Raw genomic sequence first — 60,619 nt, 5'->3', positions numbered from 1 at the left:
GAACTAGCGAACCTGAACAAGAGACCACCTCTGCCCGCCTGTGTCAGGGTGGAAATTAGGCACTGAAGAGACCAGCAAAAGGAAGCCAGATAAACAAAGGGAACCACTTCAGAAGGGACCAGTGCAACAGATTAAAATCCCTGTAGATAACACTGACTACACAGGAAGGGACCTATAGATATCAAGAAATGTAAGCTGGAATAAGGAGCTATCTGAAACTGAACCAAACCCACACTGACCACAACAGCTCCAGAGAAATTCCTAGATATATTTTCACTTCTTTTTAATTAAAAAAAATGTTTTTTCTTTTTTCTCTTTTATTTTCTTTTAAAATTCCCTATTACTCCCCCATTATTCCTTAACTTTCATTTTCATAGATTTTTATGATTTTTTTTAATTAGAAAAAAAATTTTTTTCTTGTTTTTTTTTCCTTTTTCTCTTCTTTTTTCTTTTTGTCTTATTTCCTTTTAAAGTCCTCTATTACTCCTCTACTACTCCTTAATTTTCATTTCCATTTCACTATAACCTTGCAAAAAAAAAAAAAGAGAGAAGCCCTATTTTTAAACCGACCTTCATATATATTTCTAAAATTTTTTGTGTTTTTGTTTTTGTTTTTAACGTTGTATTTTTAAGAGTCTAACCTCTACTCTAGATTTTTAATCTTTGTTTTTCAGTATTTGATATCAATTTTGGACATTTAAGAATCCAATATTCAGTTCCCATTTTTATTCAGGAGTGTGTTGATTACCCTCTCCCACTTTTGACTCTCTGTTTTCTCCCTCAGAACAACTCTATTTCTTCCTTTCCCCTTCTCTTCCCAGTCCAATTCTGTGAATCTTTGTGGGTGTCTGGGCTACGGAGGACACTTTGGGAACAGAGAACTGTGTAGATCTGTCTCTCACCTCTTGAGTCCCCCTTTTTCTCCTCCTGCTCATCTCTATCTCCCTCCTCCCTCTCCTCTTTTTCATGTAACTCTGTGAACCTCTCTGGGTGGCCCTCACGGGGGAGAATCTTTTCACCATTAACATAGAAGTTTTATTATCAGTGCTGTATAGCTGGAGAAGTCTTGAGACTACTGGAAGAATAAACTGAAATCCAGAGGCAGGAGACTTAAGCCCAAAACCTGAGAACACCAGAAAACTCCTGACTACACAGAACATTAAGTAATAAGAGACCGTCCAGTAGCCTCCATAGCTACACTGAAACCAACCACCACCCAAGAGCCAGTAAGTTTCAGAGCAAGACATACCACGCCAATTCTCCAGCAACACAGGAACATAGCCTTGAACGTCAACATATAGGTTGCCCAAAGTCACACCTAACACATAGACCCATCTCAAAACTCATTACTGGGCACCCCATTGCACTCCAGAGAGAAGAAATCTAGTTCCACGTACCAGAACACCGACGCAAGCTTCTCTAACCAGGAAACCTTGACAAGCCAATCGTCCAACCCCACCCACTGGGTAAAACCTCCACAATAAAAAGGAACCACAGACCTCCAGGATACAGAAAGCCCACTCCAGACACAGCAATCTAAACAAGGTGAAAATGCAGAGAAATACCCAACAGGTAAAGGAACATGAAAAATGCCCACCAAGTCAAACAAAAGAGGAGGAGATAGGGAATCTACCTGAAAAAGAATTTAGAATAATGATAATAAAAATGATCCAAAATCTTGAATACAAAATGGAGTTACACATAAATAGCCTGGAGACAAAGGTTGAAAAGATTCAAGAAATGTTTAATAAAGACCTAGAAGAAATAAAAAAGAGTCAATTAAAAATGAATAATGCAATAAATGAGATCAAAAACACTCTGGAGGGAACCAAGAGTAGAATAATGGAGACAGAATATAGGATAAGTGAGGTAGAAGATAAAATGGTGGAAATAAATGAAGCAGAGAGGAAAAAAGAAAAAAGAATCAAAAGAAATGAGGACAACCTCAGGGACCTCTGGGACAATGTGAAACGCCCCAACATTCGAATCATAGGAGTCCCAGAAGACAAAAAGAAAAGCCATGAGAAAATACTCGAGGAGATAACAGCTGAAAACTTCCCTAAAATGGGGAAGGAAATATCCACAAAATTCCAAGAAACCTAGAGAGTCCCAAACAGGATAAACCCAAGGCGAAACACCCCAAGACATATTTTCATCAAATTAACAAAGATCAAACACAAAGAACAAATATTAAAAGCAGCAAGGGAGAAAAAACAAATAACACACAAAGGGATTCCCATAAGGATAACAGCTGACCTATCAATAGAAACCCTCCAGGCCAGAAGGGAATGGCAGGACATACTTCAAGTAATGAAAGGGAATAACCTACAACCTAGATTACTGTACCCAGCAAGGATCTCATTCAGATAAGAAGGAGAATTCAAAAGCTTTACAGATAAGCAAAAGCTGAGAGAATTCAGCACCACCAAACCAGCTCTTCGACAAATTCTAAAGGATCTTCTCTAGACAGGAAACACAGAAAGGTTGTATAAACGCGAACCCAAAGCAACAAAGTAAATGGCAACGGGACCATACCTATCAATAATTACCTTAAATGTAAATGGGTTGAATGCCCCAACCAAAAGACAAAGACTGGCTGAATGGATACAAAAACAAGACCCCTATATATGCTGTCTACAAGAGACCCACCTCAAAACAAGAGACACATACAGACTGAAAGTGAAGGGCTGGAAAAAAATATATTTCACACAAATGGAGAACAAAAGAAAGCAGGAGTCGCAATACTCATATCAGATAAAATAGACTTTAAAATAAAGGCTGTGAAAAGAGACAAAGAAGGACACTACATAATGATCAAAGGATCAATCCAAGGAGAAGATATAACAATTATAAATATATATGCACCCAACATAAGAGCACCACAATATGTAAGGCAAATGCTAACGAGTATGAAAGAGGAAATTAATAGTAACACAATAATAGTGGGAGACTTTAATACCCCACTCACAACTATGGATAGATCAACTAAACAGAAAATTAACAAGGAAACACAAACGTTAAATGACACAATGGACCAGCTAGACCTAATTGATATCTATAGGACATTTCACCCCAAAACAAGCAACTTCACCTTTTTCTCAAGTGCACACGGAACCTTCTCCAGAACAGATCACATCCTGGGCCATAAATATAGTCTTGGTAAATTCAAAAAAAATTGAAACCATTCCAGTCATCTTTTCTGACCACAGTGCAGTAAGATTAGATCTCAATTACAGGGGGAAAAATTGTTAAAAATTCAAACATATGGAGGCTAAATAACACGCTTCTGAATAACCAACAAATCATAGAAAAAATCAAAAAAGAAATCAAAATATGCATAGAAATGAATGAAAATGAAAACACAACAACCCCAAACCTATGGGACACTGTAAAAGCAGTGCTTAGGGGAAGGTTCATAGCATTACAGGCTTACCTCAAGAAACAAGAAAATAGTCAAATAAATAACCTAACTCTACACCTAAAGCAACTAGAGAAGGAAGAAATGAAGAACCCCAGGGTTAGTAGAAGGAAAGAAATCTTAAAAATTAGGGCAGAAATAAATGCAAAAGAAACAAAAGAGACCATAGCAAAAATCAACAAAGCTAAAAGCTGGTTTTTTGAAAAAATAAACAAAATTGACAAGCCATTAGCAAGACTCATTAAGAAACAAAGGGAGAAGAACCAAATCAACAAAATTAGAAATGAAAATGGAGAGATCACAACAGACAACACTGAAATACAAAGGATCATAAGAGACTACTACCAGCAGCTCTATGCCAATAAAATGGACAACTTGGATGAAATGGACAAATTCTTAGAAAAGTATAACTTTCCAAAACTGAACCAGGAAGAAATAGAAGATCTTAACAGACCCATCACAAGCAAGGAAATCGAAACTGTAATCAGAAATCTTCCAGCAAACAAAAGCCCAGGACCAGATGGCTTCACAGCTGAATTCTACCAAAAATTTAGAGAAGAGCTAACACCTATCTTACTCAACTCTTCCAGAAAATTGCAGAAGGTAAACTTCCAAACTCATTCTATGAGGCCACCATCACCCTAATTCCAAAACAAGACTAAGATGCCACAAAAAAAAAGAAAACTTCAGGCCAGTATCACTGATGAACATAGATGCAAAAATCCTTAACAAAATTCTAGCAAACAGAATCCAACAACATATTAAAAAAAATCATACACCATGACCAAGTGGGCTTTATCCCAGGAATGCAAGGATACTTTAATATCCACAAATCAATCAATGTAATACACCACATTAACAAATTGAAAGATAGAAACCATATGATTATCTCAATAGATGCAGAGAAAGCCTTTGACAAAATTCAACACCCATTTATGATTAAAACTCTCCAGAAAGCAGGAATAGAAGGAACATACCTCAACATAATAAAAGCTATATATGACAAACCCACAGCAAGCATCACCCTCAATGGTGAAAAATTGAAAGCATTTCCCCTGAAATCAGGAACAAGACAAGGGTGCCCACTCTCACCACTACTATTCAACATAGTGTTGGAAGTTTTGGCCACAGCAATCAGAGCAGAAAAAGAAGTAAAAGGAATCCAGATAGGAAAAGAAGAAGTGAAACTCTCACTGTTTGCAGATGACATGATCCTCTACATACAAAACCCTAAAGACTCTACCAGAAAATTACTAGAGCTAATCAACGAATATAGTAAAGTTGCAGGATATAAAATTAACACACAGAAATCCCTTGCATTCCAATACAATAACAATGAGAAAACAGAAAGAGAAATTAAGGAAACAATACCATTCACCATTGCAACAAAAAGAATAAAATATTTAGGAGTATATATACCTGAAGAAACAAAAGACCTATAATAGAAAACTATAAAACACTGATGAAAGAACTCAAAGAGGACACAAAGAGATGGAGAAACATGCGATATTCATGGATTGGAAGAATGAATATTGTCAAAATGGCTATACTACCCAAAGCAATCTATAGATTCAATGCAATCCCTATCAAGCTACCAACGGTATTTTTCACAGAACTAGAACAAATAATTTCATAATTTGTATGGAAATACAAAAAACCTCGAATAGCCAAAGTAATCTTGAGAAAGAAGAATGGAACTGGAGGAATCAACCTGCCTGACTTCAGACTATACTACAAAGCCACAGTCATCAAGACAGTATGGTACTGGCACAAAGACAGAAATATAGATCAATGGAACAGAATAGAAAGCCCAGAGATAAATCCATGAACCTATGGACACCTTATCTTTGACAAAGGAGGCAAGGATATACAATGGAAAAAAGACAACCTCTTTAACAAGTGGTGCTGGGGAAACTGGTCAACCACTTGTAAAAGAATGAAACTAGAACACCTTCTAACACCATACACAAAAATAAACTCAAAATGGATTAAAGATCTAAATGTAAGACCAGAAACTATAAAACTCCTAGAGGAGAACATAGGCAAAACACTCTCCGACATAAATCACAGCAAGATCCCCTATGACCCACCTCCCAGAATATTGGAAATAAAAGCAAAAATAAACAAATGGGACCTAATGAAACTTAAAAGCTTTTGCACAACAAAGGAAACTATAAGCAAGGTGAAAAGACAGCCCTCAGATTGGGAGAAAATAATAGCAAACAAAGCAACAGACAAAGGATTAATCTCAAAAATATACAAGAACACCTGCAGCTCAATTCCAGAAAAATAAATGACCCAATCAAAAAATGGCCCAAAGAACTAAACAGACATTTCTCCAAAGAAGACATACAGATGGCTAACAAACACATGAAAAGATGCTCAACATCACTCATTATCAGAGAAATGCAAATCAAAACCACAATGAGGTACCATTACATGCCAGTCAGGATGGCTGCTATCCAAAAGTCTACAAGCAATAACTGCTGGAGAGGGTGTGGAGAAAAGGGAACCCTCTTACACTGTTGGTGGGAATGCAAACTAGTACAGCCGCTATGGAAAACAGTGTGGAGATTTCTTAAAAAACTGGAAATAGAACTGCCATATGACCCAGCAATCCCACTTCTGGGCATACACACTGAGGAAACCAGATCTGAAAGAGACACGTGCACCCCAATGTTCATTGCAGCACTGTTTATAATAGCCAGGACATGGAAGCAACCTAGATGCCCATCAGCAGATGAATGGATAAGGAAGCTGTGGTACATATACACCATGGAATATTACTCAGCCATTAAAAAGAATTCATTTGAACCAGTCCTAATGAGATGGATGAAACTGGAGCCCCTTATACAGAGTGAAGTAAGCCAGAAAGATAAAGAACATTACAGCATACTAACACATATATATGGAATTTAGAAAGATGGTAACAATAACCCTATATGCAAAACAGAAAAAGAGACACAGAAATACAGAACAGACTTTTGAACTCTGTGGGAGAAGGTGAGGGTGGGATATTTCAAAAGAACAGCATGTATACTATCTATGGTGAAACAGGGATGCATGAGACAAGTGCTCGGGCCTGGTGCACTGGGAAGACCCAGAGGAATTGGGTGGAGAGGGAGGTGGGAGGGGGGATCGGGATGGGGAATACGAGTAAATCTATGGCTGATTCATATCAATGTATGAAAAAACCCACTGAAATGTTGTAAAGTAATTAGCCTCCAACTAATAAAAAAAAAAAAAGTTAAAAAAAAAAGTCTACAAGCAACAAATGCTGTAGAGGATGTGGAGAAAAGGGAACCCTCTTACACTGTTGGTGGGAATGCAAACTAGTACAGCCGCTATGGAGAACAGTGTGGAGATTTCTTTAAAAACTGGAAATAGAACTGCCATATGACCCAGCAATCCCACCTCTGGGCATACACACCAAGGAAACCAGATCTGAAAGAGACACGTGCACCCCAATGTTCATCGCAGCACTGTTTATAATAGCCAGGACATGGAAGCAACCTAGATACCCATCAGCAGACGAATGGATAAGGAAGCTGTGGTACATATACACCATGGAATATTACTCAGCCATTAAAAAGAATTCATTTGAATCAGTTCTAATGAGATGGATAAAACTGGAGCCCATTATACAGAGTGAAGTAAGCCAGAAAGATAAAGAACATTACAGCATACTAACACATATATATGGAATTTAGAAAGATGGTAATGATAACCCTACATGCAAAACAGAAAAAGAGACACACATGTAGAGAACAGACTTTTAAACTCTGTGGGAGAAGGCGAGGGTGGGATGTTTAGAGAGAACAGCATCGAAACATGTATATTATCTAGGGTGAAACAGATCACCAGCCCAGGTTGGATGCATGAGACAAGTGCTCGGGCCTGGTGCACTGGGAAGACCCAGAGGAATTGGGTGGAGAGGGAGGTGGGAGAGGGGATCGGGATGGGGAATACATGTAAATCCATGGCTGATTCATGTCAATGTATGACAAAAACCACTACAATATTGTAAAGTAATTAGCCACCAACTAATAAAAATAAATTAAAAAAATTTCGAACAGGACGTGTTGAAGGACAAAGCCTTTCAGGTTGACATAAACCCTCACTAATTAACATTTTTAAGGTGCAATCACTCAACTTATTACAAACCCACCTAATTATATCATCCAATAATCAATGTTTTCCATATTATCTGCAAACTATTGTGAGTAGTCCCAGTTAAATTTCTTCTTGAAATCTGGATATATTCTTTTGTTACTTTGGCATAGATGGGAGCTGAGCAACCTTTAAGAATCTATCCCATATATGCATCTAACAACAGAACCCCCAAATACATGATGCAAAAACTGACAGAATTGAAGGAAGAAATAAACAATTGAACGATAATCACAGGAGACTTCAATACTTGACTTTCAACAATAGATAGAACTACTAGACAAATGATCAATAAGGAAATAGAAAACTAGAATGACACTATAGACCAAGTAGACCTAACAAAGCATCTCTAAAGATTCAAACCAAAATGTATTCTTCTCCAGTGCACAAGGAACATTTTTGAGGATAGATCATATGTTACACAATTGCACAAGTCTCAATAAATTTAGAAGGGTTGAAATTACCTAAAGAATGTTCTCTGACCACAGCAGAATGAAATTAGAAATTAACAACAGAAATAAATTTGAGAAATTCACAAAGATGTGGAAATTAAATACTACTCACCTTAAAAATCAATAAATAAATGGAAAAATCACAGGAAAATTAAAAAATACTTGAAGATGAGTGAAAAATGAAAGTATAACATCCCTAAACTTGGGAGTGCAATAAAAGCAATGCTTAGAGGGAACACCTACATTAAAAAAAGAAAGGTCTCAAATCAATAGCTTAGCTTTCACCTTAAGAAACAAGAAAGAGTAAATAAAAAACAAGGAGAAAGAAGGAAATAACCCAGACTAGAATGCAAATAAGTTAAATTGAGAATAGAAAAAGAGCAAAATCAATGAAACAAAAAAACTGGTTCTTTGAAAAGATCAAAAAAGCTGACCAAACTGTAGATGAACTGACCAAGAGTAAAAGAGCAAAGGCTCAATTCATTAAAATCAAGAACAAAGCATAATCTTATAGAATTTTTTTAAAAATTATAGAGGAAATTATGAACAACTCTAGGTAAATAACTTAGATGTGATGGACACATTTCTAGAAAGGCACACAGTGCTAAAACTGACTCAAGAAGAAATAACAAATCTGAATAAATCTATAACAGGTAAAGAGATTGAATTAGTAATTTTAAAAAAGCTTTCCACAAAGAAAAGCCCAAGACCAGATGGCTGTAGTAATGAATTCCACTAAACTTTAAAAAAGGATTAACACAATCATTCACAAACAATCCACAAAATAGAGGAATGGACACTTCCCAACTCATTTTATGAAGTTAGTATTATTACCTCTATACCAAAGTCAGATAAAGGCATCATGAGAAAAGAATATAGAGATCATTTAACCCTTATAAATATAGAAACAAACAACTTCAACAAAATACCAGCAAACTGAATCAAACAGCATGTAAAAATGATTATATGTCATGACCAATTGGGATTTATCTCAGAAATACTAGGCTGGTAACATACAAAAAACATTGTCATATGTTAATAGAATAAAGTAAAGACACATGATCACTTTAATAGATGACAAAATTGAGCACTCTCTTGTGATAAAATACACACAGATACAACACTTAGCAAATTCAGAATATCAGGGAGCTTCCTCAACCTGATAAAAGGCATCTGTGAAATATCTACAGCTAACATCATGCCTGTAGGGGAATGACTGAATGCTTTGCCCCTGTGATCAGAAACAAGACAAGATGCCCACTCTCCACTTTTATTTTATGGGTGATGGAAGTTCTAACCAAGGCAATTAGGCAAGAACAAGAAATAAAAGTCTTATACATTGGAAAAGACAAATAATATTATCTCTATTCACAGGTGACATACTGTTACTATTTAAAATTTTAAACAAACCCCCCAAAATTATCAGTTAATAAAGTCCAAAAAAGTTGCAAGTTACAAGATCAACACACAAAAATCAGTTGTATTTCCATATACTAGCAGTGAACAATCATAAAAGGAAATTAAGACAATTTTATTTATAATAGTATCAAAAAAATAAAATGCTCAGAAACAAATTTGATTTTAAAAAGTCCAAGACTTGTACACTGACAAATACATAACATCATTGAGAGAAATTAAAGACATCCTGTATTCATGAGTTGGAAGACTTAATATTGCAAAGATAGCAATACTCCCAAACTGATCTACAGAATCAACAATCCTTAGCAAAGTCCCAGCTGGCTTCTTTGAAAAAATTGTCAAGTTGATGCTGCAGTTGATATGAAAGCACACAGGATGAAGAACAGCTAAAACAGTCTTGGAAAAGGAGAACAAATTTCTATGACTTACACTTCCAAAATTCAAAATTTGTTACAAAGCTATAGTAATCAGGACAGTGTGGTAATGACATAACAATAGCTGTATAGATCAATGGCATAGAATTAAAAGCCCAGAAATAAATCCTTACATTTTCAGTCAATTGACTTTCAGCAGAGGTGTCAGGATAATTCAAAGGGGGAAGAATAGTCTTTCCAACAAATAGTGCTGTGACAACTGGATCAATTCAGTTCAGTCACTCAGTCGTGTCTGACTCTTTGTGACCCCATGAATTGCTGCATGCCAGGCCTCCCTGTCCATCACTAGCTCCCGGAGTCCACACAAACCCATGTCCATTGAGTCGATGATGCCATCTCATCCAACCATCTCATCCTCTGTCACCCACTTCTCCTCTTACCCTCAATCTTTCCCAGCATCAGGGTCTTTTCCAATGAGTCAGCTCTTCACATCAGGTGGCCAAAATATTGAAGCTTCAGCTTCAGCATCAGTCCTTCCAGTGAATATTCAGGGTTGATTTCCTTTAGGATTGACTGGCTTGATCTCCTTGCAGTCCAAGGGACTCTCAAGAGTCTCCTCCAGCACCACATTTTGAAAAGTTTGCAATACTTTCACACGAATAACACATATAAACAAACACACACAAAAAATAAAACCTTTTAATCTTACAGTACAGTTCCTTGCAAGCATAGTGGTACAGTACAACAGCTGGCATACAGGGACTGGCTTGCATCAAGTGAACAGGCAGAAAAAGTTACTGACTAGAGCAGGGAGAAGGGGGTGGGAGGTGGTAGAGGTGGAGGATCATCAATAGGAGATGGAGGGCCAGCGGCAATTTCACTCACACCTGATGGTGATGGAATGAGTGTTCACACCTTTGAAAGTTTGCAACTTGAAGGTTCGTATGTAGGGGACTGAATGTAATTCGATAGGGTTCATAGACCTAAACATAAGAGTTAAAACAACACTGACATAGAGAATGCACGGATGGATACTGAAGTGAGGGGGGAGGGGTGATGAACTGGTAGATTGGGATTGACATATATACTCTACTATATATAAAATAGATAACTAATAAGAATCTACTCTATAGTACAAGGAACTCTACTCAATGCTCTGTGGTGACCTAAATGGGAAGGAAATCCAAAAAAGAGGGGATAGAGACACACACATATATATATATGTAGAGCTGATTCATTTTGCTTTACAACACAAACTAATAACATTGTGAAGCCAATATCTCCCAATAAAAATTTTTAAAAGAGATAAAATTCTTAGGAGGAAACATAGGTGAAAATCTGTGACCTTGAATTATGCAAGGATTTCTTAGATAATAATAACAAATCAAGAGCCTCAAAGGAAAAATAAATTAGACTCTTCAAAATCAAAGAATTTTTCCTTCAAAACTACCATCAAGAAAGTGAAAACACAACTCAGGATGGAAGAAAATATTTGAAAATCATATATGTGATAAAGGATTTGTAGCTCCTATACTTTATATAATACTCTTAAAACTCCATAATAAAAAGACAACTCTCCAATTTTAAAAAGGGCAAAGGATTGAATAGCTATTTCTCCAAAGATGTGAAAATGGCCAATAAATATACAATAAGCACATTAAAAATGCTCATCATTAGTCATCAGAGAAATGCAAATCAAACCATAATGAGATACCACTTCATACCCACTAAGATAGCTATAATCAACAAATCAAATGATAACACATTGTGGTAAAGATGTGGAGAAATTAGAACTTTGATACCTTGCTGTTGGAAATATAGAATATTCCAGCCACTGCAGAAAACAATCTGGCAGTCTTTCAAAAAGTTAAACATAGAATTAGCACATGATTCAGCAATTCTACTGGTAGGTATATACTCCTAAGAATTGAAAACATATTTTCTCACAAAAACTTGTACAGTAATGTTTATTGCAGCATTACTCATACTTACCCAAAAGTGGAAATAAACCCAAATATCCATTAACTGAAGAATAAATAAAATGTGGTATATCCATACAATGGAATATACATTATTTGGTAATTGGATATATTACTCAACAATTGGAAAATATGTTATTGGCCAAAAAAGAACAAAGTATGCTATAACACAGATGAACCTCAAAAATATTATGCTAAGGGAAAGAAACCAATCATGAAAGATCACATATTGTAGGTTGCTATTTATATGAACTATCCCGAATAGACAGATTCTTAGAGACAGAAAGTAGATTAGTGGTTGCCTGGGGCTGGAAGAGTGAGGATGAGAGAATAGAAAGTGACTGCTAATGGATACCGGGTTTCTTTTGGGAATGATGCAAATGTTCTAAATTTATGGTGATGATTGCACAACCCTGCGAACACACTAATCACTAATTGAATTGTACACTTTAAATGGGTCAGTTGCTTGTGAGTTACATCTCCATAAATTGTTGAAGAGTAACCTCTCGCACACTGACAGCCTGGGGTATGAGTTTACTTTCAAGTCAAACTGCAAAGAAAAGAAGAAACAAAGAATAGCCTAGTAATTTCCCAGTAAAGTATAGGCTACACTAAGGTTCATTCCTACACAGTCACCTGCTAGATTTTACTTACCCTTGACATGTATCAGATACTCTATATAGACAACCAGAAAAATGATAAGCATCTTCAAAAGTAAAGGACTCAATTGCAGGGCAACTATTTATTTGTTTAATTGGACCTCATGTGGCTGAGAAGTGAGTTGATCAGTCCTCAGTTCTTAGTAAATTTTTGTCATCATTCCAGGCAAGGCCTCTCTCTCTCTCCCTGTCTTTCTTTTTTTCCCTTCTTCCATGATTCCTACTCCCAGATCCCCCTCCCACCCCAGGCATCCACCCTAGTGTATTTAATAGTTTTTAAACGTATTGATATCCCCTTAAATCATGTGCTAGTGTTTTACATAGTACATATTTTTTAGCTGTTTATTTTGATAAAACTTGTTCTGCACTTAGTGGCTACATAATTTGCACAGAGGCATTTATGCCTTGAGGTTCTTCCTCATAGTGAGAACTGCGTGTTCCAAGTTCTGATTAGCCTTTTCAGACCCTCACATCCTGTTCTCACTAATCTCACTTTGTCCTCAACATACCCCCTTCCCAGGACAAACAGGACAATTTTGCTATATAAAATGTTCTTTAATATACCTATCCATTTATTTACTTTAAATCAATTTTTGTTGGAGTATAGTTGCTTTACAACCTCGTATTTCTTGCTGTACAGAAAAGTGAATCAGCTATATGTATGCACATATCCCCTCTTTTTTTATATATTTCTTTCCCCTTTAGGTCACCACAGATCACTGAGTAGAGTTCCCTGTGGTATATAGTATGTTGTCATTGGTTATCTATTTTATACATAGTATCAATAGTGTATATATATATCAATCCCAAAATTCACCCCCCATCCCTCCCTTGGTATCCTTATATGTGTTCTCTACGTCTGTGTCTCTATTTTTGCTTTGCAAATAAGATCATCTATAACATTTTTCTTCCCAGGTGGCTCAGTGAGTAAAGAATCCACCTGCAATGCAGGAGACACAGGAGACTTGGTTTTGATCCCTGAGTCAGGAAGATCCCCGGGAGAAGGGCATGGCAATCCACTCCATTATTCTTGCCTGGAGAATCCCATGGACCAAGGAGCCATGGCTACAGTCCATAGGGTCACAAAGAGTCAGACACGAGTGAAGTGAATGAGCACACATTCACACACATGCCATTTCTCTAGATTCCACATATATGTGTTAACATTATATATATTCCACATATATGTGTTATATATATATATATATAATGTTTTCCTTAATTTCAAAGCCCTGATTCCCTATGATAGGATATGTCCCTGTGCTGGGAGAGCCAGAGAGCAGTGGTTAAGTACAAAGAGTCTGGAGTCTGACTGCCTAGGTTTAAGTCTTGCCAGGGGCTGGGGGTGGGGAAGAGAAATGGGGAGGCATTGGTCAAGACTACAGAGTTTCAGTTCAGTTCAGTCACTCAGTTGTGTCCAACTCTGTGACTCTATGAACTGCAGCAACCCAGGCTTCCCTGTCCATCACCAACTCCCGGAGCCTGCTCAAACTCATGTCCATTGAGTCAGTGATGCCATCCAACCATCTCATCCTCTGTTGTCCCCTTCTCCTCCTGCTTTCAATCTTTCCCAGCCTCAGGGTCTTTTCCAATGAGTCAGTTCTTCACATCAGGTGGCCAAAGTATTGGAGCTTCAGCTTTAATATCAGCCCTTCCAATGAATATTCAGGACTGATTTCCTTGAGGATTGACTGTTTTGATCTCCTTGCAGTCCAAGGGATTCTCAAGAGTCTTCTCCAACACCACAGTTCAAAAGCGGCAATTCTCGGCTTTCTTTATCGTCCAACTCTCACATCCATACATAACTACTGGAAAAACCATAGCTTTGACTATACAGACCTTTGTCTGCAAAGTAATATCTCTGCTTTTTAATATGCTGTCTAGGTTGGTTATAGCTTTTCTTCCAAGGAGCAAGCATCTTTTAATTTCATGGTTGCAGTCACCATCTGCAGTGATTTTGGAGCCCAAGAAAATAAAGTCTGTCACTGTTTCAGTTATACAAAATAAATAGGTTCTGTAGATCTACTTTCAACATAGGGCCTGTGATTAACAGGCCCTTTTAACTGGACTGTGTAGCTAAAATTTTCCTAAGTTCTATTTATATTGTGTTCTTATGGCAAAGCTTCGCTGGTGGCTCAGCTGGTAGAGAATCTGCCTGCAATGTAGGAGACCTGGGTTCGATCCCTGGGTTGGGAAGATCCCCTGGAGAAGAGAATGGCTACCCACTTCAGTATTCTGGCCTGGAGAATTCCATGGACTGTATAGAGTCAGACATAACTGAGCAAATTTCACTTTCACTTATGGCAAAAGGAAAAACAAAGCAAAACAAAGTGGGCAGAGGAAACTTTTGGATGTGATGGCTAACTTTATGGCTTTGAGAGTGATGATGGTTTCACAAGGTATACATACTTCCAAACACATAAAGTTGTAATATATTAAATATCTACTGCTTTTTGTATGTCAATCATCCCTCAATAAAGTGTTTCAAAAAGTTTTAGTTCCACCATTTATCAGCTTATAACTTTGGGCAATGTACCTAACCTGTACCGTGCTTCTGTTTCTTCATCTTTATCATTTATATCAATATTACTGACCTTTGGGTTGTTATGAAGCTTGCATGAGTTCATATCTGCAGAGCTAAGAATAATGCTGACCCACAGCAGAAGTTCTATGTGCTTGCTGTTATTATATTTCCAGGTTGTTATTCAGGTTACCAGTTTGTCTGGTGGAGCAGGGAATCTCTTCGTAAGCCAGTAGGGTGAACAGAGTGCAGAAATAGAATCTAGAGAGTTTCAGGCAGATTTGCCAGTGGCTGTTAGAAGGCCTGTCACCATTGAACAGAAATGGTGGACCAACTGGTAACAGCAATTCTGAGCCAGACTCCTAGGAGGGAACCAGAGTTATAAGTTACTATTGTAGTGATCCAAAATTGGGACAGTCCTATTATATCTGGGGTACAAGGTGAATACTCAGGCTGTGAGAATGGGGTGCAGAAACACTATGGAGGAGGGGCCATGACTATCAACATAGGGGGTCAAAGCAAAACCCATTCCTGGGGACATCAGTGTACCCACCCATAAGCCCAGGAAGGTAGACGTGGAGGAAATAAGGCAGAATCCATTCCCTTGGTAACTGTTTAAAGCAGTAATTTCCAGATATTTTAGAACTGAAAATTATTGCTTCTTTTATTTTCATTTATCTCATCTTTTCCGTAAAATGTATAGCATATGCCTTTAAAATTTTAATTGCATTAAAATCTTTTTAAAATTTTTTATACTCCTTGAAATAATTGCAGAACCCCAGAATGTGGGGAACAGCCCTGGGAATTAGCCCCCCTCAGCTCTTATTATGGGAAAGAGAGTAATGAACAATGTAAAAGCCTTCCTAAACTGTGAAAATAAAAACTTTGGGCATGGAGCCATTTTAATTCAAATTTATATCTATTTCTTGAAGTGTTTTCCAGATAAGGCAACTTCAAGGATGATATATTAAAAATGGCAAAAAAAAAAAAAAAACAACCTGGAGTTCATCTCAGGGTTGGAATATCAAATCTGCCAAGGTCTGGTTGAGAGATGTTAATTCACCATACTTGAATCCATGTATTAACTCACTCCAAAACCATATCTGAGCCCAGTCTTTTATTTATGTATTCTGGAGTTTGAAGTTGAGGCTGGAGGAAAAATTTTTTTAAAAAAAAGACCTAAAACTGTTTTTTTCTTCATCTTTCAATCCCGACCACCCTGTGCAGCTCCAGAGGGGAAAGAGAGAAAGAAAGAGAACCCAACGAAGCAAGAGGTTGTTTTGGAATGGTTTCAACAACTCAAAAATGGATTAACTTACTAAAGTGCTTGAATGTGCTCCAGAAAAAAAGCATCCAAAACACAGCAACATCAGTAATCATAATGAATTTGCATTACCCCACCATTCAAATAAGTCACAGCTATTTTTGATTCAGAGATTGCAAAATGTCTCCACTGTTGCTTTCTAGGTAAATATAGTATAGTATAGTGAATGGCACCCACAAAAACATACCCATAGTAAGCATAGTCACTGTTGCATAGGACTGCTTTTTAGATACACTCCTTAGTATAGGTCCCTAATATCACAAAGCAGAGCAGTTTACTAAAAGTGATTCTGTGGGGGCCAATATGAAATGATTCAAGTATATTGTCACCTCCTGGCCTAGTTTAAATCACAAAGATTTTAGACTCTAGAGTGAAACAGTTCTCAAAGCTTTGTTCATCTGTCCACATACATGTAGAGTAGAAAATGGCAGCATTTCTGCAAGGAGTCACCACATCCAGCTGAACACCAAGGATTGCCACTATAGTAAATAATGAATATCCTCATGTATGTAGACAGAAATAAAATAGAAACTCTCTTTAAAGTGCTATTGAATGTTGATTGTTGAAGTTGAGTAAACAATACATGAAATTGATTCTCTACTTTTGTGTATATTGGAAATTTTCTATAAGAAAATGTTTTAAAAGTGTTATTCAGTATAGAGTTTCCTTAAAAAACTAGAGTTACCATATGATCCAGCAATCCCACTCTGAGCATATATCCAGAAAAGACAAAAACTGTAATTCAAAAAGATATATGCACTCCAATGTTCGTAGCAGCACTAGACATGGAAGCAGTCTAAATGTTCAATGTCCATCAACGGGTGACTGGATAAAGAAGATGTGTTGTGTACACACACACACACACACACACATACACACACACACACACAGAGGAATATTACTCAACCAGGAAAAAGAATGAAATAGCCATTTGCAGCAATATGGACGGATCTAGAGTTTGTCAGACTGAGTGAAATAAGTCAGACAGAGAAAGAGAAACATCAAATGATATAGCTTATAAGTGAAATCTAAAAAGAAATGATACAAGTGAACTTACAAAACAGAAACAGACTCACAAACATAGAAAACAAACTTATGGTTACCAAAGGGGAAAAAGTGGAGGGAGAGATAAATCAGGAGTTGGGATTAACAAGTACACATTACTATATATTAAGTAGGTAAATAGCAAGGGCCTACTGTATAGCTATATTCAATATCTTTTAATAACCCATAATGGAAAGAAATCTGAATAAAAAATATAGATATATGTGCATATGTGTAACTGAATCACTTTGCTGTACACCTGAAACTAACAGAATATTCTTAATCAACTACACTTAAATTTTAAAAAGAAGAAAAAATGAAAAACTCTTTACATTTAAAAAAAAGAGTATTACCAAATTAACAGTAAACTTTAAATATTTTTTCAACCAATTAATGGTAAAATATGACCACTATCATGGTGATACCTGAGAAAAGTTTTCACCTTAAAGCAAGAGATTTTCATACTGAAAATGGTTTGGAAAAACTGCTACACAGTATGGTCTCTAATGTGGGATGAGTGTACTCTATGAGACTGAAATATAATTCATCACAACTAGTATTTATATTAATTTTTAATCTTAAAAAAAGAAACTGTCTCATTAATATCTAATATAAAGATTGATGTCATCACTTGTCTGTCTGTCAAGGAAAGATGCCTTTTTAACAATAAGTGAGAAAGGAAATGTCTTTCAAAGGCATAGGTCACAGAGAGAGCATTTTTTGTTATCCTCTTGTAATTTTGTTGCTGAGAATTGTGTGTCACTATTTGCCCAGTTGTAAGAAAAAAATGTAACAAGATGTTATAAACTTGCCTAAAACAGCCTGTAATAGCTTGAAGTAGTTTGTAAAAATATTTTACTCTGCAAGAGCCACTGAATGATTCTAGGGAGAGTAGAAATTTAATACTCAAATTTTAATAAAAACCTTTGCATAAATGAAAAGTTAATAACATGATTTACTGAGCACAGGTAATGTTATACCACAGCCATTTAGATCTATGAATCTTAGTTAGACATTGTTTCCAGCTATGACATTCATTGGAGCCAAGCCCTAAACTGCTATATTCCAAAATGTTCAACCATCATTACAAAATTGGGAGACATATTCAATCACATTGTTCTCACTAAACTATTTTTTTTTCATTTTTTTTTCGTTTATTTTTATTAGTTGGAGGCTAATTACTTTACAATATTGTAGTGGTTTTTGTCATACATTGACATGAATCAGCCATGGATTTACATGTATTCCCCATCCCGATCCCCCCTCACACCTCACTCTCCACCCGATCCCTCTGGGTCTTCCCAGTGCACCAGGCCCGAGCACTTGTCTCATGCATCCAGCCTGGGCTGGTGATCTGAATCACTATAGATAATATACATGTTTCAATGCTGTTCTCTTATAACATCCCACCCTCGCCTTCTCCCACAGAGTCCAAAAGTCTGTTCTGTACATCTGTGTCTCTTTTTCTGTTTTGCGTATAGGGTTATCATTGCCATCTTTTTAAATTCCATATATATGTGTTAGTATACTGTATTAGTCTTTATCTTTCTGGCTTACTTCACTCTGTATAATGGGCTCCAGTTTCATCCATCTCATTAGAACTGATTCAAATGAATTCTTTTTAATTGCTGAGTAATATTCCATGGTGTATATGTACCACAGCTTCCTTATCCATTCGTCTGCTGATGGTCACTAAAATATTTATAGGAATGCTTCAAATAAGAGATAAATTTACATATGTGATCAAATGAAAGAAATTTGATTTCAAAACATTTCATATTCATATTTTAAATGTTCTGTTTTGCATGCTTTGTAATGCATATATTAATAAGGCAGTACACAAATATCACATTAATTTTTTAAGATAAGTGTAATGTACATTTTAATGCATTTTTACATAATTACATACAGAAAAATGTTCTCTAAGATCTTGTTAAATTGTGGCATCTGATTCAGTAATTCTAGGGCAGGGCTTGAGAGTCTGCATTTCTAACTAGCTCCCAGGATCTGCCTGCAATGCAGGAGACTCAAGTTTGATTCCTGAGTGAGGAAGATACCCTGGAGGAGGAAATAGCAACCCACTCCAGTATTCTTGCCTGGGAAATCCCATGGACAGAGGAGCCTGATGGGCTTCCATCCATGGGGTCGCAAAGAGTCTGATACTACCGAGTGAATGAACACACACATAGGCGAATGCTTATGTTTCTGTTAGCACTTTTTTGTTACTGTGAGCTGATTTCACACTTTAAGTCAAATAAGATTTCAACAAATTCATAACTAGCACATCTAAAGGCATGAAAGGGAGTTTTGACTGCCAGAGCCACATTTTCTTTCTCTTTTAAGTTGCTCTAGATGTAAGCTCAAATCATCAAATAAAATGAGAGCTACCTAGCAAGGATGTGGAACAAAGAGAACCTTCTTACACTGTTGGTGGGAATGTAAATTGGTGCAGCCATGGTGGAAAACAATATGGAGGTTTGTCAAAAACATAAAAATAGAGCTACAATATGACCCAGAAATTCCACTCCTGGGTATATACCTGAAAAAAAAAACACTAACTTGAAAAGATACATGTACCAAAATGTTCATAGCAGTATTGTTTACGATTAACAAGATATAGAAACAACCTAAGCATCCATCAACAGATAAATGGCTAAAGAAGATGTGGAGTGGAATACTACTCAGTCATAAAAACAAAATGTTGTCATTTTCAGCAACATGGATGGACTTTAAGGGCATTATGATAAGTGAAATGAGTCAGAAAGACAAATACTGTATGATATCACTGGTATGTGGGATCTAAAAAATATAACAAACCAGTGAATATAACAAAAAAGAAGTAGACTCACAGATACAGGGAACAAACTAGTGGTTTCAAGTGGGAGAGAGAAAGGGAAGGGGCAATATAGTGGTAGGGAATTAAGTGGTACAAAATAAGCTACAAGGATATACCACAAGGAATATAGCCAATATTTTATAATAACTATAAATGGACTATTACCTTTAAAAATTGTGAATAACTATATTGTACACCTGTAACTTTCACAATTGCTGTTTTAGTCACAAAGTGGTGTGCGAGTCTTTGTGACCCCCAAGGACTGTAGCCTGCCAGGTTCCTCTGTCCATGGGATTTCCCAGGCAAGAATACTGGGGCGGGTTACCATTTCCTGCTCCAGGGTATCATCCTGACCTAGTGACTGAACCTGCATCCTCAGCTTGACAGGCTGATTCTTTACCACTGAGTCACCTGAGTTTCGAACAGGCAGAGGAACCAGAGATCAAATTGATAATTGGATCATGCAGAAAGCAAAAGAGTTCCAGAAAAACATCTACTTCCGCTTCATTGACTATGCTAAAGAATTTGACTGTGTGGATCACAACAAACTGGAAGATTCTTAAAGAGATGGGAGTACCCAGCCATTAAAAAGAATTCATTTGAATCAGTTCTAATGAGATGGATGAAACTGGAGCCCATTATACAGAGTGAAGTAAGCCAGAAAGATAAAGACCAATACAGTATACTAACGCATATATATGGAATTTTAAAAGATGGTAACGATAACCCTATATGCAAAACAGAAAAAGAGACACAGATATACAGAACAGACTTTTAGACTCTGTGGGAGAAGGGGAGGGTGGGATGTTCTGAGAGAATAGCATTGAAACTAGTATACTATCACCAGCCCAGGTTGGATGCAAGTTGGAGACAAGTGCTCAGGGCTGGTGCACTTGGAAGACCCAGAGGGATGGGATGGGGAGGGATGGGGAACACATGTAAATTCATGGCTGATCCATGTCAATGTATGGCAAAAATCACTACAATATTGTAAAGTAATTAGCCTCCAACTAATAAAAATAAATGGAAAAAAAATGAGATGGGAGTGCCAAACCACCTTACCTGTCTCTGGACAAACCTGTATATGGGTCAAGAAGCAATAGGTAGAACCAGATATGGAACAACTGACTGGTTCAAAGTTGGGAAAGGAGTATGACAAGGCTGTATATTGTCACCTTGCTTAATTAACTTACATGCAGAGTACATCATGTGAAAGGCTGGGCTGGGTGAATCAAAAGCTGGAATCAGGATTGCCAGGAGAAATATCAACAACCTCAGATATGCAGATAATACCACTCTAATAGCAGAAAGTGAAGAAGAACTAAAGTGTCTCTTGATGAGGGTGAAAGAGGAAAGTGAAAAAACTGGCTTGAAACTCAACATCAGAAAAAACTAAAATCATGGCATCTGGTCCCATCATTTCATGGCAAATAGAAGGGGAAAAAGTGAAGGCAGAGACAGATTTTATTTTCCTGGGCCCCAAAATCACTGTGGACAGTAAGTACAGCCATGAAATTAAGAGATGCTTGCTCCTTGGAAGAAAAGCTATGACAAACCTAGACAGTGTATTAAAATGCAGAGACATCACCTTGAGAACAAAGATCTATATAGTCAAAGCTATGGTTTTTCCAGTAGTCATGTATGGATGTGAGAGTTAGACCATAAAGAAAGCTGAGTGCCCAAGAATTGATGCTTTCAAATTGTGGTGCTGGAGAAGACTCTTGAGAGTCCTTTGGGCTACAAGGAGATCAAACCAGTCAATCCTAAAGGAAATCAACCCTGAATATTTATTGGAAGGACTCTTGCTGAAGCTGAAACTCCAATACTTTGACCACCTGATGCAAAGAGACAACTCATTGGAAAAGACCCTCATACTGGGGAAAATTGAGGGCAGGAGGAGAAGGGACTGACAGAGAATGAGATGGTTGGATGGCATTATTGACTCAATGGACATGAGTTTGAGCAATCTCCCAGTGACAGTGAAGGACGAGGAAGCCTGGTGTGCTGCAGTCCATGGGGTCGCAGAGTGAGACACGACTTAGAGACTGAACAACAACTTATATAAAATATCACTGTACTTCAACTATACTTTTAAAATTTTTTAAAGAAGTTAATCAGAAAAAAAATATTTTTAAAAATTTGAGCCACCTATAAATGTTCAAGTATCAACTCTCATAACTGTCAGAACCCAGCTTTGTTATTTTTCCCTTTTCATGTTTGAAAGTTAGACCTTCACATAATAAATTGAAGTATCAATTAATATAGTTCCTTCAGAGCCCAGAGCTGGAGGCTTACTGTTTATGTTGATGGACAATACATTAGAAATGCATTTAACATTTTTCGATCCTAATACCATAGTATGTCGGCCTCTTTCTCTATACACAGACTCATATGCCTCTGTCTTCATTTACTTGACTCTGTTTCTCAAGGGACTGTACAAGTTTCTCTTTATCCTCACCTTTTCTGTCTCAGGATGTTACTCTCATTCTTTACCACACTTCTTGTCTCCCTCCTTAACTTTTTTTTTCTTTAGTTGAGTTCTCTGAGGGCAGAGACTGTGTTTGTTTTAGTCACAGCTCTATTACCAGCAGCTAGCATGACACGTGGCACAGAGAATTCGTTGAACAAGTATTTGTTGAAGGTTTTAACCATGTTAAGTTTGGATTTCCTTTGATTATTTCATTATGTGGAAAATGCTCATTACTTTATCTTAATTTTCTTTCCTTTGGAATAAAGTTGATCAATTCAAGGAGTTCCAGAGCTGGAACACATAGACACCAAACTTTCCAGGACAATAAAAATTGGGAAAGGTACGATTGCTTGCTTCAAATTGGACAAGGAAAATCTTCCCAGTTTATAGATATTGACTTGAATTCCTTACCTGTTTATTTATGTAGGAAAAGGCCAAGTACTGATTTTTTTTTAATGTAAGAATGGCTATTTATTCCCTCTGTTACTTAATATTCATCAAGCTAGACATGAATGTCAAAATAGACACACTGTCTGTGCTCTCAATATGAAAAATCAAAGAGAAAAATATCTTGTGTCTCATATTACCCATGCATGGCTTCTCAGATTTAGCCTGGAAGGAAAATAAGTCAGGCAGAACAGCCTGTGTTTACGTAAATTCTGATCTGTGTGCCCTCTGACTCCCCAGATGACTGAGTGGGTGGAAGCATGCACACTCAATTGTGACAGTGTGTGCATGAATACTGTCACATGTAAGGCCAGGAGCAGGGTGACATAGAGAGCAAGTCACAAGTTGTCAGGACTCTAAATTGAAGTTTTGTTTTTATCAGGGCCCAAGAAAACCAGAGCCACATGAAGTCATGGCCCTTAACCACGACCTCTCCCACATACTGAGGGGAGAATTCAGAGGCCCACCGCAGTCAGCCAGTCAGACTGCTTCTTGCATGCTCCCTGCCTCCACTCTGCTCCACCCTGGGAAATTTCTCCGCTGTGGTTGAAGCTGAGTGAGATCTTTGAGATCATATCTTTATCCCCTTTCAATCCACATCATCCCCAAACCTGAAATTCCTAGGATTTAGCACGAAGCTTATAAGGGCCCAATTAATATTTATAGACTGAATTAGTGAATGAATGAATGTTGCTCCTGGCCAAACCCACAGCTTCCACACCCTGCATAACTGCACTCAGTACTGACCCTGGAGATGTGAAAAGCAACACAGTTGATGCTGTAAGAAAATGTTTCTTGTTTATGCTGCTGCATCTTGATCTTTGGCTGATCCAGGCACAAAGAGAACTCTTTCAGTTCAGAGAAAGGAGGTTTATGGTGTGTGGGAGAGCTAAGAACAATGCACTCAGTTGATAGACTGGATGTGCTCTCGGCTTCTGAGAGCCTGAAAAACTCGATCTATAGATGGGTCCCAGAGGGCAGAGCCAAATAAGGGCAGATGGAAAACACAGCTTTCTTGGTAACTGGCTTTCCGCTGTTCTGAGGCAAAAATACATTCACTCTATAGCAGCCTGAATCAGTTTTCCAAAATATGGTGCTCTGTCCTTGTTTGCCAGTGTCTAAAAATAATTCCTTGTCATATTTTTATTCTTTTTGTCTTAAAGTCATCCAACCAGCCTTGCTTGCAGAATATTAATTGCAGTGAAGCAGAAACCAGAAGATTACATTGAAACTACTTTTGTACAGAGCTCCTTAACTGATGAATATCTTGTTGCCCCCAAGCTAGACTCTCTTTTCTCTCTGATGATGCTCCTTGCCATCTCTTTAGGCTGGTCGTTAGAGTGCCAAATTCTAGCCTAGGGTTGTGACAGGGATTGAATGCTGTGTCCTAAGTGGGCTAGTGGGTGGGCCATTGGGATAGCATGTGCTACTAATTAACTTAATACTGCCCTGACACAGATTGTTTAAATTTACATTGTCTTTACTATATCTGTTCTGCCCATATGTTAAACCTTTCATCCAGTACTTCTCATAAAAAGCTAAGCATTATTCATGCATGAAGCGCTAAGCGTTCATTATTGGAATATACAAACAATTCAAAGAAAAGTTAACAATAACTGAATCCTATACACACCAGGGCTGGGGCACTATTGTTACATAAAAGTGAAAGTCACTCAGTCATGTCCAACTCTTTGTGACCCCAAGGACTATACAGTTCCATGGAACTCTTCAGGCCAGAGTACTGGAGTGGGTAGCCTTTCCCTTCTACAGGGGATCTTCCCAAACCAGGAATCAAACCCAGGTCTCGCACACTGCAGGTGGAATCTTTACCAGCTGAGCCACAAGGGAAGCCCATTGTCATATTAAAGAAGTAACCATATTTGACTCTGAATTTGTAGAACATTCTGAAACCGATTTCTAAGTGAAAAGAAATCCTCAAATGCAATGAATTAGTATCAAGACCTGAGTTGAGTGCTAGTCCAAGCCCAGATATATACTGGTTATTTGTGGTAATTTACCTTGCCTCTATTTCTTAGTGTCTCCAACTATAAAAACAGAAATGATTTATTTACTCTTTATTTCAGAAAATTGTTGTGAGAATGACTTGGGATGACCTGAAAAATAAATGAGGTCCTTGAACAAAGCACAATAAAGGTACAATTAGTTGAACTGCTATTGTGGGGTCAAACAGAACAATTCAATTAAAAGACACAGTTGTTTGATTGAGAACATTCTTAATTTTATTTTCTTTAATTTTATAAAATACATTTTGTAAGATAAGTTTCTAAAAGTTTATCCTTTATGTGTGTTAAAATTGAAATTCTATATCAGAAATGAAGGAAACACTTTCAGTTGATTAACTCTCTTCGTATGTGTATATCTGTGTATGTATACATAGAAAGTTTTCAGGGAAGGGTTGGTTATTTGTTATATTATTAAATCAAAACAAAACACAAGGTATGGATTACTTCACTTTCCTTGATCTTGATTGGTTTCTTACAGAACCTTTTCCATCTCCTCCCTATATGCAGCCTGGAAGCTTATTTTGTATACTTTGCTGAAAACAAATATCCAGTGTTTTTTTGGTAATGATTTTACATCTCCTTAAACGTTGTTGAAACCACTTTGGGGGAGAAAACAAAACCACTCTTTACATCAAAAGAGCCACCTACAGTCATACCCATAAAATCTTTCCCTTAATAGAGACCAATCAGCTTTTTGTTTTTTCACCCAACATTAAAACCCAAACAGAGAAAGGGAAGACTGAAACCTGGGAGCTATTTGGGTTTCAAACTCTTTCCCCCTTTCCTTTTCCGTGGAACCTTACCAGCTAATGGCTGGTGCATTTGGTTATGTGATCTGCACCAGGAGAGAATAACCTGTATGTTAAAACTGACTCTTTAACACACCAAGGTAACATTACTAAATCAAATTATCTCCCACCACCTAGAAAGGACATTCAGATAGGTTACTCAAATTGAGATTCAAATTCACCAAATCTGTTTCTGCAAAGAACGGAATCATTGGTCAAAACTCCCAATAGATGCAAGAACTAGCCAATTTTACATATCATTTGTGTTGTTTAATGTCCAATTTTCATTTGTTAGAGAATCATAATCAAAGAATCATTCTCCAGACCTTTCTGGTACAACCCCAAACGAGTGATAGACAAGCTGGAAAATATGAAATATGCATCATTCTGAAACAAATCAAGATCTTCAAATCACCTGCTATGACTGAATGGCTAATACCCCATGAAAAGAGCACCATTGTGAAGATATGACAGAGGCCAAAGTACACAACTAATTAACAGAACAAAGACATGCTATCCAAAGAGTTATCTATCCTGTGTCTACCAGAGGGCTGGCCCAGTTTACACCGTTAGCCACTAGCGACTGCTGCTCCTTAGGCCAGTCTTTTTTTCATATGAACTAGTTTCTCTCTATCCTCAGCTCCTTGGAAACCACAGGGTTGTCATGGTAGCTGTTATCAAGGAGAAGGGAGTAAGAAGATGCTGACTACACCCTGTTTCTCTTCTCTAACGAGGTATAAGGCCAAGCGCCCCCTTTACACAAACACTATGCTCCCTTATGCTATAAGTAAGGTTGGCTGAGTTAGGGCTTATATAGTCCATCGCCATCAGGGTCAGTGCTCTCTTTCTATGGGCGAAAGATCCTTGCTTTGACCCCCTTCTCCCAGCTGCAATAGGTAGATTTGGGCAAATGCTCTTATTGTTTTGCTGGCATTCTTTTTTTTTTCTTCTCTCTTCAGTGGTACTAGGGAGACTGGAGTGAGTTCTCGGTTTTGTACACCAAAGAGAATATATTTGGCTCCCAAGATGCAACGGGGACAGGTGCCTCCCTTCTCTCTACCTGAACATCTTTCTTTCCACTTTGTTTTCATCAGTGGAAGTGCCCTTTGAGAAGAAAACACTTCCTGGTCCTCAGGAGATGCTTGAAAATTGAATGAGAGCCTCCATTTCTTTGTGACTTACAGTTGGGGTGTCACCATCTTTAAGAATTTCCCATTTCTAGCAGGAACCAGCTATGAAGCAAAATGACTAAAAGAGGTACGTAAGAGGGGAGAATCCGCAGAGACATTAATCACCATGAGACTCTCCTTTCTTGTTACACTCGTCAAGTAAGAAGAGGGCCAGTCAGTGGCAAAGGCAAAGAGTTAACATGGGAGATGCAGCACTGTAGGCTGTGTGGTTAGAGCCTCGCTATTAGAGAAAGGGAAATTTCTACAGGAGATCAGAACTTGGTGCCTCGGCCCATGAGTTTCAGGACGGCAAAGTTGTAAGTGGCAGCAATCATGAAGGTGAGCTGTAGGGAAGAGAAGAGAGAAGACCAATGAGAGTAGAAAAGGCAGCTCGCTCTCTCTTCCAATCCTTTTGGGAATGAGGAAGGGTAGAAATAAAATCACAGGTAAATAAAGAAAAAATATTCTACACAAAGGAGCACATTCAAGCTTTTGCCCTGTATACTTGACTAGAAATCCTCCATGAGACAGGCCCAGAGAATCAACTCAACAAGGATTTTTTCCACACCTCTGCTCTGTCCAGCACTGAGTTTTCCTCAGGGAAGTGAACACTACCTGGGCTCTGCCATCATCTTATCTGTATGTCTGAGTGACCTAGACTTCCTGTAGAGGCATAGCCCCACTGTGCAGCACAAACTTCTCCCACTTAATACAGCCATTTATTTCACAAGATGAAGAACAACTCAACTCTGGAGAAAACCCTCAGCGGTGGGAGTCAGGAGTGCTGCAAGCTGATCCTGGGCAGATCAACACTTATTCGTACCCCGTGTTCTTAATATTGAAGGCACGACATTGACACTGTGCCATAACACCGTCAATAATAACAATTCTAATAATGTTAAGAGGTCCTTCCAGTATTATCAGGAGAGCAACTAAATCCCTTGGAAGGCATCCAAGATGGATTCCTATTTATGGTATATAGAATTCCAGGTTATAAAAAAATCATGCTTAGTAAGGTTTCAGTGTTCTTGTCACAGATTTGACTAGGAAATGTTAAGAATTAATGATAATTTCTGGCTGCAAAGCACTTGGCAATGTTACATGCTCTGTAAATGCTACATATTATTATTCTTTTTTAAATTATGTAGGTATGTATGTATTTGGCTGTGCCAGGTCTTAGTTGCAGTAAATGGGATCTTTGATCTTTGTTGCAGCTTGTAGAATCTTTAGCAATGGCATGCAAGCTCTTAGTTGTGGCATGTGGTATCTAGTTCCCTGATCAGGGATCAAACCCAGGTCCCTTGTGTTGGGAGCTCAGACTCTTAGCCACTGAACCACCAGGGAGTCCCAATATCTTATTTCTTGACCATGAATCTCCTTCCTCCTCTTCCTTCACATCACTTTGCTTGTTCCTATCTCATTTTTGGAAATTTTCTGCCTTGCCATCCCAAAGTAGAAGGCCATAGTCTTTATACTCTGCTGTCTTTGCCCAGGAGTTTCTCTCCAGCATTTCAAGTTTAGAAGGAATTTATCTTTTTACCTTTCGGTATAGCTATCCCCAGGCTATCCCAGGACCATTTATTTGCCAAGATCATTCAAAGACAACTCACCAGGGAAACCAGTGTGGCTGCAGCCCCCACAAATGCAGCAATAAACAGATGGAAGGTCATTTGGAACTGTAAAAAAATGCAGAAGAACTGGGTCTTGCAACAGCAAAAATAAGCTGTGCTATAGATTGTGAAGCGCAACTTTCAGAAGGTGTTGATATTTTTTGTGTGTGTTAATTTGGCATCTCTAACTAACTTGCCACATCCCAGAGTATAAGCCTCCCATTCTCCCGTGTACCCATAGCACCCAGAACACAGAATACTCATAAAATAGTATAGTCATCCCAAATAATCAACTGGTTCCCCACGGTTGTGCCTGGGATCCCAAAACATTTTGCTTTCAAAGAAATAGTTTACTGCCTTCTTCCTTCCTTTTATTCCCCTGCTGCATTTGTTCATAAGATCCATTTTCAATACAGTGTTTTCCTTTTTCAAACGTACTTTCTTTTTAAATGAGATTGAGAAGTTCCACACGAAATGTGTGTTATAAATTCTATGAATATCTGTGCACAACTCATTTCCTTGATAAGGTTTTTAAGAATAAAAATGTTCACTTGGGGGATTTTCCCATTAAGCTCTATCTTTACCTAAAGCTACAAATTTCTCTTTAAGAGAGGAAGCCTTAGAATGGAAGATTTTCTCTGCTGTTTTTAGGAAACTGGATATTTTAACATGTATACACTCACTGGCTCAGGTGATATTTCATAGAAGGCAATCTGCTAACTCAAAACCCAGCAAAGAGAAACTGTAGTCCTTAAAATCCAAGATGGATAGAAATGTTACAGTTTGCACCATTTCATTGTAAAATAACCCAATGGCTCACTCACCTCAGCTGTTTTGCAGATGGACAGAAGGTTGGAGCCACACACCTTGCCAGGAAAAGCATTCCATGGGAGAACACCTAAGTAAGAGACAAATCTCACAAGGTAAGCTTCACAGAGCTTTGGGGTTACCTGAAGAACTTCTTCCATCTTTAATCATCCTGGCTGAAAAGTTGGGTCCTACTAATTATCAGGATTTTCTTTTCTAAAGATTTACTCAAAAAATAGAAGGCGGTATTGAACAGTTGCAAAATTTTCTGTTTGTTATTGAAATGAACTGCTTCTGGTTTCAGAACAGCAGTCAACTAAGAGAGAGCAGTGCAAACAGCCAAGAAAACTCCCACCACTTCCAACAAGTTCCCTTTTCAGGGAAGAAATCTCTCTGGTTTCAGTGGAGAGGGATTAATGAACTAAGATTCAAGCATCCATACTTCTTATTTCTCCCCATAACTACCACCCTCCTTAGCCTAAGAACCAAATATATCATGCTTCTATAGGGAGTAGGAGAGCCAAGCCACCCTAACTCACCATACATTCTGGCATCAGCACAGAGAGTGCCTATACTTGCAGAGGTCTTGCTGGGGGCGGCAATAGACTGGCAGGTGGTCCAGGTGTTGAAGTAAATGTATACAGGCACAGCAGAGCAGGCAAACACCAGGAGCCACACAATGGTCAGGGCATAGGTAATGCCCACAAACTAAAACAATTGACATGGAGTGGTTAGAAATCAGTGTCAGCCTGCAGACATTGAAATGTAAACAAAGAGATCCTGGAATGGCATGTGCCAGACATGAAACCAGATTTCAGGGATCTCCGCCAAATGAAATTAGTAAGTGGGGCGCCTCTGCCAAATGTCATTGGCAGTATTTTATCTACTAGAGAATTGGCCCCAAGTAATAACGGGGAGGGGGAGAATGGGTGGGGGTTGGAGTGAGGAGGACCCCTGGGTTAGAAAGGCTTCGGGAGATTGTTTGGACAGATAAGGTGTGAAGAAATCAAAAGAGATCTTGAAAGAAAGTCGTGCCATTTAAATGCCTTAGGCTGAGCTTAGAAAATGTCCCTTGTCAAAGGACTTTGGATCCCTAGTTATTGAATAAAGCCAATAAAAGATTTCAATTTCCAATCCAAAAACCTTTCTAAGCCAACTGCTAGCCACAAAAGACAACAACACAACCCCCAGATGTTCAGCCCCCAAATGGTCTTTAACTCTAGAGGCTGGAAACCAATGTGTACCTCACTAGAAGCATAATAGCCCTCTGACAGATAAGGCCTTAAATGCAGATCTATACTAGTTCCCTCTGGGACCTTCAACAATGTAGGATCCCAGAATAGTATGGATTCCATCTTGGAGTCAATTACTTAATTTCTATGATCCACCCTTCCTCTCAGATCAGGAACCTACATCTCAATCCACTGAGTAGCATTTTAAATTTTTAGGCAGTCAGATCTACTCTTGCTGTGGTCCCAGCTAGGAGGGGATCAAAAAGGGGATCAAACCAGTAGATGGCTTAGAAATGGTCTGATTGTATGAAGCACCCCACAGAACTCAGGCTTTCCCTTTTGAGATGAAATTTTTCTAGGGACCTTTTGAAAAGTGAGGCTAAGCCAGCTGGGCACCACGTTCTTCCTGACCTTCTCATTTGGCCGTAGCCATCAGGTCCTCACTCAGAAGCCAGGCCCCTAGAGAGGACCCAGCCTTGGGTGGGGATGAGGCCACAGACTCATGCTCAGTTGTCCCCCACCCCTTGTTATTGCCACAAAATCCTGAGGATGATCACCTTGTCGGGATGTCCTAGCCATTTTCCCAAACAATGACACACCCGCTCCAAAGAATGAGCTTGATGTTGGCCTCTGGAACCCCTCCCCTTCTGGCCCCCTGTTACCGTTGCACTCAAGCCCTTGCCGCAGATGGTGGTCTTGTAGTCGCCAAAGATCTGCCTGACTGCGCCAGTGGTGTAGAAGCCCTCGGCCAGCAGGAGGGCCCCATAAAGGAAGAAGAAAGAGGCAGTTCCATAGATGACATACTGGAAAGCATGGATCCTGTGTTAACAGATAACACAAAGCCAGAAAATCTTATGCATGGAGGACCCGGTTCCCTTGCTGCATAAGTCAGTTGGACTCTTGAGTAGGCTCCTAGACAAAGCTAGGGATGCTTTAGGGGAATCACTAGGTTCTTCCTCTAGGCTTCTACCTTGTACTTATTGAAGTAACTGGAGAAGGGAATGACAACCCACTCCAGTATTCTTGCCTGGAGAATCCCATGGACAGAGGAACCTGGTGGGCTACAGTCCACAGGGTCACAAAGAGCTGGACACAACTGAGCAACTAACACTTTTTGAAGTAAAAGAAGATGCTCCTCCCCCATGTTTGGCTTACCCTGTGACCTGAAGAACTGAGGCCCTACTTTACTTGGCCTGACCCTTCAGAGATGCTCCCTCAGAGGAGAGAGGAGAGAGGAGCTAAGTAAGAAGGAAGATGGATGAAGGAAGTAGAGCCTAACTTGCTCTAGAAACAGGAGAGGCTTAGTATTGGGCCAGAGCACACTCAAGTGTTGTGGTGAAACAAGAGCAGCAGCCCCACTCTGTCCAATCAGTGTGCCTCCCGCGAATTCTCTATATGGACCACTGCAGAGGCTCCAACTCAGTCCATGTTAACCCTACCTAGCAGAATTGAGAACATGTGAGAAAAAGCAAGGGCAGGGGTGGGGTGGGTGTGGTTAGGAGTGAGGTGGCAGGCAGGCAGACCTCCTCCCCTGAATGTGGCACTTCCTCTTCATTTAGGGCTTCAGATGTACTGTAGGTGGGATCTGCACACATATCAATGTGTGTATGTAGAATCTAGAAAAAATGGTACAGATGAACCTATTTGCAGGGCAGGAATAGAGACATAAATGTACAGAACAGATGTGTGGACATAAAGTGGGGGGAGGGATGGATAAATTGAGAGATTGGGATTGACATATGTATACACTGTGTGTGTGCTAAGTCGCTTCAGTCGTGTCCAACTCTTTGCAACACTATGGACCATAGCCCGCCAGGCTCCTCTGTCCATGGGGATTCTCTAGGCAAGAATACTGGAGTGGCTGGCCACACCCTCCTCCAGGGGGCCTTCCCAACCCAGGACTTTCCCAACCAAGAACCTTGGCAGGCAGGTTCTTTACCACTAACACCACCTGGGAAGCCCCATATATATATATATATATATTCACTTTCACTATATATACACTACCATGCGTAAAATAGATAGCTAGTGGGAAGGTGCTTTATTAGCACAGAGAGCTCACTTTTGTGTTCTATGATGACCTAGATGGGTAGGATGGCAGGGGAGGGTAAGATGGAGGTCCAAGAAGGAGGGGGTATGTGTATACATATAGCTGATTCACTTTTTTGTACAGCAGAAACTAACACAACATTGTAAAGCAACTATATCCCAATAAAAAATGTTTTTTAAAAAAGAAGGAAGACCCAGGAATTCTGTCTGGCTCCACACCAATCCCCTACTAGTCACTAAGGTACTGATGAGTTTCATGTCTCTAAGATAGACAGGATTGGTAGGGGAGAGTAGGTACTTACACATTGATAAGATACTCATAGTCCTGGTAGTTTTTGGAGAAATACGTCTCAATTAGCTTTTCTGTACCAGTGAGTGCTTCATGTCCACAGCCACAGAATAGTGCCACCCCAAAGAAACACAATCCAGTGGCCACCAGGGAAGCAAAGGGGGCCCCTACGAGACATCTCGCACAGCACTCTAACAAGCCTGAAGAAAAAGGAGGGCAAACAGTCAGGGATGTACAATACATAGCTCATCACTCATTTCTCTCTGCCAGCCCAACCAGGCCCTGTGCTCACATGCATGGATGCAGGGTTGGAGGAGGGGTCACCTCAGAGACAAAAAGCAAGAGAGTCTAGAACCTCAGAATTTTGGAATGTGAGACTGACTCCCCCAAACCATATTTTGTTCCATTCTTAAAGATAAATCCTTACCTTGAATTCCCAAAATGTCCATGAGTTTTTGAATAATCAGTATTCAAGTAGGCCACTAGAAATGATGCTCTCATTCCCTCCTTTCTTTTCTTTCTGATTTGTTTGTTTTCACCATTTATCAACTTTTATGGAGTACTTACTGTGTGCCCAGCATTGTGCTAGGTGTCATGTAGAGTGTGAACATATAAAAGACATAGATACTGCCATGGGGACATTTTTGTCTATGGAGGAGAATAAGCTAAGTAGACCTGATATTTTCAACCAACAGTTTCAGGCAGCCTAGTAAATGACTACAAAGGGTAAATGCCCTTCGAATTTCATAGAAATATTGATATTGCCAGACAAGAGTTGACCCTTAAAGAGCATTTCAGGTGGGAAAACTCTGAAATTGCATGTTCCTGGGTATTTCTGAACATTGTATTTGTGGCACAGAATGCTTGATTCTTCTTAGTCTGGATGTCTGGAGAGCAGTCCAGAGAAAGGAGGAAACTGGCAGAGGACAGGAGAGGTTCATGGGAGGATGACTATTATTCACAGTAGTAAACATACAGGCTAAATGATATGGGGACACTTTGCATGGCTGACTTGTCCCCCTATGCTACAGTTTGGCCAATGTCCCCACCCTTAGTCCTACCCTGGAGTTCTGTCAAAACAACTACAAAGAGATGTTATACAAAGCCAACAAAGCATGAACTGTCTTTCTGGCATGACAAAACACACTAGGGCCTGGGAATACAGCTGTCTTAAAATGCTGAGACTCTGAAATTCCCCAGATCTGGTACCCCAGGCCCCATGCAAGTGTTGCTGAGAAACAGGAAGGGCACGTAAGAAGTCACAGGTTCTGAGAGTAGCTGTGTCTGTGTCCCAAGTACAAGTCCTGAGCTCTAAGGTGTCATGTGGAGTGAAACAACAAATGTTTCATCCATCCAGTAGATGATAGAGAAAGGCACCTTCTAGCCTCTTGGCCACAACCCCAAAAGGTTAAAGAAATGAAAATCTTCAGAAAATAAATTATATATACACTAATTTTATCCATCTATTCACATATCATATAGATATGGTATATGAATTATTTTTGTATATATTATATGCATTGTTGCTGTTCAGTCACTGTTGTATTTGACTTTTTGTGACCCCATGGACTGCAGCATGCCAGGCTTCCCTGTCCTTCACTATCTCCCAGAGTTTGCTCAGACTCATGTCCATTGAGTTGATGATGCCATCCAACCATCTCGTCCTCTATCATCTTCTTCTCCTTCTGCCCTTAATGTTTTCCTGCATCAGGGTCTTTTCCAATGAGTCATCTCTACGCATCAAGTGGCCAAAGTATTGGAGCTTCAGCGTCAGTTCTTCCAATGACTATTCAGGGTTGATATACTATATGCATATATAAATTATTTGTGTGCATACACACACACACAAATAAATAGCAAATGTGCCAAGAAGCTGCTATTTTGGAAAAGCATGCTGAAACTCCTTACACAAATAAAATTCATTGTATTCACTTTTAGATTTGGACTTTATCCAAAGCTCATTTTTTTAATGCCAGGGACCAGGGGAATCCTTTGCCTGACTCTCTTAATACTAGTACAGTTTCTTTTTAGCCCTGAGTGCTTGACCATCTGGTGATGTGCCTGAACTATGTCCATGTGAACAGATTCTGAAGGACCAAATTATCTCTATCGTGAGAAAGCTGAGGTAGAGGCATTTGTCTCTGTTCTCAGGGCCACAGTGTGACTGAGTCCTCTGTCCCACTCTCCCCTAACATGATAGCCCTTCCTTGGTGCTCAAAGAGCCTCTTCCTCAATATTCTTGTGTGTCACCCCAGAGATGAGGCATAGAAGCCCAAGCCAAGCAAAATAAGTAGCTAACATTTGAAGCAGAACTGCATTTGCTCCCTTCTCTAAGAACTGAAGGCCTACTGTCAGAAAACTTGGCCTCTGTGGGAAGCAATCAGTTTGTAGCTGTGCTGCTCTAAATGGAGGCAGAGTTTACTTAGTATGAATTGTGCTTGGTAAGAGTGCCTCATTAGATACTGGCACATGGGGTGTGAGTGTGTGTGTGTGTGTTCCCACATGCACACACTTGTGCCAGAGTGGGGGCACATGCATGAATGCAAACATGCACATAAACGCATGTATAAGCCAGAGAGAAAAACAGCACTTGAAATTGATTATTGTTCTCGGGAAACATTCAGATATCAATCTTCCTCTTTCTTTCTTTCTTTTTTTTTTTTTTTTGATCACGATTTTTTTTCCATTTATTTTTATTAGTTGGAGGCTAATTACTTTACAATATTGTAGTGGTTTTTGTCATACATTGACATGAATAAGCCATGGATTTACATGTGTTCCCCATCCTGATCCCCCCCTCCCACCTCCCTCTCCACCCGATCCCTCTGGGTCTTCCCAGTGCACCAGGCCCAAGCACTTGTCTCATGCATCCAACCTGGGCTGGTGATCTGTTTCACCCTAGATAAAATACATGTTTCGATGCTGTTCTCTCGAAACATCCCACCCTCGCCTTCTCCCATATGGTAACGATAACCCTATATGCCGATCTTCCTCTTTCTTAACAGGTCAAGATACTAGATGCATCTTGTAAGTCAAGAAAAGGAGCTTGGAAATAAACAGTGCGGCCATTTTCCTTCTCTGCCTATCCAAATCTTCCCCACCCCCAAACTCTTAGAATCTTCTAGTAAAGAAGGTCTCTGAAGCCTGGGGGTGGAGGGAGGGGAAGGTGCATGACCCCACTGTTCCCTCTCTCCCCAGCACAGGGTCAGGGCTTGGACAGAACCCTCCATAGCTCCCCTGGACAAAGAAGCCTTGTTTTTTCCCTGAGATCTCAGGAGCCTCATTTGTATTCTGCAGGGGCCTCCAGGCCTGGGGGTGGGAAGGGGGTCAGACCCAGGGAACAATGGAAGAACTGTTTGTTTAGCCCAGAGTAAGGAGAACCATCCTCCCTAGCAAGTGACCGTCCTGTGCCCACTGACTCACCCCACCTTTTTTATCCTGGAAAGGGCTAAAATGGTGGTTCAGGTGAGATCAGGAATGAAAAAACTTGAACTCTTGCTAACGAAACAGAATTCCACTCTAAGTTTCAGCTGATGCCCCCTCCAGGGTTGTAAAGATCAGGGGGGAAAGCCTTGTTAGTTTATCTGATCCCTGTATCATCCAAATAATCAGAGAGTATCATATATAGTGTTCTTACTGGGTGATAAAGGGCTCAGCCTTGGGAGCAACTCTGAATCATCCACTGATATTCTTTCTTCTTCAATCCATTTTTCCTCCATTTTCTTAGAGCTCAAATAACTTAGCACCCCTTTTTCTGCTCTACTGCCACTCAAAGCAAGGTACAAGAAAGACCTAGGCTTTAATGAGTCTCTAACATGGAGTTGAAATTAAATGGCCCTGAGTATATCTATCACTCTTCAGCTATAAATAGTTCAACAATATCAGCATAAGATGTCCATCTCTTCACATTGAAATGAAATGTTTGTTCTGGGGGCATTTAAGTTCAGCAGAAGTGAAGAATCTCCACCAGTCAGCCCAAGCAAAAAATCAAATTTTGGATTCCAACTGGGAAAGATTCAGAAGATGCAATAAATTGTGTCTTCAAAGAAGTTTACAATCAAAATATTCTGAGAAAGGTTCATTGGGTTCCCTTTGATTTGGGGATGTGTGAACAATAACCTAAAGCCAAAGGTTCTCCATTTCAGAAGACTTAATGGTTGAAAAGGTACCGGTTTGATTCAGGAAGGCCATGAGGGATTCTGTAGAAGTTCCTTGGCCTCTCAAGAGGCATTCTTACATTTCCAGGCTAAGTATTGACTGCAACATGGTGGAGTTGGCAGAAAAGAACTATATAGCAATAATATTACCCAATGCAACCAAATTGAATTAAACCACTTGACCTTTTCTAAAGATTTTTGTATAGATCATTTTTAAAGTCGTTACTAAATTGGTTATAATATATTGCTTCTATTTTATGTTTTTTTTTGAGATTTTGGCTCTTAGGGATGGGGGAGATCTTAGCTCCCTGATCAAGGATTGAACTTGCACCCCCTGCACTGGAAGGCAAAGTCTTAACCACTGGACTGCCAGGGAAGTCCCTAAACCACCTGACTTTGATGAAAGATCATACAGAAAAATAATGACTTTCCCCAGGGTTTGCCTTTCCATTCATTGGATTCAGTACAATTATTAAGCATATGGCAATAACCTAGACACTGTGGGAAATAAAAGGGAACTATAAGGCCCAGTCCCTTCCTTCAAAGACCTTTCAGTCTTGTTGGGGAGAACAAACATATCGGCAAATCAAAGACCAAAGCTACCTACAATTTAGTGTTTAAATGTGTATAACCAAGCCCTGTGGGCAAAATGTAAGCAAAGGGGAAATATTCTGTGTTGGCTAGATGTATCTGCAAACTCCCAAAACTAATCAATCTGTGATAGAACTTCAAATACTTCTCATTAATGCTCTTCACAGGAATCTGACAAGGATCAACAGGACTGTTGTGACTCTCATCCAGATTTCTGTCTATCCAAGGTACTGGGTTGATCCTGATGCTGTCTCTTTAAGCAGGAGCCAAGGGCTCCCGAGCCCTCCCTCCTTTCCCATGCCCTGGACATGCCTCAAGGACAAGCTCCATGATGGAAATTCAATTTGAATCTGGGAACCCATCAAAGGGAGGAAAGGAAGGTCTTTCATCAAAAGGGATGACAGAAAGAGACCAATTGTGCCTTGCACAAATCCCAGCCTGTCCCTTGAATCCAGCTGACAAAGGGAGAGATAGAAGAACCCTATACAATAGAGCTAAACAACAGGCAGGCTCATTGAGCGAAAAACTGGCCCCATCTCTCTAAGTCTCTAATCTGAGCTACAGTCTTACTCTCCTCCCAGAACCCACCCCTTAACCTCACCCCATGAACAGAGGCTCACTTGATCAGGACCTATCGCAGTTGACAGGGCCAAGATGCTAGAGCAGCCGTGACTGGTACCAGGAATGGATGGGGATGAATGGGTGGGTTCTAGGAATAAAACAACAATCATCAGGAGGTGCCAGAGACAAAGACTTTTGCTTATGGCTTTATCCAGATCAGACAAAGCCTTGCTTATAATCTTGTCTTTCCTACATAAAATCATCACTTATACCATGTTCATGTGCTGGAAAGGGGCTCTGTAGCCACTGGGGCATGAAAATCCAAGCTTGCTAGATAGTCAAGTCATGCAGACATAATTAAATAAAAATGAAGCTCAGCCTCCTCTTTGAAAAGATATTATTATTACCATGGAAACAGCATCTGGACCACTTTGTTTCCTATATTCCCTACTCCTCCCCCAAACACACACACTCATACATGCACACATGCATGGGTGCATACATGCATTGATGTATGCCAACTTGTACCCAAACATTGGGAGGCTGGGGTGGAGACTGGATTGTTAAACTCTATCCCTGACATGTTGTCCTCACTTTGCCCACTTCTGGGAAAATGAAAGAGAAGCAACTGGTACTAAGCTGAGAGACAACAGTTTCCATACTTCATTCCTTAGCCCAGTCTCCCACCAATTCCTCCTCTTCCCTTGGTTGCAGTGTGAAGCTGTTCTAGGGAACCTTGTTCTCTTCCTTGGGATGTCACTGACTCCTTTCCAGAGCCCGGCCTGGCAGAAAGCTCAGAGGCCAGTGCAGAGCTGAGTGATCACCTTTAAGACCATTTTAAAATAACCAAGGGGTTTTCAATGAGAATTTGACACTGGGCAGGCCCTGACAGTGGGAAGGGAAGGGAAAGCTACTCTGTTCACCTGCCAAGGCTGCTGTTATCTTTCCCAATCAGTTTACTGCCCTAACTTGATGTTTTCTGGACCTGAAGTTCTGTGGGCAAGGAGGGCATTTCTACTGTTGCTTTCTTTCAACACCAAGAACCCTGGGGACGGTTTTCAAGGCTTCAAGGTAACACACAACAAGGGAAAAAGATGCCATTGGCATCTGCTTTCATGGATTTGGAGACTGTATTTTCCCTCCTATCCATTTCTCAAGGGTTTCTTGGGTCTATTTACTATTCAGAGAGATTTGAGAGCATAGTTCTAGTTGTCAGGTTGTTGAGTAAATTTCTGGCTTTCCTAGCAGAAAGCCAGGGCAAAAGGCCCTTGAATCAGAGCAGACCTTTTAATCTCCCTGGTTCTCCTCTGGCTCTGCTGGGCCGAGGTAAGGAGTGGGGTGGGGAAGGGTACATATGATCATTTTAGTCAGTGTCCCTAGGAAAAGTAAGTGAAAGTGCTGGTTTTCATCTGCTTTCTTTTTAGCTCCTGGCACTCTTGCAGCCTTCTTGCCATCATGATGGGATTCAGTTAGTCTTCAAGCATTTAGTAAAAACCTGGACCCCTGCTTTGCCTCCACACTTTTTGCCTGGGCTGCACTCACACTGTGAGCCAGCCAAAACTACACTGCTCAGCAAACAGCCACCTTTGGAGGGAAGCATCATAGTCTGGTTACCAGGGTAACAGCCACTGTTCTCAGACATCAGGCTTTGCAAGAGCCAATATTTTGCTGTTCGGTAATGGCATTGTGTTACTAAGCAGAGAATAATCAGCTACTGCTCTTTGGCTCTTTTCCAGTTCCATTGTTATCCAAAACACTCATTTGGAACATCCCTCTCCCAAGTTGATGTCCTCCCAAGTCAGGACAAGGTTTAGTGAACTCTCATGTCCCTTGTAAACCTTTTGTGTGAACACTACAGAATTCCCTGTTCCTCCTCATTTCCGACCCTACTTGATTCTCCGTGGTGGAGGTAGTGAGCTTCCTATTCCTGGGGATGATTAAGAAGAAGCTGTAGGAACATTTGAGAAGGGAATCCTGCACTGAGAATTAGCTCAGACAGCTTCTAAAGTTCCTTCCAGTCCAATCCAAGATTCTATGATATAATCTGTCCAGTGCAATAGTTAAACAGCAACACACTCCCTGTCGGAAGCAGTAGCAGTCCAGTACCTTGCTAGAGATGGTCTATTACTTAAAAAGCATTTGAAATATCAATACTTTGCTATTGCATAACTGAGAACATAATGGCTACTCTATCATGTGCACCTAGCCCAAGTATGGCTCACCCTCAGATTAAGAGATCCCATACACAGCTTCGACTGTTCCCTCATCTGCAATAATCTTCCCTGGAGGAAATCATCTAGCCTCTGTAACAGGAAACTGTCCCTACGGTCACCTGATTTTTCCTGCCTTTTCCTCAGGGCTTTTACTCCCTAAGGAAGTAGTATTCAGCATCCTTCTTTACTCCCTCTCTGTTTTTGATTCACAACCTACCCAATCAGCTGCCTTGACTTCAGGTAAGGTTCTTGACATTATCTAGGACAGGAACTGAGTTCTTGCAATATTCACCTCTCATTTGGCCCCACTCGACTGGACAATTCTTACCCAAGTGCACAAAGTACATGCAAAGAAACTCAGTCACTTCAGGAAGAATAAGAGACAGCCTGTACATGCATCATTGTATAATAATTAGTATTATTATTATTTACAGCTGTTATAGAGTTTGCCCATTTTCAAAGGACTCCCACATATTATTTTTTATTTTTATAACCCTGAAAGTAGACAAAGCAATTATCATTATCCCTATTTTCCAGATGATGAAGTAATAATTCATAGCAACCTACCCAATGTCACCAAGTTCATAAGTAGCAGATCTGGGATTCGAACCTCATTATGTTCACTTCTAGTCCAGTGCTCGTGCCTTCTTAATTATCCTGCCTGAATACATGCCTCAAGAGCTCTCTCAGTGTTTCAGGATGAAACAACTTAAAAACTGACACTAGCCTAATATAATTGAAAACCCATCTCCGTAGATGTTTTTGGAATCTTCTGGGTAATACATTTGATGGTGAATACACAGGACAGTTGATTCTCATTTCATTTAGGACACATTCAAGCTGTTGCTCTTGTTTTGCCAAATGTGAGCAATGTCTACATGTTTCTGTGGCCTCCTGTATGAACAAAAATTCTTGTGCTCTGTACATCTTGCACTCAGTGAACACTACAAGAGACCAGACCATGTAGCTTCTCTCTACAGAGATGCCCTTAGGACTCAACCAAGTCAGCAAAAGCCCTAAGGTCCCAGTAGCCTCCTTGTTACAGCAGGGATTTAGAATCTGAGTCACGCCCTCAGGAAGGCTAAGTCTGTAATATTTGCTAGATATGGTCACCCATATGTGTGCATGTGTGTGCACACACACACAGCCCTACCCATATCTCTTCCTTATGGTAAAGCCATTAAGGATTTTATTTTCATTTCCTGAACTTGAGATCGGCCTCCTCAGCCATGGCCAAACCTGAATCCATGTCACCCAATTTCATTCTGATGCCCCACGGGGCCCAAATTTTGTTTCAAGCAAGCAGTCATTTGTACAGTTGAGAGCCAGCCAACATTAGTTGCCTACAGCAGAACCAAGGATGTCAGCTGACCAGGCCATTACCAGTACATGGGGACCAGGGGAAAAGAGAAGGCAGAGGGACGTAAGCGGGTAGGAGGACACATGACCACATCCAGCCCTCCAGACACTCTCTCCAAGGACCTGTGGGACTCTCCATGTGCTGCTGGAGTTCTTTGGCAATAAAGCATCATTATCAGTACAGCAAAGAAGGAGTTAATCTAATTGCGTGCTAAGGAATGAAAAAGAAAACAAGTGCCAGAACACAATTCATTTCAACCATTAAAAACTCCAAACTCCAAAGTTCTTGCAAATTCCTATGCTCTGGCTTGAATCTTCCAATCTAAAGTTTTTGAAACTCACCCATGTCTTTGGGACTCTGACTCCAATGGTAGCCGGCTGGCTAGTCTGTTTGTTCAGCTGGAAGGATCCTGGTCTCTCCAGTCTCCTTCTTCGGTCCTTTACTTTTTCTCTCTGAGTATCTTTGTCCTCTTCTCCTGCAATGAAAAGGGCTTTCTGATTGACAGCCAACCCCCTTAAAGGGACAGGCCCACTTTCCTCCTCCTCTCCTCCTCCCCTTCTCCTCCCCTTGTCCCCACCTCCTCAGGATACTCCCTTCTCTAAGACCTCCGTCTTCTCTTTCTGCTTTTCAGTGCCAATTGTCTCTTTTTCTTTTTTTCTTCTCCCCCCACCCCCCACCAAGGCTTGCCTATGTGGAATTTCACTTTGCTGCAGAGACATCTGGAAATGTGGTTTGGGGGTGGAAATAAAAGAAAAAGGTCCTGCAAGCCTCCAACTGATCCTTAGGTCTATTTTGGTATGAGATGATGTGGCAGCATAAGTGTTGGAGGCCATGAAGGTGGTAGCCCTGGTGAGGCAGTCAGGGTCAAAACCCTAGATGTGATCTCCTAGTCTTTCTAACTCTGCCTCAACACCACCCCTCATGCCTAACTGTTCTTGACCCTATCCACCTTTACCCTCCCCCTCCACTCTAGCAAATAAGCGCTTCTCCCAACTCCTCCCATTCCAGTTTTAGAAACACAATAGAGAAAAAAAAATGTCTTTTAAAAATAATTTCCTCCAAATCCTTCTTGGTTTCAACTGAATGAGGACAAAACACAAGCTGTTGATTCCTCGAACAGATTTTGACCAAGCTGGAGAAAGCTAGAATTGTAATCATTTTATAGACAGGATAACGGAGACCCAGGGAGGGGGCAAGAAGACATGCTGTGCAGGTTCACAGAACAGGCTAAAGAAAAGGTGAGAGCTGGGGATGTGGGTGATTTCCATGGAAGGTAACTGACTCACAGAAGAACACAATCTGGGCATTAGGTAGCAATACCCCACCCTCAGAATAGAGAGTCATGAGAGAGCTGTATCCAGGGTGATGAGAGGCAAGGAGTGGGTGGAGGTAAAGCCATGGTTGTCAGTGAGGGTGGAGGGAAGGGGAAATAAATATGCTCCTTGCCTCAGAGAAAGACGCATGAAGAATAATAGCCAAATCAAGGAAATAATAATATAAAAAACCTAATAATAATTATTTCTAAAGACTGTGAAGGTATTTGAGTGCCCAGGACTAGGTGGGATTCGCGTATGGAAGTTTTCTAAAAAAACTGAATCTTAACCAGTGTCTATCAAACTGCTTGCTTGTGTTCCCTAGCCCTTCAGGAGCCTCAGAGAGACACAACTCTCTTTGACTTTGAGGTCTGCATCCTCCCATGGATGGCCTTTGAGGAAACTGGTTGACATATAAGTGGAGGATTACCCTACAACTCCAGGGAAGTAAGGTATGCCCTCCCTTCCTAATTTTCCCCATGGTTTTGCCTCGGGGTAAGAAAGAAGAGGAAGGAGGTATTGAGCAGATCCTAGATCTTTCTATAAGGGGAGAGAGGCAAAATTGTGTCTTACAGTTTTCTCTTTGAATTGAGACCTTGGTCATGTTTCTGGCTTGGGCTCTGCTGTTAGGAAATGGGTGAGTCTTCTGTAGATGCCCCTGTGGGTACCCCAGGTTCCTGAGTCCTGCCATAGTTGAGCAGAGGATCTAGAACTTTAAAGCCTCTGCTCTTATACCAGCCCCAAGGAGAAAGGATCCCTGTAAATGCTGCTCCTTTGGCAGAACCATATAATAGTGGTTTTCCAGAGCAGGCCAGACTACGGCCATACGACTGATGGCAGCCAGTCCCAGGATCTCTGACCTCACCAGCCCTGTTATCCAGCCATGGACTCTGCCTGCTGTGGGACTGTACCAACAATTAACTTCTGGATGGTTGTTGTCAAGAGAATGGCTCTGGAGGAGAGGGAGAACCAAAAGCAAGAAGTCACCAAATGTGTGCCCTTTGCTTCTCAGATGGCAGGAGCTGAGCCCAAACTTCAAGGCCTCTTATTGATATGATGAGGGAGATGGTTTTTCACAGCTTGAATAGGTGAGACACTTCTACACCCAAGAGAAATCACTCAGCCTGGGTGTCTCACAAATCTGTCCCTGGACTCCTACCAGCAGCCCTGGGGACTGCTACGCTATTGGGAAGAAAAGATGTGCTCCTGATAAACTCACAGAGACCAATTTTTCAGCTACATTCCCTTTAATACACATTTCTCTTCTTTCCTTCAACTCTCTTGCCTCACTATTCATTTTGTCTTCTCCTCAGGTCTCAATCTCTCAGTGTCTGTTTTTCCAGCTCTGTCACTGCTTCTCTCTGTCTCTTTCGCTCACCACACTCCTTGATGGAGCATGTCTTTCTGTGTCTCCCTTGTTCTTATGCCTGGGATGGTAAAGGGGCTCAGCCGGGTGACTGTGTCATGCTCACTGTTCCCAGTGCCTTAAGGTTCCCAGCTCTCCAGGATCTAGTATGCCACAGTGGCTCTGTAGGGCCTGACACTACCTCAGCTGCCACTCACCACTCTTCTCCTGAGTCCTTCCCACAGCTCTTATAGGGTTTTCTCCCTCCGTCCCCAAGTGGGCTTTTTTTTTTTTTAATTTATCCAACTCCACATATTTCTGTGATTCTGTTTCCAGTGGTTCTACAGGCAAAATGTTCTCCAGAGTCCAGCCAGATCCCTGGCAGTGCCCAGGGATTCCCCTAGAGGGCAATACCAGTCTTCTTGGTGGTAGCCTGCTGCCTGCACTGGGTGCCTGTGGGAACAATATAGGATTGTATGAAACTCATAAACAGTTTGCTTCATGCACTTCTGATGGTACCTCCAAAGATCTGGGCCTCCTTGATCATCACTTGCTTTAGTCATGCAGCTTTCTTGCAAATAACTCCAAATGCTTAGATAAAACATCCCCCCTCCGCTGTGTGATCACACAGTACCAGATTCTTGAAAGCCATGAGGCAAGAGGGTTCTCTTTTCTCCATTATACAAACCAAACTCTGAAATTCAGAGAAGTCCAGTGAATTTCTCCCAGGAAAGTAAATAAGTGCTCAAGTACCTGATCTGGTGAGCCACTTCTCCGTGTCCACATAAAAGATCATAAAGGGGAACAGAGAAGGCACAGTATCAGTGAAAGCTTGAGCTCACCTACTAACACTGGGGCTTCTGGAGCTGAGTTTTTGCTTCTCCCCAAGATAATGACTTCCCAGACCAAATTTTAAAAGGTAAGTGGCTTATTCTTACAGCTTTTCTGGCCCTGGCACCAAGACTGCTTGGCAGGCAATATATTCTATGCACTTGTGGCTGGGCTTCCCTGGTGGCTCAGCAATAAAGGATTCACCTTTCTCCTGCAGGAGATGCAGGTTCGATCCCTGGATCAGGAAGATCCCCTGGTAAACGAAATGGCAACCCACTCCAGTATTCTTGCCTGGGAAATTCCATGGACAGAGGAGCCTGGCAGGCTACAGTCCATGGGGTCGTAAAGAGCCGGACACGACTGAGTGACTAAACAACAACAAAAGCACCTGCGACTAGAACTTTCCAAACCCAACTTCATGCCAATTGGCTTGACCTTGCCTTTCTGGCCAAGAGAACTGAGGGCCAGAGATGTCATGTACGTTGAGCTGGCATGGAGTGGGAAGAAATGGGGGGTGGTGAGCTGGATATGCATTTGTGAGTGGGGAGATGCCCATGGCTTAGGATACAGTGAAGGGTAGTCTGGAAGCCAGAACAGTCAGATGAATAAACTCAGGAAATGAGGGTCTGGGGAGCATCAAACAGCTACTAGCGACATGTAGAAATCAGTTGTCCACATAATCCACCTTCACAAACATGAAAATTCACCCAGTCTTGGCACAGTGGTCCCTGCAGAGTGCTGTACGTTTGATACAATCTCTGAGTGCAACAGAAACACTATTACTATCCTTGGCTGTCAGATACTCACCTAACTTCTCAGGATGAATGTTATTTGTTACATTTTGCTGATGGGGTACAGACACAGCTTTCCCAATGCCACCCAGGAAGCAAGGGACAGAGCCATTTATAGAGAATGCCTCTCCAAACTCTGATAGCCTTAGAAGTTGCTTGGAAAATTGTTTTGCTCCAAAAAGATGTCTGCACGGAAAGCCTCTGGCCTGAATAAGAACAGCCAGGGGTAACATGGACAGGTTTCTGGCTGCTATGGCTGGAGTTTCCAACCCTTTGTACTTCTCAGGCTAAGCAGAGGGCCCACGTTAGAACTCCAGGCAGGGCAAGTTACATGAACCTTATAGATCAGTGGGATTCAAAATCAATCACTGGGGATTAGTTAATACTAAGAACTTTCTTATACTTGTTAGGTGTGATAATAGCATGGTTGTTATTTAGTCGCTCAGCCATGTCCAACTCTTTGTGACTGCATGGACTGTAGCCCGCCAGGCTCCTTGGTCCATGGGGATTCTCCAGGCAAGAATACTGGAGTGGGTTGCCATGCCCTCCTCCGGGAAATCATTCTGACCCAGGGATTGAACTCATGCCTCCTGCATTGCGGGTGGATTCTTTACCACTGAGCCACCAGGGAAGCCCCTAATAACATGATAATTATGTTTTGGGAAAGAATCTTTTAGCAGTTAGAGATGCATAGCCAGATACTTACAGGTGAAATGTCATGATGCTTGGGATTGTTTTCCTCCCCGACAAAATCATAGTTAGATGAAATAACATTGGCTAAATGCTGAAAACTACTGAAGCTGGGTGATGGGGACATGGAGGTTCATTATACTATTTTCTCTACTTTATGTATGGTTAAACTTGAGGTCAGAAAAGAGGAGTCATTATGGTTAAGATTGAAACCAACTCAGGAAAAAAAAAAGAAAGAGCACATTTTAAAGAGAGATCTCTGCTATTCCTGGGAGGATTCACATAACCTGATAAGAGTAAGAGGGAGACTTTTCACTCTGCACTCTTATGTGATGGGAATTTGCACAATCAGCCTTTGGTATCCTCGGGTTCACAACCTTGGATTCAACCACTGTGAATGGTTGGATACATGGGTGTGGAAACAGTGGATTCTAGGGGCTGAGGGTTGATTGTGGGTCTGGGGCATTCACAGATTTCGGTATCTGTGCGGTTCCTAGAACCAGTCACCTGCAAATACCAAGGGACAATTTTAATTATATGCATGCCTTAGTGTTTCTATTGAAAATCTCATTTGAAATGTGCTTCAGGCAGATTGAGGGACAGCAGCCTGCAGGCCCCTTGAGTCTGCTCCATTGATGCTAGGAGATCACAAGAGAGAAGCCCTTACCATGACAAGTTGGCCAGCCCCCACTGCCCCCCACACACCCAAGCTGCCTGTGTTTCCAAAACACTGACCTATTCCGAAACATGGGCTGCCTCCAGCCGCAGGAGAGGACCCCCAGGAACCCCTTCTGAGACACAGTTGGAGGAGAGAGAAGGACTGCTCTTGCTTGTTCCCCATGGGAAGAGAAGACATGAGCCCTTGAATGAGAGAAAGTTCCTCAGGCCAAGAGGCTACTCCCTCACCTTCCAGAAGAACAAGGCCCTTCCTTGCCTCTCTTCTGGCCCTGAGAACAGTGAGGCCTATGCCTGCCGTGGAAGCCACCCCCTCAGGCAGATTCTCGGGCTTCCTCCTTTCAAAGTTGCTGCCCAGGATGCCAGAAATATGATTCTGCCCCCTCCATCATCATCAACAAAGTTGACTGCCCCTTCAGAGAAGCCAGGCCAAGCCCTTCAGCCCCGGCTACTTGGCTGGTTCAAAGGAGTCAACACCACCTGTAACAACAGAGGTGGGCTATACCAGCACCTCAACCCAAAGCCTCACTCCTATGGAGCACATAGTCCACCCTCGAGGCTGGGATGCCTTCCTTAAGGAACTGTGCCAGCATCCAGGATGGAGAGGAAGGGGAGCCTCAGTTATCCCTGCTAAGAACATACTCTGCAAAGAGTGAAAGTGTTAGGCACTCAGTTCTGTCCGACTCTTTGCGACCCCATGCACTGTAGCCCACCAGGCTCCTCTGTCCCTAGGATTCTCCAGGCAAGAATACTGGAGTGGGTTGCCATGCCCTCCTCCAGGGGATCTTCCTGACCCAGGGATCCAACTGGGGTCTCCTGCATTGCAGGCAGCTTCTTTACTGTCTGAGCCACCAGGGATCTGTGCTTCCTACATACTTCAGGAAAGCACAGATCATGGGGCCAGAACTTAGAGAAGATGCCTCACACAGGGAGACCCGCCTGCCTCAGCTGAGGCTTGTTTCCACCTCCTCCTCCCCATCCCTGGCTGAGCCTGGGCAGCTGCTCTCCCCACCAGCATGGGCTCCTCCTGCCACTGAGTAGCACGTGGCAGGCGCTGGGCCATGGGGAGCCCCCACCCCCCAACCACTCTCCCACTCCCCAACTTAGGAACTCCATTGCTGTGGATTTCCTGTGACAACTGGGAGGGCCCAGGAGCACAGGGCCCTGGAGCTGAGGCTGTGCGCAGGCTCTGTGGAGCTGCTGCCCCTCCCCCAGTCCCCAAAGCAGGGAGGGTTTTTTTTAAATTTATTTATTTTTAGTGAAGTCGCTCAGTTGTGTCCGACTCTTTGCGACCCCATGTACTGAAGACTACCAGGCTCCTCCATCCACGGAATTTTCCAAGCAAGAGTACTGGAGTGGGTTGCCATTTCCTTGTGCTGGTTTCTGCCCTACATCAACATGAATAAGCCATAGGCATGCGTGCATCCCCAGCAGGGAGGGGTTAATGCACTCCTCCATCCTGGCTTGCCCCTTCCTAGGCTGTAGAAACCCTAGCCCTTGGAGGGAACCGGGTTCTTTTTTTAAGTACAGTTAGTACAAAACCATAAAGTCTAAGAAGCAATTTCCCTAGAGGACCCTCCAAAGAGGGTTTTACATGCTCCTTGGGTTATCCTTGAAAATCCTTCAAATTTTCTGAAATGCTGCAATTATTTCCACAGGCTGAATCCAGCAGTTCTTAGAAGAGTTTCAAAGGATAGAGTGGCAGCAGCTTCCCTTAGCCTCTGCTTCCTCCCTGCAGCACAAACCTTCAGGAAGGAAAGCAAATCCTCCCTGGTTTGTCCTCTCTACCCTGGCTATACTGCAGCTGCCCAGCCACAGAAGCTCTGTTCAATGCTCAGCCCACGGAGACACCCTCCAAGGAGCTGGCTTAGAAAGCACCACTGAGCCTAGGTTACAAGCCTAGAGAGCCAGCCAATAGGGCTCTTCATTCGGGGGCAAGAGCTCCCCAGCTGTCCTAAAATTTCCTCTAAAAAGGATCATGAAATTAGCGGGGGGATGCTGGGGGTGGGCCGGCTGTCCCAATTAAATCTCAATTTGGAGAACGTGGCTAGTCCTGGGAGTAGCCATCCTCTCTATGTTAATAACTAAACAAGAAGAAAGTTAATAGAATTGCAGCATGAAGGACTTTAGCAAGATACCAAGGAGGCCTTCCAGATGATTGGAGCTTTCTAATCATAGACAGCTGATTAATAACATAGACTCTGAAGTCAGACACACCTGGGCTTTAGTAGCAGCTCCCCTAAATACCAGTTCTATGACTTTGGGCAATTCAACCTCTCATGGGTTTCCAATTTTTCATTTCAAAAAGGTACAATAATAATAGTGAGTTATTGAGACGATTACACAAGATAATGAACATCAAATAATTACCACAGTGCCTATGCTAAGGTGTAATAATAACAATAATAACCAGGAGAGGTGGCAGATTATTTTCGGAAGTGTTTAATAAGCATTAAGCAAACAAAGTCTGAACTTAAATGATCTCTAGAACCAACACCTTTCAGATCCAGGATTCCTAGACTTCCCTGGAAACTGTTCATCTTTTAAATGGACTTAAGGAACTATGCTGAGAAGAAATATTGAGATTCACTCAACAATTCAGCCACATGCTCCCGTACATATGATCCTCACCAGGATGGCCAACTGTCTTCATTTGCCAAAAAGCAAGCGTTTTCCCAATATGTGGAAATTTCCATGCTAACCTTGGGTAAACCCCAGGCAAACCGAGACAAGTTAGTCAACCTACATCAGCACTCGCACCCATGCATGGCCATAAGCATGATCCTTGAAGCAGTTCCCTCAAAGGCTGTGCAAAAGAGCCTGTGTCAATTTCCCAATGCTGAAGCTGCTGAATAGGAAATTCCAAAAGCTCCCCACCCTACTTTCCTCTACTGTCTAACATATCATGTCCAGGCAAGTAAGCTTGCCAGGTAAAATACTCGATGCCTAGTTAAATTTGAATTTCAGATAAACCACAAAAAAATGTTTAGGGTAAGTATGTTCCAATTACTGTTTGGGATATACTTATACTAAAGAATGTGTTTACTGTTTATCTATTGGAAAGTCAGATTTAACTGGGTGTCCTATATTTTTGTTTGCTAATTCTGGCAACCCTATAAACCAGGGCAATTTTCCATGGCAAGTCAAGCTGGCTTCTGAGGAGGGAGCCAGGGAACTTGCTAGGGAGACCTCAAAAAAGAAATCACAGTTCCCTATGGACACACCTTCTACTCTGCATTTTGGCCTCCAATTCCTTCATCTTGTGAGCCTTACTAGACCCCCTGAGCCATGCCTGGTGCTAGGGAAGATCATCTGGGGCAAGGCTAGATGTGATGGATCCTGAGATGGGCTGCACAGTGCAGGGATTAGGGGTTTAGATTCACATCACACCTCAGCTTAGGACAGAGCACAATAATAATAATAGTGTTTGTTGTCAGTACTTAAGGCCTAACCTTTCTCCTGTTGATCTCTCTTCTCTCCTGTATCCTGGGGAATACAGAGTAATGGGAGGATTTCTGGACACAGGCCTTGCCTGAGGGGATTTACAGGCTCATCTGGAAAACATATTAGAGATATTAACCAAATGGAGACTCAGACACAAATAACAGTGAGCATCTACCTATGCTTGGCCTGCCTTATGTGTGCACAGAAGCCGTTATCAACAGAGGATTGGTCTGTCCTTTCAAACTCAGATAAAACTGGCTCCAGCTCCCATACCACCCTTTATCAGGAAAGCCCAGTGTCTTCCCTAAGATTTCTGTGAATTCTAAGGGAGCTCAAAATCCCATGACCAATTCTGGTTCTGAATTTGGGCTCCTAATGAACTTTGATTCACCCCCGGTTCATCTTCCATAGCAACTCCTTGCTTTCTATTTTTTGTCACAGCAGATTGGGAATGCTGTTTTTCTTTCTGGATTTCTGTGAAAAACCACTCACATAAAGGATTTGTACAAGTAACCAAATTTATCAAGGTTGGGTAGATGGATGGGACATAGAGTGATACAAACAATTAAAAAGTGATAACTAGACATTCTTGTATTTAAAAGTCCTTGACTACATTGCTACTTGGAATGTCTTTGCAAATTCCATCCTCCTGCTTATGCATCCACTCTCCTTCCTTTCTCCCTTCTCTCACTTCCTCTTTTTTCTTCTCTCCCACTTCCAAATATTTATTCATGTTTATTTCTTACAAAGAGCAATTTAGCTACATATGTGTTGTCTTCCAGTCCTTTCCATCAGTTTCTCCTTCCCCGAAACTGACATATCCAAGTATTCTCCTTACAAAGGACTATATCTTTCTTAAGAGGAAACTTGATGTTAACTAATATATCACCCTACTCCTCTTGCACGAAAGTAATCACTGTTAATCTCACAGCACATAAGTTAGGGTTGTTACACCCATTTTACAGGCTTCCCAAGTGGCTCAGGGGTAAAGAATCCACCTATAATGCAGGAGTCACAGGAGACCCAAGTTAGATCCCTGGGGCAGGAAGATCCCCTGGAGGAGGAAATGGCAATCCACTCCAGTATTCTTGCCTGGGAAATCCCATGGACAGAGGAGCCTGGCGAGCTACAGTCCATGGGGTCTCAAAAAGTCAGACAGGACTGAAGTGACTGAGCACACACACACCCATTTTACACATGAGCAAACTGAGGTGTCTAAAGCCCACAGCTGGCACAGGAAGAGCTAGGATTCAAATGCAGTTCTTCTATGTCCAAGTCTGGTGTTCTTTCCATTACCCATGGGGATTGCTGTAGACAGAAAATATCAGAAAGAGCTAAATTGTACACTACAAACTATTAGAGAATGTGTCAGAGATGGGGGTTGGAGAAATTACTCTCAGGTGAAAATGGCCCACTGGAAAATAACCCACTGAAGCCTATAAGCCTCTGCCTCAGGCCAGCTCCAGAGGCAGCAAAGCGGTGCTGTCTACAAGAAAATCAGTTTACACAGATTCACTAGGCAACTGGATCACTGAGTTGTTTAGCCTAGGAACCACTTCAGACACGACCTAGCTATCACATTTTTGGTTTTTGTTTGTTTGTTTGTCTGTGAGTAGGGCACTGTTTGTTTGTTTTGTTTTGTTGGTTTTTTCCTTTTTTTTTTTTTTTTTTTGAGGCAACCACGTGGTCTGTGGCAATCCAGCTCCCCAACCAGGGATCAAAAGGCGACACCTTACTGTCCCACAAGGTATGCATTTTCCCTGGAGGCAAAGAGCAGTAAGTCCAACTTGTTCAACTCCAGGTGTGCTCCTGGTGATCTTTGGCTGGGAGGACACCAACAGAAATGGGGGTTCACCAATGCTCAGCTGAGGGCTGCCTTGGGCCCAGATCTACCACTTAGTAATAGTTACTGCATCTGAGACTCCTGTTTACCTGTTTGAGGTGCCAGCCTACCCATATCTGGGAGGTAAGTTTGTGCTGAATTGTGCTCTGATAGTTCATTGAAGTCTTTCAGCTTTGGGTTTGTTTTGCTTTTCCAGGCATGAGATCCCTTGGGATATTTTTGGTTATCTGTTCAGATTTGTATTGTTCCCTGGTAAAATTGTTTTCTTGCCTTCTAACAGATGCTCCTACTTGTCTGCTCGTCTAAGTGTCTTAGCGTTGTTTGTTTACAAGAGGAAAAATCTGTGGGGAGAGGATGGCACAAATTCAATGAACTTGTCCTTGATCTGGCTCCAGGGACTGAGAAGTTCAGGTCTCCTCAGACCAGTGTCCTTCTGACAAACTTAATCTCAGTTTATCATTTCAAAGGGTTTCCCCTGTGGCTCATTGGTAAAGAATCCACCTGCAATGCAGGAGACAGCAGAAGCAGGTTCGATCCCTGGGTCAGGAAGATCCCCGGAGTAGGAAATGGCAACCCACTCCAGTATTCTTCCCATGAAAATCCCATGGACAGAGGAGCCTGGAGGGCTACCGTCAATGGGGTCACAAAGAGTCAGACACAGCTGAAACGACTGAGCGCACACACACACTGTTTCAAAGCATTATAAAGGTTTCTCAATCTTGTCTTTGGGTCCCTGAGATCTGCTTTCTTCAGTTTCATCTACCCAGTATCAGGGGCTTTCGTCTGGCCCCTCACTGGTAGTGATTGGCCTTTGGCCAAACTCTGAATGCATGAAGTTCACCGCCACCATCTTTATAGACTGTTGAGCTCTCATAGGGTTTTCTAAAAATATACCTCTTCCAGGCTCAAGACCTGCTTCCTTCATGCTTTCTCCCCATAACGCTAATTTGTACACTTAGCCCCCTAACGGGCACAATTTCACCAGGGATGATTTAAAACTGGTCTCTTTGGGGAGTTTTGGACATGAAGAGGAGAGGTTCTTTAGAGCAAAAAGCAAAAGAAACTCTCAGGAGGAGAATGTCTCCTTTGTCTAAAAGAGAGAATAGTTTGTTTAATGTAGGAAGTATCACCTCTTCAGTTTCCATATTTGGAAGATTAAAAAATGCTGGCTTTTAAATTATACAGTTTTATAAACTTATCCAGAGCCCATGTTATGTCAAAACCAGCTACAAGCCACTCTTTTTGTATGTGTATACCTCAGAATCTGTATTTCTATATGTGAACTTTCTACCTTTTTCTTGCAGAGGAACCATAACTAATACTTTATGGTTGATAATTATACATTTGACTGTAGCTGACCCTCTCATTTTTATTTTTTCTGTTCCTCTCTCTCTCTCTTTCCTGTTTGGTGAAACTTGAACTATTAAATTATCACAAAACAATTTAGTTGTTTCACATATACCATAAGAATATTTAGTCCAAATAAACTTAGATTTGTCTAAAAGAAAATTTTAATGTATTAAACCATGTTACTTTTTGTGTGCACTGAAAAGTTTAATTGCCTTGTTGCTATAGTTTATAAGAAAATAAGAAGACACTTTAGTCTCAAAATAAAAGAAGAATTTTGGTATGACTTTATATCCTTAGCACACCATCTTGGTTTATTCAAAGCCAGGTTTAAATGTCTCATAACTAAACTTTCTACATTTTCTACATTGTTTTTATAAGTTAAATAAGTGAGTATTGTTTCCATAACTTGTTTAAATTAAAATTATATGTATAAAATTGTATTCAACTAAACAGAATGAAAATAATAGGTATCTTTTCAAAACTTTAATTTTATGAAATTCTTAAAAAGCTGTATATTGTAAGAATTCAGTGTCTTAGCTAAATTGTAGTTCCAGATTTTTAGCTAATTTTAAAACCTTAGACTTGGGTTCATTGTAAATAATCTTTGGATGTCTGGACAGTTCCAAAATGAAAAATAAATAAATAAATAAACCAGATACAAATATAGTTATATTCTTATTTTTGATAGAAATCAACTAACAAAACATACAAAACCTTTTGGATGATATTTTATACATACTTTTTTTGCCTCCTAAAACTTTGAAATGATATGAAATAATTTTCTCATGGAGAAAAGATAGCTACATAGCTTTTTATTTTCTGTTCTCTAGTTTTCTCTAATGTTTGAAGAAAGAAAAATTCTCTACTTTGGTTAAAGATAAGAATTAAGGACTGTGAGCTGCAGGTACTGAGCCTGCGCACCCTAAAACCAAAAGTAGCCCTCGATGGTAGCAACTAGAAAGCCTGCATGCAGCAACAAAGACCCAGCAGAGCCAAAAATAAGATAATCAAATATTTTTTAAAAGATAAGAATTAATATAAATGGTTAGTTGTACTTATTACAGAAATTACAGAGAAATAGAAGCATGTATAAAAGATAATGGATATTATTTTCATTTTGCTTTTTGAAGAAGCTGTCAGTTACTTAATGTGATGTTTAATTTAACACACTAAGGTAATTATATTTAAAGCTATAGTTAAAAGCTTGAGATTATTACATATTTTCACATTTATGTATCTGAATATGCATAAGTGCATATATATATATATACTTGTATTAATCAATTCCTTGTTATAAATTGCTGCATGAATAATGGATCAAAAGAGTAAAAGTAGAATTTGAGTCTTTTTTTTGGTAGAATGATTAAGTTTTTCTGTGCCCAAATTAGTAGAGGTTCCTTTTTGTCCCCAAATTATTGTTAACTCTCAGACCTTTGTGACATAATTTGAAATCATTTTATAAAGATTCCTCTTCTTAAAAAAAATAATTTCCTAATAGATGTTGTTTATCACTAGGTAATTTTACCGTGCTAACTATAAATATTTTTGATTTTATATATTTATGCCTTATACCTTGTCCCTTCTAACAACTATTTTTAATTTTCCCTTTCCCAAATGCAGGATGATAAAACTATTAAAATGTCTTTTATGTCTAAACTATCTTTGGGTTTTATAAAATGGACATTAAGCAACAAAAGGATTTGCCCATTCACCCTATAAAAGAAAGGACAGGAAGAATAACTAAGTCTGTCAAATATTCTCCAACTTTTGATTGCCAAACTATTATGAGAACTCTGTCTCCCAAACTTAGCATTAAAAATAGTCTGACAAATTGAAAATAGAGTTTATCTTCAGCATAAATAAAATATTCAAATGTAAATATCTTTCCATGTTGAATAACTTTCAAGTTAAAAGAAACATACTAATATTTAACTACAAAGACTGATATAATACCTTCAGAGACACTTTGGCCTGTTTTGCAAGAACTGCTTAACCTGACTGAAAAAAAAAAAAGTTCTATAAAGTTAAAAGGATACAAAATGGGCTCTCTGTTATTGTTGCAGATGTCAATTTTGCTCCCAATACAGTCTGTGCCTCACTAGGGTACTCATTCATATGTGGACATCAGACATCACACTAACTTAACTTGTGTATTCGCTATAATTTTAGATATTTTCAGATATTTAAAATTACCACTCCTCCAGAAAATTATGTTTTTCTATAAATAATTTTTAAATTGCCTCCAAATTACCCAATCACCTCCAAAATACAGCATATGCCAGCCACTTTGGAGAACTCCCAGAAGGGATAACCCATCGCCTCTTCATGTATACTATTGGAGCTGTGATTCCCACATTAGAAACCGGCAAAGATGGTCCAAAACTTGTTTCAGACCCTAGAAAAAAATCTTAAATTATATAAACTCAACTCTGAAATCCCAACAACCTAGTCAAAATTCAGTCTCCAGAGCTGTTATAAGCAATCATATTACTCTTGATTTTCTCTTAACTAGTCAAGGGGAATTTTACACTGTAGCAAATACTTCTTGCATGCATGGCAACACACTCCAGCATTCTTGCCTGGAGAAGCCCATGGACAGTTGAGCCTGGTGGGCTACAGTCCATAGGGTCGCAGAGTCGGACACAACTGAAGCGACTTAGCCACACATGCGTGCCTATATACTGCAAGATAAGTAAAACAGCTTGGGGGAGAAAAAGCCACTTGTTTCCTGGACTACTCGTCACTGTGTTTCTGATTATTGTTAATATTACAGTTGGCTGATGTAGCCTGGATAGAGTTTGAAATGCTACTGTACAATCATTGTCACACCAGAGGGCCCAGTGATTCATCCTGCTGCAGAATAGATGGAGAAGGAAACGGCAACCCACTCCAGTATTCTTGCCTGGAGAATCCCAGGGACAGAGGAGCCTCGTGGCCTGCTGTCCATTCGGCCACACAGAGTCAGACATGACTGAAACAACTTAGCATGTGTGCATGCATTGGAGAAGGAAAAGGCAACCCATTCCAGTATTCTTGCCTGGAGAATCCCAGGGACAGAGGAGCCAGGTGGGCTGTCATCTATAGGATCGTACAGAGTTGGACACGACTGAAGTGACTTAGCAGCAGCAGCATATCTGCTATGGACTACATTCTCCAGGCAAACTCCTGATGAGCAAAATCTTGGCAAAAGAAAAACTCTGGCTGTCATTGATTAACGCCTTGCAACCCAACTTCATCTGCCCTTGGCTATAAGGGAGGCACTAAGAAAAAAAACAAGCAGCCCCTGACAGCTAGGACTCAGCCTGGTACTCTCAGCTAAGCCTTGCTGTTCTTCAGTGAAACAATCTAAGAACATCAAAATCAGACAAGGCCACCCTGTGACCATGATGGATCAAAGCCAAGAAAGACCACTGTGGGGGCCAAAATAGCTCAGTAGGAGAGCATTAGACTGAAAAGGCTACTGTGTAATCTGATCTGAGCAAAGACAAGATATGAACATTATCTAAACCGCAGAAATGACCAACCCCCCCCCATTCTGGTTAATATGAGTGACTGCTGTTTCTTTAACTACATCTTTAATCTTCCTTCATTTTAGATGATTTATTGAGATACCCAGTTATAGAATTACTCCTGCTTCCTGACAGCCTCCAAACCATGCAAAGCCCCACTTCCTTAGTATAGGGGCTTCTCTGGTGGCTCAGATGGTAAAGAATCTGCCTGCAATGCAGGAGACCTGGGTTTCATCTCTGGGTCAGGAAGATCCCCTGGTGGAGGGCATAGCAACCCACTCTAGTATTCTTGCCTGGAGAATCCTATGGACAGAGGAGTCACACTTCCTTAAACCTTCTCCAAAATCAGTTCAGTTCAGTTCAGTCACTCAGTCGTGTCCAGCTCTTTGCGACCCCATGAACCACAGCACACCAGGCCTCCCTGTCCTCCCTCTAGCTCCCAGAGTCCACCCAAGCCGATGTCCACTGATTCGGTGATGCCGTCCAACCATTTCATACTCTGTCGTCCTCTTCTCCTCCTGCCCTCAATCTTTCCCAGCATCAGGGTCTTTTCAAATGAGTTAGCTCTTCGCATCAGGTGGCCAAAGTATTGGAGTTTCAGCTTAAACATCAGTCCTTCCAATGAACACCCAGGACTGATCTCCTTTAGGATGGACTGGTTGGATCTCCTTGCAGTCCAAGGGACTCTCAAGAGTCTTCTCCAACACCACAGTTCAAAAACATCAATTCTTTGGAGCTCAGCTTTCTTTATAGTCTGACTCTCACATCCATACATGACCACTGGAAAAACCACAGCCTTGACTAAACAGAACATAGTTGACAAAGTAATGTCTCTGCTTTTTAATATGCTATCTAGGTTGGTCATAACTTTCCTTCCAAGAAGTAAGTGTCTTTTAATTTCATGGCTGCAATCACCATTTGCAGTGATTTTGGAGTCAAGAAAAATAAAGTCAGCCACTGTTTCCCCTTCTATTTGCCATGAAGTGATAGGACCAGATGCCATGATCTTAGTTTTCTGGATGTTGAGCTTTAAGCCAACTTTTCACTCTCCTCTTTCACTTTCATCAAGAGGCTCTTTAGTTCTTCTTCACTTTCTGCCATAACGGTGGTGTCTTCTGCATATCTGAGGTTATGGATATTTGTCCCAGCAATCTTGATTCCAGCTTGTGCTTCCTCCAGCCCAGTGTTTCTCATGATGTACTCTGCATATAAGTTAAATAAACAAGGTGACAATATACAGCCTTGGCATACTCCTTTTCCTATTTGGAATCAGTCTGTTGTTCCATGTCTAGTTCTAACTGTTGCTTCCTGACCTGCATACAGGTTTCTCAAGAGGCAGGTCAGGTGGTCTGGTATTCCCATCTCTTTCAGAATTCTCCAAAATCACATAAGTCCAAATCCTGAAGCACCCCATGAGTCCTCGTGTTGTGCATTCTCCTTTTCCTGCAATGACACATACATTAACTCAGTTTTATCCCACAGGAAGAAATGATTACCATCACCATTTTGCAGATAATGAAACCGACTCTGACAATTTAACTTTCCCAAGATTACCCAGCTAATAAGCTGGGAAACCCACAGAAGAACCCAGGACTTGTTCTTTACAATATGTCATACTGCTTTTAGGGGCTTCCCAGGTGGCGCTAGTGGTAAAGAACCTGCCTGCCAATTCAGGAGACTTAAAAGACACAGGTTCAATCCTTGGGTCAGGAATATCTCCCGGAGAAGGGCACAGCAACCCACTACAGTATGCTTGCCTGGAGAATCCCCATGAACAGAGGAACCTGGCAGGCTACAGTCCATGGGTTGTAAAGAGCCAGACATGACTGAACAACTAAGCAGAGCATACAAAAGGACATTCTATTAGGTTCCTGGCAATTCCTCTAAAGAAAATTCCATTTTCCAATAGGCTACCTCTTATTCTTAGTTGATATAGTGGTAAATAAACCCCTTCATGATCATTCTCAGGTACTTTGAATGTTCTCATTAACTTACACACAGTAGCTGCTCACTAAATCATGTGTGTGTGTATACGTGTGTGTGTGGTTGGATGAGTTGTGATGTATTTTAATGTGTCCTGTGATTTACCCTGGCAGCCTGCATCTGGGTAACTTGGATCACCCATCCATTTCTGTACAGAGCAAAACCAGAGAAAAAAAAGCTCTTTCTTCAGGCCCCTTCCAGGCTCAGGTACTGAGGGGCTCACAGGCTGAACCAGCTAGCCTGGTGAGGCCACTAACTCAGCGCAATGTGAGAAGGGATTAGCCAGAGTGGCCACTGCAGGGTTTCTGACTCTTTAGGGCTGACAATGAAAATGGCAGGAGTGTCAGTTGCTCAGCAAGGATGAAGTGAATTCTTCCTACTGTCAGCTTCCTACCCATCTTGTGCCTGGTGCAGGGGGTAAAAGAGGGGTTTCAGAAGGGCTGTGAGATATGGCTTCTGCCCTGGGGAGATTATCTTAGCCTCCTCCAGTAAGAATACCCCCTGCCTTCTTTTCTCTTCCTCCCATCTGGTGCTATGTATTGAAAAGCTAAAGGAAGCACTCTCCTAAGGGAGGGGCAGATGTGCAGGTTGATGTGGGCATGAGGCACAGCCATGAGAGCCATCAGATGGAGAAGTGTGCACGTTCATTGACCTAGGCATATCTTCTGTCAGATAATTACCAGTCAAGAAAATCCCAAGGGGTAGTGAGGAGGGAAGGGGGCAAGGAAAAAAGTTTTAATCACTTTTATGCAGTAGGGGTTTAGGGACAGTGATCTGAAATGTGTGTTATGGGAGCAGGGGAGTTTGTCTGGAGGTTGCGTCTGTTTAAAGATGCTTTATTTGGGTTATACTTTCATTGGGGGTGGCATGGTGAGCAGGTGG

At 40.9% G+C, this 60,619-nt stretch overlaps 1 protein-coding gene across 3 annotated transcripts; it reads right to left on the bottom strand.

The window, feature by feature from the left end:
• Positions 1-25,330: 25,330 nt before the first annotated feature.
• Positions 25,331-44,856, bottom strand: PLP1 (proteolipid protein 1). 3 transcript variants are annotated; one of them, XM_043895037.1, is made up of 8 exons: positions 44,840-44,856; positions 42,305-42,438; positions 33,095-33,281; positions 31,301-31,562; positions 30,051-30,219; positions 29,529-29,602; positions 28,705-28,770; positions 25,331-27,438 (listed from the first exon to the last, which is right to left on the bottom strand). In XM_043895037.1, exons 2-8 carry the CDS (start codon positions 42,306-42,308, stop codon positions 27,367-27,369), a joined length of 834 nt encoding a protein of 277 aa, XP_043750972.1. In that variant the 5' UTR covers positions 42,309-42,438; positions 44,840-44,856; the 3' UTR covers positions 25,331-27,366. The 3 variants fall into 3 exon arrangements, with proteins under 3 accessions (XP_043750972.1, XP_043750971.1, XP_043750973.1); XM_043895036.1 differs by lacking the exon at positions 44,840-44,856 and adding an exon at positions 42,541-42,557; XM_043895038.1 differs by lacking the exon at positions 44,840-44,856 and adding an exon at positions 42,541-42,557 and having other exon boundaries at positions 31,406-31,562.
• Positions 44,857-60,619: the final 15,763 nt, after the last annotated feature.

This window comes from Cervus elaphus, chromosome X (assembly GCF_910594005.1).
Source record: "Cervus elaphus chromosome X, mCerEla1.1, whole genome shotgun sequence".
NCBI classification, from domain to species: domain Eukaryota; kingdom Metazoa; phylum Chordata; class Mammalia; order Artiodactyla; family Cervidae; genus Cervus; species Cervus elaphus.
Note: the sequence above shows the minus strand (reverse complement) of the source record. Positions and strands in the feature narration are given on the sequence as shown.

Bases quoted from the DNA above. Each gene is read 5' to 3' on its own strand.
- PLP1 (XM_043895037.1), bottom strand. The intron at 28,771-29,528 runs GTGAGTGAGCCA...ATTTTTTTACAG, and splicing joins CCATCTGCAAAACAGCTGAG to TTCCAAATGACCTTCCATCT. The intron at 27,439-28,704 runs GTGAGTTGTCTT...TCTTCCCTACAG, and splicing joins CAGCCACACTGGTTTCCCTG to CTCACCTTCATGATTGCTGC.